This window comes from Gracilinanus agilis, chromosome 3 (genome assembly GCF_016433145.1).
Source record: "Gracilinanus agilis isolate LMUSP501 chromosome 3, AgileGrace, whole genome shotgun sequence".
NCBI lineage: Eukaryota > Metazoa > Chordata > Mammalia > Didelphimorphia > Didelphidae > Gracilinanus > Gracilinanus agilis.
This window is the reverse complement of record NC_058132.1, coordinates 118,987,004-119,049,664: the sequence shown is the minus strand read 5'-3', so window position 1 is coordinate 119,049,664 and position 62,661 is coordinate 118,987,004. Positions and strand designations below refer to the sequence as shown.

The 62,661-nt window shown below is 37.2% G+C and overlaps 1 protein-coding gene across 2 annotated transcripts; it reads right to left on the bottom strand.

Annotated features, from left to right (window-relative positions):
• Positions 1 to 2,141: 2,141 nt before the first annotated feature.
• On the bottom strand, positions 2,142 to 37,441 carry ITM2B (integral membrane protein 2B). 2 transcript variants are annotated; one of them, XM_044668230.1, is made up of 6 exons: positions 37,071 to 37,441; positions 10,721 to 10,849; positions 6,166 to 6,369; positions 5,357 to 5,467; positions 4,926 to 5,076; positions 2,142 to 2,910 (listed from the first exon to the last, which is right to left on the bottom strand). In XM_044668230.1, the coding sequence occupies exons 1-6, from the start codon at positions 37,185 to 37,187 to the stop codon at positions 2,825 to 2,827; spliced, it is 798 nt and encodes a 265-aa protein (XP_044524165.1). In that variant the 5' UTR covers positions 37,188 to 37,441; the 3' UTR covers positions 2,142 to 2,824. The 2 variants fall into 2 exon arrangements, with proteins under 2 accessions (XP_044524165.1, XP_044524164.1); XM_044668229.1 differs by having other exon boundaries at positions 6,166 to 6,372; positions 37,071 to 37,440.
• Between the last annotated feature and the right edge of the window lie 25,220 nt (positions 37,442 to 62,661).

The window sequence follows — 62,661 nt, the reverse complement described above, 5'->3', positions numbered from 1 at the left end:
ACACCTAGCAGATTGGCTAAAATGAAAGAAGGGGAGAATAATGAATGTTGGAGGGGATGTGGCAAAATTGGGACATTAATGCATTGCTGGTGGAGTTGTGAACTGATCCAACCATTCTGGCTGGCAATTTGGAACTATCCTCAAAGGGCTATAAAAGAATGCCTGCCCTTTGATCCAGCCATACCATTGTTGGGTTTGTACCCCAAAGAGATCATAGATAAACAGACTTTTATGAAAATATTTATAGCTGCGCTTTTTGTGGTGGTAAAGAACTGGAAAAGGAGGGTATGTCCTTCAATTGGGGAATGGCTGAACAAACTGTGGTATATGCTGGTGATGGAATACTATTGTGCTCAAAGGAATAATAAACTGGAGGAGTTCCATGTGAACTGGAAAGACCTCCGGGAACTGATGCAGAGCGATAGGAGCAGAGTCAGAAGAACACTGTACTCAGAGATTGATATACTATGGTAAAATCAAATGTAATGGACCTCTGTACCAGCAGAAAGCAATGACACAGGACAATTCTGAGGGATTTATGGTAAAGAACGCTACCCACATTCAGAGGAAGAACTACAGGAGAGAAAACATGTAAGAAAAACAACTGCTTGAACGCATGGGCTGAGGAGGACATGATTGGGGATGTAGACTCGAAACTACCACACCAATGCAACTATGAACAATTTGGAAATAGGTCTTGAACAAGGACACATGTTAAAACAGTGGAAATGTGTATCGGCTATGGGTGGGGTGACGGTGGGGGTGAAGGGGAAAGTAGGAGCTTGAATCATGTAACCATGTCAAAAATTAATATTCATAAATGATTTAAAAAAAACTATCAATCCCAACCTCTCCAAAGCACCTTCTCCCCCACAAACACACAGGTACTTTTTAAAAATTAAATTAATTCTGTACATGTTAATATAATTTCTATTAATTGTTTTCTGACATTTTGTCATCCTGCTGCCCATCTTTCTCCCCAAGAGAGAAGGTAATATATATGGGTTGTAAATGTATTATCATGCAATATGTATTTCCATGCTCATCATGTGAAAGAAGACAGATATTTCTTATACTAGAGAAAAATTTATAGAGGAAATAAAGTGAATGGAATGCTTCAAAAAAAAAAAAAAGAATGCATACCCTTTGATTCAGCAATACCACTGCTGGGTTTGTACCCCAAAGAGATAATAAGGAAAAATGTACATAAATATTCAGTCACCCTCTTTGGGGTGGCAAAAAATTGGAAAATGACAGGGTGTCCCTTGACAAGGTGGGGAATGGCTAAACAAATTGTGGTATCTGTTGGTGATGGAATACTGTTATGCTGTAAGGAATGATGATCTGGAGGAATTCCATGTGAACTGGGAGAACCTCAATGAACTGATGTAGAGTGAAATGAGCAGAACCAGGAGAATAATGTACACAGAAAGTAAAACGTTGTGGAACAATCCAATGTAATGGACTTTGCTCCTGAAAGACTTATGGGAAAGAATGTTAACCACACTGAGAGAAAGAACTATGGGAGTAGAAATGCAAAAGCAAAACACATGACATCACTTATCACATGTATATATGGGTATGTGATTTGGGATCTAGGCTTTAAAAGACTGCTCTATAGTGAAAATGAATAATATGGAAATAGGTATCAAGTGATAACATTTGTACAACCCAGTGGAATTGCTTGTCGGCTCTGGGAAGGGGGGGGGAAGAGGGAAGGGAAAGGAAATGAATCATGTAAACATGGGGGGAAAAAAGTTACTAAAAAGCTTTCCCAAGGTCTGGAAAGTATTCTAACTACTCAGGGAAAATACTGCTTTAACATATGTAACCTATATTAAACTGTCTAACGTCCCAAGCAGGGAAGATGGAAAGGAGGGAGGGAGGGAATTTGGACTCAAAATTTTACAAAGGGATGCCGAAAATTATTTTTACATACAATTAGGAAAAGATAATTTTGAAGAAAAATGCTTCAGATACAGAAACATCTTGTATTTGCTGTGGTCAGAGCCGCTGAACATCAAAGAGTGCAAATTTTGTTTTCAAACTATGCTTATTCCTTTCTGTGGCTGGTTTCTGTCATATGAAGCCAATGTTGCTAATGATTTTTTAGTGTGGGGGAAGAAAAAAAGCACAAGTCCTTTAGACAAACAATTTTGTAAGATTTATATTCCTTCCATTGCACATACATGGGTTATATACAAATTAGTAACACAAGTTACTGCTTAAATTCCATACATTTTCTGAATCATTCTTACAGCAGGTGCTTAGTATACTAAAACATCAAGTTGGAAATCATAACCTAAAGAGTTAAATATGACACTGAAAATACTGCACATTTTAATTGGAGTAAAATTCAAACGCATGTTTAAATGCTGTAACAAACTAGGTAGCAGAGTAAGTAACAATGACAAAAGGCTACTACAGCTCACCTTGGATGTATGCAGTTAAGATTTCCCACTCCCCTTCCCTTAAAGGAGCAAAGTAAAAACATAAAAATCCTGACAAATGTCTTAAAGAAATTTTATTTTCCTTAATACTTAAGGCCTGTCACATGAAATGTACTAATATCTATGACTTTATACAATTACTAAGTCAAATATAAAAGAAACCACACTTGTGGGGCAGGCGGGGGAGAAGGCAAGAATGATTCTTTGAATTTACTGCTTTTAATTATTGTATTATGAGATGAAAAGACAATAGAGCCCTGCTTGCTACTTAGATGAAAAAAGATTTTTAAAAAGAATCACTGCACAAAATACAAAGGGTGGGATTATACTGCTGTATTAAAATTCTTCACAAGAATTGTGTTTTTCATTTCTGTTCATGCACAAATGCGTGTCTCCACAGCAAAACTGTTTTCAAAGTGCCGGATCTTGATGCAATTGTCAGCTTCCCGTTTTTGAATACCTACATGGGGAAGAAAAAATGATTAAAGCCTTTCTGACCTTATATATATCTACATTTAATTTTACAAGCATTTACCAAGTCCCTGCCATGTGCCATTGCTGCTCTGGGTGATGGGGATATCCAGTCACAAAATGAAACCAGCTTTGCCCTAAATGATCTCTCTCCACAAATCTTTGGTCAGTGACTAAGCACCACATTTTAGAACTGAGAAGAATGAGAGTGGGTTGGTGAGGAGGATGGTGGTTAGAAAACCATTTACTGTCAAAGATCCGGCCTTCAAGAAACCAAATGTTATTTCCCCTTTTTGCACTTTCTATTTTCACTAGACTGAACAAGTTCCTAAAGATTACATTAAGACACCAATCTAGAAACTCTTTCCCAATAAAATGGAACAGATATTTTTTGTATTTGTATTTTGTTTTTGAAGTTAATCTTTTCTGTTTGGCTGTCAGGTAGATTACTGAATGAGAACTGCTTTTACCCTCTTCCCAGAGGAAAGTGCTTCTCTACAAAGTGTATAGACTGGTCACCTCCCTGGCTCAGAGTCACCCCACTCTTACTTGGCTCACTCTGTGCCTGTATTAGGCTAGTATTAGGCCAGATAATCATCAATGGATCCATCCCTGACTACTGAAAAAAAAAAGACCACATTCTTTAGCCAAGTCAAGACCTTTCTTTTTTTTTTTTTAAATGTCCATAGCAACACACAAAAACGGTTGCTAACAAAGTGTGAAGAGGTTATTATCTGCACTTCCATGTTCTGACCTTGTACCATGGTTATTGATTAGCAATATCTTATTAGATTGTAAAACTCAATTAGGGCAAGAACTCATTCTTGTTCTTCTTTGGATAAGCTGCCTATCAGATATTTATTGAATGAAAACTCCCTGTAAAAAATGAATTATAACAGCTATTGCTATGTGATTATTTTAATTCAAGGACCCAAGGAAGCAGATCACTTGTTAACAAGCAGAAGAATTTCCCCACTATTTCAACAGATGGATGGGCAAAGTCTCCCATTTTAGCCTAGTGGATAAGATGGAGGCTGCATGATAATGCAATTAGAGGAATTTAGAACCTGTTGAATGACCAGAGTGGCCATAATTATGTTGCTGTCACTTGCAATAAAGGCTTGACCCTGATTCTGCTTTAACATTTGTGTATATATATATACATACACAAATATATACAAATACATACAAATATATACATAAATATATATAAATACATATATATACATATACATATACATATATATATATATATGTCAGAGACAGGCCTCCTACAGATCTCAATTAGCTAGAACAATAAATCCATAAAAGACAGAGAAGTGGTTTTTAATCCCCATTTTATAGCTGGGTAAAGTGAGGCAGGGGGAATCTAATAAACTTGTCCCATGCTACAATGCATTGGTAGAAGATAAGTATCCAAAAATGGGACTTTGGGTGAGGAAATCAAACTACTTCAAAAGGTTCTCACCAAGGGCAATATTCAGAAGGAAAAATTGGCTCCATATGCAAAGAATTCTCAATTCCAGATGCTTGAACATCCACTTGAGAAGCTGTTCATATATGGCATTGTAAGGATGGCAAGAACCTTTGAAATGGAGCCACATCAAAACTGGCTGGAGTGGGCAACCAAGAGAGCACAGAGTAGAAAGAGGGGAAGAAACACAGGCATCGGCACTTTGTGTAGGCACCTTGAGGCTCGAGGTGGCTAGGTGGTTTAGTGGATTTAAAGCCAAGTCTGGAGAGGGGGGTCCTGAGTTCAAATCTGGTCTCAGACACTTGCTAGCTGCGCGACCCTGGACAAGTCACTTAAACCATTCTTCTGCCTTGGAACTGATACGCAGTAGTATTGATTTTAGGGTAGAAGGTATGGGTTTATACAATAAAATATTTAATTTTAATTTCTAAAAGCCTTTAGGTTTTTAATCTGAATATAATTCAATTATACATGAAGTTCCAAAATGGTGACTTTCCTACCAATGCCAAAGGCATCAAAGAAGTATTCACCTTTAATGGTTTCTCTGCGCTGCAGTTTGTAAGTTTCCTTGCCGTGGCACAGACGATAAATAAAGAAACCCAACTGATCGACATTTTCAATTCGGTCAGTGATGATCATATGCTCATGAATCAGATAGGACTGAGGCAAATAGGTTCCAGCCTACATTTAAAAAAAGAATAGAAATATATCAGCACACTCTCTCTGGGGAAATAAAAATAACAATCAGAATTCTCAGTCTTTATAGGTTAGCTGACTTTTAAGTTTCTCAATACACACATCAGAAACGACAAAACCATGGAACTAGAATAAACCCTCAGCTGTTAAAGCATTATTTCCTTTGCAAAATTCAGAACTGTTTTAATGGAAAGATGGTTTCCTGAAGTGAATCTCTTACCTTTCCATCCCCTAAATCCATGGTAGAATTAAGAATGTTCTTTACCTTGATGTTGATGAGCAACTCCAGTAAGTTTTTGGGAGGCATCACAATGGAAGTATTCAAAGGAATCACATAGCATTTATCCAAATTAAGGTCGAGATAGGCTGTAAGTTTCTGGAAGGGAAAAATAAAGGAGTATTTTAGTCACATTATTTAAATATTTATAGTATTAGCAGAAACTACATTTTAATATTTTACACTGAGCTGACTTTAGAAAATGTAAAAGAGGTTCTCACTCATAATAAATCACTCTGCTTAAATGAATTTGGAATTTAGTGGGATAGGGAGAGAGGAACAAGTATAAAAAGAACAAAATTTATTTTTATGCAGTAGCAGTCAACATTCTGTATCTCCATTTAATCAGTGAAGACTAGTCAAGTTACATTCAACAATAGTTGACAATAAGGCCTCTCATTTTCCTTTTTTTTTTTTTTTAAATGTTAGATGAAGGTGATTGCCCCAAACTCTAAATTTTTTCTGTAAATAATACACTGGTTTGGGGAGAATAGCCAAGAAGTAGGCAATAAAGAAGGTATTTTCTGGCTGGCATTTAAGAGGAAACCCAGGCCCCACTAAAAAGGTACAAACACCCTCAGGTTACAAGGTTAATTAATTCATACATAATGAATCAAAACCTTTCCCTGTATCTTTTGGAGGCAGAATAAATTTAGTTCATTAAGAAAAATATTGAGGCTCTAAGTAACATGGTACTATATTATCAAATAAGTGAACCATTTTAATTAGAAACTGTAGAGGTATAAAGTTAATGAAATAAATGATAGGCCTTTTCCAGCTCAGAATGGGTGGCTCACCTTGTGAAAGTCATGAACGATGTTGGCAGGATCACTATCAGCAAACTCTGGGACAGGCACGCTGATGAATTCCACATTATCTTCCTCAAGGATCTTAATATTTTCTTCAATTGTCTGGAAGCGTGCAGCTGGAGCATTTGCAGAGGGCTCGTTTAGGATCAAGTCATCTTTGATGTATTTTATTCCACAGTAGTAGACATCATCCTGCTGCAACGAGTTTAAAATCACCTCAGTGACTCACTGGGAGACTCAGCTTTAAAAACCTAAGTATTACTTAAGCTAGCCCTTCTAACTAAATAGTATTTTTGCTTGCAAACTCTTATTTCAAGATGTCAAATAGGACAGATTAATTATAGATATTCAGCACATTTTTCTTTAATATCAGATTTTAAAGTAGAAATCCAGTTTAAAATTGTTAGGAGCAGGGTTTGGGTTCTACTTGTTTTTTTTCCCCTCCTCAAACTTGATGGAAAGAGAATTTAAAAAGCAATTATTGGGGGCAGCTGGGTAGCTCAGTGGATTGAGAGCCAGGCCTAGAGACGGGAGGTCCTAGGTTCAAATCCGACCTCAGACACTTCCCAGCTGTGTGACCCTGGGCAAGTCACTTGACCCCCATTGCCTACCCTTACCAATCTTCCACCTATAAGTCAATACACAGAAGTTAAGGGCTTAAAATTAAAAAAAAAAAAAAAAAAAAAAAAAAAAAGCAATTATTCATCCGATGACAGGTAAATTTAAAGGGAACACACACAAAAGCATGCCCCGCCTGAATAATTCATAATACATTTTCATAAAGATGTGTTCCAAAACGATGGATATTTTCTAGAAGGGAAAAAAGACTTTTTCAAGTTTTCAAGTATTTAGCATTTGTATGGGCTCAAGTCTGCTGTTTCTCCTCTTGGCCTACTACCAAAAGATTTTTTTTTTTTGAATGCTATCTGTGAAATGATGTATGTGTGTGGAATACTTTTTATAAGGCTTGTTCTTACTAAATTATGTTGAGTCTAAAATGAAAAAATAAAGAAGGTTCTTCATAAAGTAAAAATGTTTTTCATATTTCAGATGCTGTAACTGTTTGGAAACTAAGTGAATATTAATTTCACTTTCTTTCTTTCTTTATTTATTTTTAATTAGGAAAAATTTAAACTAAGGAATATTGACAATACTATTAAGCCTCTCCGTATTTAATGCATTTTTCTACAAGATGGAGGAAAGAAAAAGGTCAAAAGAAAATGACCAGAGACCCTGCCCTTAAGTAGCTCACAGTCTATTACACTGAGAGACTTCAGAGGGGCAACTGGTTAAGGGCTCTGGACCCAGAGTGAAGAAAACCTGTGTTCAAATCTTGCCTCACTCCTATGAATTGTGTGACCTCAAAGTAAGTCATTTAACCCATTTGCCTCAGTTTCCTCATCTGTAAAATGGGGATAATAGCAGTGCCTACTTCCCAGGGTGGTTGTGATGATCAAATGAGGTAATAATTGTAAAATGCTATATGAATGTTAGCTATTATGTTTAAAAAAACTTTCAAATCCTATTTAAAAAGTATTAAAGTTAGGAAGCAGTACTGATTTTTTCTTGGAAATAAAAGGATATTCTACTTAAAAGTTTCTGAAAACAAATTACTTAATTTTAGTAAAAGAGAGTCATGCAGCTTACCATCCACCCAATTATTTGAGGTGAATTCTGAGTTCTCCTAGGTGAAGCCTTGAGAATCCCTGAGTAATACTCTAATAGCAAGCCCTCATTTTATGCATGAAGAAAGCAAGGCCAGGGAGGTTCTGATTTGATCAAATGAACAGTTACTTTATGAAAGAAGTGGGAATAGAATACAGGTCTCCTGACTCACCATCCATCAGCTTTTGTATTTTTACTGAGATACATCTCCATAGTTACTGGTGCTCCAGGGCTGTTTGCAATCTTATGGCTCCTCTTCATTAAAGGATATTTTATACATAGAGTCATTATTAAACTATTAGAACCCAGGCAACCAGAGCAAGAATTTCCCAGGACTGGGAAAGCAGGGCTCTTCTTTGTGGAACCATGAAGGTTTCAGAAAGAAAGTCCAGTAAAGAAGTTTAGGGGATTTAAGCTATCATTCCTGAACTGATGTGTCTGTTACTGATGAAAGATGATTTTTTTTTCATAAACTATTTTCAATGAAGTTTTGATGAAGATTTGAAGAGCCTGAAAGCCATTAAGAGACAGCCTAAGGCAAGGGTCCTTCATCTGAGATCAATGAAATTGTTTTAAAAAATAGTTTGATATTTTGAAAATATAAAATATTTTCATATTTTCATAACTGTTTAGTTTCCTTGGAAATCCTATTTCCTTGGTATATATAGTTAGTTCCCTTGGTAATCCTATACTTTTATTTAACCCTTACCTTCCATCTTAAAATCAGTATTGATTCTAAGGCAGAAGAGTTGTAAAGGGCTAAGCAACAAAGGTCAAGTGACTTGCCCAGTATTACACAAGCAGGAAGTATCTGAGCCCATATTTGAACCCAGGACCTCCTGTCTCTAGGCCTGTTTCTCAATCCACTGAACCACCCAGCTGCCCCGCAATCCTATAATATTTAAAGATATACTTCTGATAAAGGATCTATAAGCTTTACTAGATTTCCAAAGGAGCTTTTGCCTCAAACTTTATTTATTTTCCCTGTACTTTCTTTTTTCTCTGACCTGAAAACCTTTAATTAATTAATTTAGAATATTTTTCCATGGTTACACAATTCATGTTCTTTCTCTCCCCTCCTCCCACCCCTTCCCAGAGTCAACGTGCAATTCCACTGGGTTTTACATGTGTCATTGATCAAGACCTACTTCCATATTATTAATATTTGCATTAGGGTGATCGCTTAGAGTCTATATCCCCAATGGATCAAAAAAATTTTTAAGTGCTGACCTAGGAAATAATAGGGTAAACATACAAATAAAACCTATCATTTTGCAGGGATCCACCTTACTTGTTACATACTGATATACTAAGAGCACTAGCATAAGACAGAAACTCCTGGGTTGAAAACTAGAGGCGAACACAAGTATATTCACACTTAGACCTGGATGGGATCTCAGAGAATGCCCTGTCTGAGCCCTTCATCTCAAGGCTCAGGGAACCCAGGGAAGACCCAACATCATTCGAGGGACCGATTTGGCATCTGAATCTAGGTCCTCTGTCTCCAAATCCACTATTCCTTCCACTCATCACTGTATCAGTAAATAAGTCCTAATCTCTTTCATTCCAATACCCTAGGAAACAAACAGAATGCACTTTAGGAAATCTATACCTATCCAGTAGCTGAATTCCACAAACACCCCATATTTTCTTTAAATTGCACATATTTCTCTGTTCAAAGTAGATCTACTTTAGTCATTAGGGACATAGATTTAAGGCTGGAAGGAATTTCAGAGACCATCTAGTCTAACTCTCATTTCACAGATAGGAAAACTAAGACCTAGGGAGGTTAAGTGATGGTCCAAGGTCATAAATGTCAGGTCAGGATTTGAATCCATTTCCTCCAATTAAGAGTTAATGTTTAATACATTGTATTTTAAAATATATGTTTCTGGGGGCAGCTGGATAGCTCAGTGGATTGAGAGCTGGGAGGTCCTAAGTTCAAATCTGGCCTCAAACACTTCCTAGCTGTGTGACCCTGGGCAAGTCACTTAACCCCCATTGCCTAGCCCTTACAACTCTTCTGCCTTGGAACCAATACATAGTATTGATTCTAAGGTGTAAGGTAAGAGTTTAAACAAATATATGTCCCTGAATTTAATAATGTTAAGATATGAGTTCTATTATAATTTTTAGTCACGTTTACTCAAAATTTATTTTTTCCCTCTGAGAAAGAACCTAGTTATTAAAGAACTGCTATCAAGAAAAGTATATTATAAGATGGATAGAAAATTTGCAAATTATAGAAATTATTATAGTTCTGATCTTAAATTGTCATTGCCATTGAAAACTCTGTTTATAATGAACTTTTTTTATAGTTATAATAAACTTTTAAAAACTACTTTATTCCAGGAACACTGCTGGCACAGTAAATGCTTTAGAGAAAGAATAAACCAATCATGGAGGAGGAAAAAAAGTACAGGATGCCAAGATACTCTGAACCTAAGAAAATCTGACTGCTGAGAGGAAGCCTAAACTGGGAGCCTACCCAACATCTCCCAAGTCACAGGCTGTCAATACTACAAAGACTTGGGCTGATTTGTTCAGCTGGCAGTTGAAAAAACTGTCCCACTCCCCCTAAACTACCAAATACTGTAAAATAGGAAGGATATTCTAATTGAAAAAAAAAATGTTTCAAGAATTTCTGCTCTCCATTTCAAGAATACACAGTATAGTTTTTGCTTTCAGGGATTGCTTTATGAATTTAGTCAAATTGTTGTTGGGGGATTGATTAAAGAGAGCCTTAAAATAGAACCAGGAGTGTGGTGAAAGGCCACATAGCCAAAGCGGAGAATGACACCACAGGAAGTCAATAACAGCTTTCCCAAAAACACAGAGAGGGAAGAGAGGGCACCCTAGGGATTCTATCCCTACTTACCTGAAATGCAAAATATTTGTACAGGTATGCCCCTCCAAGGATTACTCCAGCGAGCATGAATGCAAGCCCAAAGCACATGCACCAACACCAGGCTCTTCTCTGGCGAACTGGTACCACTTCATCTGTATCCTAATCAGGAAACAAGGGCAAGGGGACATTGTTATATCTCTTCTTAGAAACCCAATCTTAGTACTGGAAGGAAGATCCCTTAAGACACTTAGACCAACCTCCCATTTTAATGAGAAGTGAACCTGAGAACCAAATGACGTGTTGTCTATAAGACTAGCTGTAACCATGAGTTATATAACAGGAGCTAGTATTATTATTGCCCAAACACATCTTGGTTCCAGAAATGAGTCTCCTGACCCTTGTTAATCTCTTTTTCTCCCCCTATTCTATAATGCTGCCTCCTTCATAAGGCATGTATTTGTGGAAAGAAAATAGCACACCTGTCCTGTTCCTGGCTTATTGCAGCTGATCTGCAGAAGCAATACATTTCCATGGATGACTTTTAATAATATATACTGTCTTGTAATACTTTTAAGGTCAAAAAACCCCTAAAAAGCTAATAGGGAAAGGCATTGATAGTTCTATTGCCAAGATTGAAATTAAGGGTAAACATATTGTTGCCTTCTCAATGGGTAGAGGAGAATCAGGAGGAAGGGAGATAATTTGAAACTTGAAATTAAAAAAAATGAAAATTAGAAATGTTTTTATAGGTAACTGAGAAATATTTGACAAAATAAATAAAAATATAAACAGGGGGGGAAAGGGTAAACATCTCAAAATGAAAATATGAAGAACTGAAAATTATCAATTCAACTGATAGTGCATCATACCCCATTATTATTTTGTACCAGAAATACAGCATTTCTTTTTTTTGTTAATTTATATAAGGGCAAGAGAAAGAACAGGATTCACAAGGAGGGAATATAACAATTTCAGTGTCAAAAACATGTTAAACTCACTTGTCTAGAATTAGTTGTGCAATATCACCACACCACTCAAAAAATTCTAAGAACATTAAGTTGGCTTTAAGGATGGATTTGTATTTGTCTTTGCAGACTGAAAAGCAACAAGACAAAGACACAAGGAAAGAGGGGAAATCAGGTAGAAGAAAGGTTCAATAAATGGAGAATGGGATGAAATAAATTTACTGTATCTCCAGATCAAAGCTAGAGAATCATTACATCCTAGTTACTTAGCTCAAAAATATTATGAAAATGAACTTCCCCAGTACTTATGAAGATTCATGTAAGCCAGTTGGCATGAATGGCAGAATTGTGAAATTATATTTCCATTAAGCAAATTAATAACCCAGGATTATGATTCAGAAATAGGGTAGATGAGATGATATGGGAAGTCTCCCTCCCAACTGCACTTTCCAGCCACTCTTGATCAATGCCTAATTACAATAGCTCACATTTCATCAATCAATTAATAAGTAAACATTCATTAATGCTTGTCAGGCACTGCACTTCATGCTGGGGCCACAAAAACAAGAGCCTACCCTCAGAGTTTACAGTTTAGCTAGAAGAGAAAATATGCACCTATATAGGTATATGTAAAATAAATATAAAATGGTTTAGGGGTAGAGGGAAGGCACTAGAAGCTGGAGGGATCAGCAAAGATGTCATGGAGAAGGTGGTTCTTGAGCTAAAGGATGAAGGAGTTGTAGATTCTGAGAAATTCAAGCAAGGACAGACTGCGTACCAGGGCACAGATGTACAAAACAACACAAGAAGGAGAGGACAGAGGCAGGGAGGTTTTCACAACAGCAAGAATGATGGTAGTGATTAGACGCAGAAGGAGATATGAATGTAAGAGATGTTGTTAAGAACAAACAAGATTTGGCAACCAACTGGTTAAGTGGAGTGAGAGAAGGTAAGGAGTTCATGTTTATTCTGTTGGTGAATCTAGGTGATCCAAAAGATAAGTGCTAGCTGTGTGACCCTGGGTAAGTCGCTTAATCCCCACTATATAACCCTTACCCTCTTCTGCCTTGGAACCAATACAGAGAGAGTATTGATTCTAAGATGGAAGGTAGGGAGAGAAGGAGAGAGAGAGAGAGAGGGAGGGAGGGAGGGAGGGAGGAAGGAAGGAAGAAAGAAGTTTCCTGGAAACAGGGATATTGGGGGGGAAAGGAAGAATTTGAGGCGAATGACACAATTTTGTTTTGGATACATTCAGTTTGAGACAGCTAGACTACAGGACATCTGGTTTAAAAGGTCCAAAGAAAAATGGTGATGTAAGAGTTGGAACTTAAAAGATTAGGATTTATAGCCTTGTGAGTCACTGATATGATCATTAAACCAATATGAGTAATGAGGTAATAAAGAAGAGAGTATAATAATAACAACAATTAACAGCTAACATTTATATAGCACTTTAATGTTTGGGATGCCTTTTCATTTTCTCTTTTAGAATAAACATGTAAAGCAGATGCTAGTTATTACCTCCATTTTACAGTTGGGAACACTGAGGCCAAGGGTAGTTAAGTGATCACCCAGGATCACACAGCTTAGTAAGCATTAGGGGAAGGAGAGAGAGAGAGAATCTGAAAAACTGTCCCTTGACCTAGAGGTACTTGAAATTTGATTGAGAACACAATAGTTACATACATAAAACAACTGAATACAACCTATTATATAATACTAATATGAGATCTCTTGGTGCTAAATAAAAGAACTCTATAGGAGTTCATAAGCTAGAAGTATTAGTGTAGACTAGAAGAATTTCAGCTGGACCTTGAAGTGTAGGTAGGAATCAGGTTCTTGGAGCAGAAAAAAACACTAAGGAAGGGGGAAGAGTGACCAGAAGCCTTTGAGAGCTAAGGATGGGTAGGGGCAGGGCAGGTTCTGGAGAACCTGGAATTGCACCATGAAGAATCTGTACTCATTCAAACAATAAGCATTCAACAAGAGACTACTATGTGCCAGGCACCATGCTAGATGATGGAGATATACAAAGGCATAAATGACAGTCCATGTCCACAAGTGGTTTTTGACCTAATGGAGGGCAGGGTAGGGAAGGGTGATGACAGTTATATAAATAATGACAGATTCAAGGTAGAAGAATGCAAAGGAGAAAAATGTCAATGGGAGATAAAAACAGTATAAAAAAGAATTAATCATGTAAGAAAAAAGAATTCCCATATCTAGGGGAAAATATAAGGCTTCCCTAGAGTCATTAGGATTTGCTTAAAACTTAATTACATCTCTTTTGCTGAGGAAGTACAAGGGGGGGGAAAGACCATTTTAGGACCATTTAACTTTTATAGAACGGCTCATACCACAAGGAAGGCAGAAGGCATGCATACTAAACATTGTCAAAGCTGAGCCACCTTAAAGATCCCAGGCAACAGCTATTAAAAAAAAGAAACCCCCCAAACCCCATCCATCTCACCTTTAAAGTGAACTGAACAAAACATATAATTGCCTAGATTCTGACTAGATTTTTCATGTCTCTAATATAGCAATTTTTATTTTTCTCAGTAGTACCAATATCACTCTTCAGCCAAATAATGCCAATCATAAATTTTCAAATACATTTTGGAAGGCAATTTAGTTTATAGGTTGGTAGCTTATTTATGAAGATCTCTTATCTAGCCACCTTCAGGATCTGCAAGAATCAAGGACCAAATTCTGTTTTTAAAAAAGGAGAAGGAAATTGCATTCATACAGTACACAACAGCATTGTGTTAAGTATGTTTTTTTACAAAAATAATTTCATTTGATCCTCCCAACAACACTATAAAATAGATGCTTTCCCCATTTTACAACTGAAGAAATTGAGGCAAATAGTTATTAAGTGATTTAACCAGGGCCGTGGGGCTACTGTGTCAGGTCTGATTTGAACTCAGGTCTTCAAGACTCCAGGTCTGAGACCTTGCTGTATAAGAGTCTCTCTCTAACAGTTTAAATAAATGTCATGGATGCTACCCACTAAAGTTCTTACTTTATTCAAAAGGGGACATCTCCAGGGTCTATTTTCCCACATTATTTGGACAATTTTATGATGCTTAATGATCTTTCCCAGGTTGTGCCAAATAAAAACAAGATGTGCTGCCACGGTAAGGAATTTTAAAAAGCAAATACAAATCAAAATACATATAAGTTTAGGATCATTTAAAGTTAGGGGAAAAAGCCCTGCCCACCCACTTCTATAATTTCTAAAGGCACCTCTAAAATTATAGCTCAGTAATTGGTAATCATAATTATGACCTTTAATTATGAAAAAAGACTAAATTAGATTCAGTATATTTTACTAAAATACATAATTCATTTTAGACCCCCCCCCCCCATAAGTAGAGATTAAACATAATAGCAAGGCAGCCAGGCCAATTAGCTAGAGTGCTAGCCCTGAGATTGATGAGACTCAATCCTTCCTTTGATATACACTAAATATATGACCATGGGCAAAATCAATTATCTTCTCTTAAAGCAAATCCTGAAGACTCTAAGTTATAGAAATGAGATGCCAATTTGGAAGGAGGCTCCATTTTCCAGTTTCCTAGATCAATACATATAATCTAAGCAGAGATTTCTGCCTTTTCTTCACTAATTTCACCCCTGGCCCCAAAAAAAGGCTTGGTACAAAAAGCTGGTAAGCTTCAGTTATCTAGGAGAGTGATTACCAAAAAAAGATTTATTAAGAACAAAAATCATCTACACATTACCATCCCTTACATTTACAGGCAACTTATTATATATATATATGTATATATATATATAGTAGGTAAATAAAAATATAAGGTAGGTCCAGCAGGTTTAGATCTGCTCTGGGGGAGGAAGTTTCCAGACTAGGGAGTTCCCTATCAGATCACAAATCAGGTCCAGGTTTACTATATATGCTTGTAATACAAACTGACACATCTTAGATGAATAAAATAGCTCCTAGGTGCTTTCCAACTGTTTTAATAATGTTCCTTTGCAAGTCATTCAGGTGTCATTAATGGCTCACGGAAATAGGAGAATTTAGAGAATTTGCTCTCTTTATAAGAGAAAGGAGAGTTAGGAATAGACTCTAAGTCTTTTTAAAATTCAGGAGAAAGAGTACCAGCTCAGCGTCCCAGGAACACTTAAGTTCAGAACTGGCCTCAGACACTTACTAGCTGTGTGACCCTGAGTAAGTCACTTAAACTCTCTTTGTCTCAGATTCTTTATCTGTAGAATGGCGATAATAATAGCATCTGCCTCTCAAGGCTGTTGTCAGGATCAACTGGGATGATACTTAACATAGTGTCTGGTTCATTAAGCACTGTTAGCTATTATTGCCATTAAACATTTATTAAAGCACCTACTATGCGCCAGGCATTGTGCAAAGAGCTAGGCAAATTCTCTTGGAAACAATGCCATCATCTGACATCATACCACTCTTAGCCAAGGAAAACATAAGTGAAATAAAGGGTAAATTCAGTTACAGCATTTCTGTTAGTTCATATTTAGGTCACCTCAACCATTTCCCTAAAGGTCTTCAGGAATGTGTCATCAATTATAAATCTAACCCAGGTTAAAAAGGAAAAAAAACCCTAGCCGTTTCATATTTTTTCCCCTCTGTTCTCAAACTAACAGGTAACTTCATATCTCTAGGCACTTCTATTTAGGTCTTCTTTATAGGTTGAATTTTTAAAGGAAATTTTTTTTTCTAACTTCTCAGGAAACCTACTTTATAATATTATGGTAGATTAAACCAACATTTCAGGATGCAGAACATCTGAGGCCAAATATATTTCTAGGGTTGAAAAGAAAAGAGCAGTTTTCTCTTATATAAACCAACAGGAATGAGACTATTTGACTTGGAGGGAAAAGCATATAAAAATAATGATGTGGTCAGATGATAGATCATAATATTTAATAATTAATAAAAATATTTAATAAGTAATTAATAATGGCTGGCAGCTACATGGTAGTTTAAGATCTGTGAAACACTTTCCAAATATTATCTCACTTGAGTCTCAAAGCAACTCTTGGAGGGAGGTATTCTTATTTGCATCATTTTACAGATAGGAATACTGAAGCAGATAGTAATCGTGACTTGCCCAAGGTCATTTAGCTAGGAAAAGTCTGTTTTTGTACTTAAGGTGTTCTTGACCAAAGTGTAGCACTCTATCCACTGTAATTAAATCACAACCTAAGGCCCTGAACTAATAATGTACCTTTAATATAATTTTTATTTTATTTTTTAAAAAATATTTTCCCATGGTTACATGATTCATGTTTGCTTCCTCCCTCTCCTGGAGCTAACAAACAATATCACTGGGTTATACATGTATTATCATCCAGAACCTATTTCCATATTATTCATTTTTGTAATAAGAGTAATCTTCTAAACTCCAAATCCTATACCCATATTAACAAGTAATAAATCAAATGTTTTCTTCTGTATTTCTAGCCTATATGTGGATAGCATTCTTTCTCATGAGTCCTTGGGATTATCCTGGATCATTGCAATATAATGGATCTTTTAAAGAAAGTCAAATTCCTTAAAAAGATCTGGGACATTTAAAAATACAGTCAAGTGAGAACCAAAACATCTTCCTGAGTATACTTTTAGGCTCACCACAGTGGACTTCTTTGAATCCCTGCTCTTCTTCTAACCATGGCTGGTCAAAGTCAACCTGACTATCTCTCTTCATCTTTGTTCAACACGACCCTTTTTCCAGAGCCAGATCTTGCCTCTTTGTTCTTTTTGTTTCTTTAGACTGAATAATTTCCTATTTCTCCATATTCACAATTAAAACTGAACTTTCCCTCCCTCCTTCTGTGGCATACCCTTTTTCCAGGGCCAGATCTTGCTTCTGTCTTTGTTCTTTTTGTTTCTTTTGATAATTTCCTATTTCTCCATGTTCACAATTAGAACTGAACTTTCTCATTCTCCTTCTGTGGCATCTGCTTTGCACATATTTAAACTCTACCAACTCTACTGTCATCCATCTATTCAGTGTCACGTTACACAATGGAGAAGACCCTGGGTTCTCAAAAGGCCACATTTCAGGTAACCTACTTTAAGCTATTATAATATATTGAACCAATATCTCAGGATACAGAACACTATGAGTTAAATGTCTGTCTGACCTCAAACTTTATGGGTCCTATCTAAGCTGCAAAGGTTTAGGGCAGGGTTGGCAATGAACTCTATCATCTGATGACCACTAAGAATAGCTGGCATTTGTTGCATTTGTATTCTCACATGCTGGAGTTACAAAGAAAGACCAAAAAAAAGTCCTTGCCTTCAAGGATTCTACATACTAATAAAGGAAACAAGTAAATAAGTAGGTATGTAAGAGAAATACAGAGTACACTGAAGCTGATCTCAGAGGGGAAAGGCACCAGGAGATGGAAGAGTCTGAGGAGGACTTCCTGCAGAAGATGGGCTTTAAATTTGATCTTGAAGGGAGGTAGGAAAACTAAGATGTAAGGATAAAAGAGTATTCGAGTATTCTAGGCATTGGGTAGGTGGGGGAAGGTTAGGGGACAACAGCCATATAAAGGCACCTTCAGGGAACGATATTAAGCCAGTCAGTGTTTGCCGTATCTTAACAGTGTGTGTATAGGGGACTAAAGAGGTGTTTAGGAGGCCAGTAGAAAATGTTAACTGGAAAAGGCACAGAACTATTAAATAGTCAGAAAAATCACTCTTTAATTAAGGAAAAGAGTTAAGCTCTAAAATTTAGGTCTCCTGGCAGAGTTGTGAGTTATTAACCCAAACAGAGTCCCCTGACTCTGGCAGCTCTGGTCACTAAACTCCTGGGAGTGCCACCATGCTAGATGACAGCTCCCAGGAATAAAAGAATTTGGGGGATCTAGGGACAGGGAAAGATGGCTGATTAACATTACCATAGCTACAAGGAAATGAGAATGTTCAAACTATACTGACAGGATACAATCAAGCTGGTAGCTAGAGGTAGGGTGTAAGGGAAGGGGCTATTTACAATGGATACTAAAAAGGTGGTCCCTGCCCAGGTGTGGGTCTTCTTGGGAAAGGGTCTCTGATACAAAGGGGGAGACTATCTAAGACAAAAAAGAGGACTTAGCATTTGCTTAGCCCCATTTAACTGGGATTGTCATTTTACCTTGCAGGTCTATTATTCAGTCTGAAACTGATAGTCTGAGATTTCCTTCAAGGTGGATTCTCACAGGAATAAAGACAAGCTTTGGGATCTCTGATTTACAAGCTAATCCTGAACTTGGGATTCATCAGATCTTTCTAGGCTAAAAGTTGGAATTTTTTAGATTCCATGTCGACAAAAACAATTTAAAATTATAAAACTAAGTACTTTGTATTCGTTCCTGAAAGAAACAGGGAGCTACTAGAATTTAATGAGTAATGGGGGGAAGATTTGTACTAATGGACCTGAAATTAGAACCTAGACTACCTTGCACATAGGGGTAAAAAAAAGAATGCTTTCTGAACTAAACATCCTAATTTCCAAAGCCTATCAGTTTTCTAGGACACCTAGGTGGCACTCTTATCAAGTGCTGAGCCTGGAGTCACTACTTATTTTCCTGAATTCAAATCTGGCCTCAAATACTTACTAACTGTGTGACCCTGTGACTTAACCTTGTTTGCCTCTGTTTACTTATCTGTAAAATGAGATGGAGAAGATGGTAAACCACTCCAATATTTTTGCCAAGAAAAGCCCAAATCGGGCTAGGAAGAGTAGAACAGGACTGAACTCATTTTCTCAACTACTTTCTATCTTATACTGTATCCATCTCAAAGACTGAAATGTGTCTTAGGTGTAGATAAAAGAACAATACGATCTTTCTGAGCTTTGTTTTCCTCAGTTTGTAAAATGGAAGAGGAGAGCCAAAGGATTTCTGATTTCTCTATTTCCAAAAAAATTTAAAGGTAAAATTTAATAACCAACAAAAACAGACAAAATGAAGGATGAAATTACACATAAACCCCTCACTGGTCTATGCCTACATTTTAACAAAGTAGAATAAAAAAAGTACTGAGTCATTTTGAAATTCCCCTATGTTTAAGCTTTAGGAAAAATAATAATTTTAGTTCATATGTATATACTTCAGGTTCTACTGATCTCCATTTTCACTACTTCATAAAGGTTTTTGCATAATTCATGGTATTCATATTTATCACTTTTTATAGCAACTTAATAATCTAACTTCTGTTACAAATAAAGCAACTATGAATACTTTGTACAAATGTACTTCTTCCCCTTTTCCTGATACATTCAATAAAATTGATGTATTGTTTTTCCTCTATGTACCTAACATATCAGGGTCACCTAATACAATATTCTCAATACAGAGAACACTCAAAAATTTTCTTATTTGAACTGTTGAACAGTTCTCTTGTGGGAGGACAGTCAATGTAGATTAGTGAAATCACTATTCATTAATTGAGTTCTTGTTTGGTTAAGTGGCTTTCCACTCTCTCAAATTGTACACTTGTACTACTAAGAGACAGACAGAGGCAGAGAGAAGGAACCTCATCAGATTAACTAACTCAACACTTCCCCGACACATACTTTTTTCATCCTGGCCCCCATATCAGCATGGTGTCATGCTTCGAGGTCAGGGCACCTGGGTTCTAGTTGCAGTTAACTATGGAGCTAAGATAAATCACTTAACCTCTCAGGGTCTCATCTTCCTTATCTGTGAAAAAGGTGAGGGGCTAGGGGAGGGCATTGAGCTAGGTAATCTGAGGTTCCTTCCAGATCAGAAAGTTTTAATTCCATGGAAGCCGTCTTTCCAGTTCAGCTAGATGAAGGAATACCAATGGTATTCAACTGAGACACCAACTCTGTTTACTTGACTTCTTCTAAAGTCAAGGTGAAATTGAGGAAATTAAAAATACTTGTATTATTATTTTTAAAACCCTTACCTTTTGTCTTAGAAATTAATACTATACTTAGTTCCAAGACACAAGAGCAGTAAGGGCTAGGCAATGGGGTTTAAGTGATTTGCCTGGGTCATATAGCTAGAAAGTCTGAGGCTAGATTTGAACCCAGGATCTTCCACGTTTAGGCCTGGCTCTCAACTCTCTGAGTCACCCAGCTGCCCCCAGGACTTGTATTATTAATAACACACAAGCTAGTGTTGAATTTGGTTGAATGTTAAATTTTGACACACAAATCACATGGAAGGAACAACTTCATAAATTGTGCAAGATGCAAGCAGCCTTGGTACTCACACTTTATCACTATCCTCCCTGAATTTATGATTGGAGTACAGAGCCATAAACTCCAAAACCTCCTTTTTAAGGAGGGGGCTAAGAACAGATATTTCATTTTCCCCTGTTGTACTACTTTAAGATTTCTCAAACTTTTCTACTATTCTTATTCCTCCCTTCAGGTTACTTTTTGTTTTCTGTCTTCATCTGAGAAATTGTAAATTCCTTGAGGACAGGGGCTATCTCTCTTTTTTTCTACTTGTATCCCAAGTGTTTAGCACAGTGTACAGGAAATAGGGATTTAATAAACCGTTCACTGACTATTGATGACATACAGTCCAAAGAATCCAAAGAAATGTGCAAATTTTTTAATATTCTTGAGCTTATATATGAATTTAAAATGTCTTTATTTGATCTTTCTGGGGAAGATTGCTACAAAATAATTTACAATGACAAAATAAATGTGATAATAGCAAGGCAGTTATGTAGTGTGGTGGATGGAAAATCAGGCCTGAAGTCAGGAAGACTTAAGTTCAAATCCAACCTAAGATACCTACTAGGCTGAGTGACTTGGGGCAAGTTATTTAATCCTGTTTGCCTCAGTTTCCTCATCTGTCAAATGAGCTGGAGAAGAAAATGGCAAATCATTCCAGTATCTTTGCCAAGAAAACCCTAAATGGGTTCACAGAAGGACGTAAATGAAATAAATGAACTAATAGCTAATAATCCACCCCCCTTCCTCTCTCCTTCTATAAAATAAGCTCCATCCTTCACAGAGACCATTGACTTTCTGTACTTACTAGCTTTCAGACAACACTGACCTTTAATAGTTACACCAGGGCTTTTTATCACAACTTTATGAATATTGGAAAATGTTAACTTAACATCAAAGTTACTGAATTAATCACCATTTAAGAAAAAAAAAAAAGATGAGGTTAGGGACCATAACTATCATTATTAGTTGAGGGAATTCCCAAATGAGGAAACTACTTGTACCAGTGTAGGTGATGCCTTCTTTGTCATTTATAATCTTCCCAAATATGATCTGGGAATGATGCCTGGAAGTCAAAACTATTTTGCTAATACTAAGAGATTTTCATTTCTATCAATAAATATAACTCACACACACAAATTAGGGATTCTTAACAATTTTTAATAGTGTAAAGGATTTCAGAGACCAGAAAGTTTGAGGTACTGCTGTCCTATAGTACTTGTTCAGGGACAAACTGCTAGTATTTGCCAAAGATGAAGCTCAAATGCTGATTGATCCTCCAGCCTTCAGTGTCTACTCTATTCATTAAACCAAATTACCTTTATAGAATAAAAGCAAACAAGGTTAAAATGTTACTGGAAAGTTTATATTCTCAAGGTAAAAAAAATTATCTTTTAAATTCCCTTTTCAAAGAAAAACAGTAGAATAAAAGAAAACTTAACTTTATTATAAAGACAGCATACAGAAAAACCAGTGATTTTAAAACATTTTAAAACTAAATCAAGAAAGTCTATAAATTCCAACACATTATTATGCATCATTCAAATTAGCACAAGTGTTGAGGTTTCTAGTTCTGGACAGTATTTCTAGTATAGAAAATTAGGTCAGGACTCAATGAAATTAGGCTATAAATCTTTTTCTGATACTGCACGTTCCTTAGGCTAATAGCCATGGCCACATTTGTCACTACTACTATTTTTTATGAGAACTAAGGAGTATATACTCTTGAAGGTAATGGAATGTAAATTTGATTCTATGTCTGTATTTGAAGATTTAAAGGTAAGAGCTATATTGAAGGCCTACTCTTGGCTTTTGATGGCAAATTTCCAAATACAGGGAGATAAGCACTGAAAGAATTCCCCAATTGGCAGGTATAAAGAGCTTATGTTACACCATGCTAGTACATCACTTTTCTCTTCTTGGACATCTTAGTAACAGGAAGGCTAGATTTTCTAAGAAATTACTTTCAACATTAAAAGCTTTGCTCTGCCTTAACTCCTAGCAATGTACATTTTTCATTTTAAAGTAACCAGATAGAGCAATAATGTGCATTTTCTGTTATTACCAGGCAAATATGAAGTTTATGAAAAGTTTCTCCAAGAAAAGTTTCCAAAACATATCCTTTTCAAGGATGGTACAAAAGAAATGACAATCTTGGAAGGCCATCTCCCAAATGAATATTTTTATACTGTTGGCATAAAGATAAACATTAATACTGTTTGAGAGTGCCCAAGGCAGTCACCTTTTCATTTCCCATCCAGCTTCACTCTACTTTGGACTCTATTATGCCAAAAGGAACCTTGGCAATCACATTTCCTCAATATACTCTTCTTTACCTCAGGGTCCTCTGAAAGAAATGGTAGAGAATTCCTCCCAATCCTCCTAAACGGCAGGGACTTTCTTTTATTTGCATCCTGAGGGTTTAGCATAGTGCCTTGCACATAGTTAAAACTTAATAAATGCTTACTCACTATTTTGGATGAAAAATCAAACCAGTCTAAATTGTTAATCAATTATCACAAGCCTTAATTATGACTTTCAGAGATGGACATTCTGACAGAACAAGTTAGTTTACTATTATGTTCCTCGATCTTAACATTATTGAATACCCATGAATTTAGATTATTTTAAAAAATGAAAAATAAATCATCTCTCCTTATATAACAAAGAAAATTATTATATAGTATTTGTGATTCCTTATGTAAGCCATTAAGTCACAGGAACAATCTTATGAAAATTGTATTTGAGAAAGAGGTGAAGTTAAAAGTTGACTGATTCTTTTTTACCTAAGTATGCATTTTAAAAAGCAGCCATTAACCAAGAATAGGCACTCATTTAGAGCTTTTCAACAAACTCTGCATATGTGAAAAGCTGAAACAGATGAATCCCACCTAGAACCACCTGCTTCACTACTGAATTAAGGATTTTACATGTTTGTATAGAAATAGTACTGCCATTACAAATGCCATCTATTCAAATTAGACTTGCAAGGGTTTTGCATGTAGTTAAGAGCCATAAAATTTCATTTCTTCAAAAATATTATAAAGTTTAAGACAAGACCATTCCTGAAGCTTCTGGGGTATAATATAGTCTTCTACAAATTGTAGGTATTTTAGGTTCCTTGAAGTTTATTTTTCCTTAGCTAATCTTCTGGAAAGGGAATAAGTAATTTGCTTATGGCAGAGGACAAGCGATCAGAAGGCAATGGAGAGCCCTGCCTCTGTTCTGTGAGAGGACCCTTAACATTGGAATACTGTTTTATTACATATTAACTCAGTAGTATGAAAGTTATTTGTCCTCAAAAGCATTAACTCAGAAGAAAATCTGGGTTAAGTGATGAAGGCCAAAAAAAGGGGGGTGGGGAAGAGAAGGGTACAGAAGACAGAAATTGCATTCAATTAGGCACCTGCCAGAGACAAGGTACTAAGCTGGGTTTGGGGGACAAAAAACTCCAAATCAAATAAAATGATGCTTGCCCTCAAGTGGCAGCCATTCATTTAAAAAGAAATCCAGAGGCAGCTAAGTGTATTGATTTTAAAGTGGGAGGTAAGATTTTTAAATAAATAAAACGCCCAAAACGATATAGATCAAAATGCCATTATAACAAATCGGCCAACACTGGAATCAGGAAGACCTGAGTTCAAATCCTTCTTCAGATACTTGCTTCTACTTATGTGTCCCTAGACCAATCATTTACTCTTTTTTTTTAACCCCTACCTTCTTCTGACTTAGAATCAATACAAGTGGAGAGGGTAAGTCACAGGAAGTAAGGAAGGTAAAGGAAAGTATTGGGGGGGGAAGTATCATATGTAGTAAGTGGAAGTCCCCTAGTAGGAGGGCAGGAGTAGGGGAGAATAGACTGTGATCTAGGCATTGTTCCTTTGAAAAAGGAAGGAGAATGTGCCAGGGAAGTCAGCAGACAATAGGTACCAGAATCATGTTGTTGTTCAATCATGTTAGTCATGCCCAACTCTCCATGACTCCATTTGGTGGTTTTTTGTGTTTGTTTTTTGGGCAGATACTGGAGCGGTGTGCCATTTCCTTCTCTAGCTCCATTTACAGATAAAGAAACTGAGGTGTAAACAGAGGTCAAGTGACTTGCCCAGGCCACACAGTTAATAAGGGTCTGAAGCCAGATTAGGGCTCTTTCAGATTCCAGCACTCTATCCAATAAAAATGTATTAAATGAATCTGAGGAGGAAAAGTTCCTGAGTTATAGTGATAGGAAGAAAACCAGGGCAATGGCAATGGGGAGCAAGAAACAATCTAATCCCCCCTCCCTCCCCCCCCCCCCCCGCCAATTCCAGGGAGTCTGGCAATATGAATTAAAGTAGAACCAATGATANGAGAATAGACTGTGATCTAGGCATTGTTCCTTTGAAAAAGGAAGGAGAATGTGCCAGGGAAGTCAGCAGACAATAGGTACCAGAATCATGTTGTTGTTCAATCATGTTAGTCATGCCCAACTCTCCATGACTCCATTTGGTGGTTTTTTGTGTTTGTTTTTTGGGCAGATACTGGAGCGGTGTGCCATTTCCTTCTCTAGCTCCATTTACAGATAAAGAAACTGAGGTGTAAACAGAGGTCAAGTGACTTGCCCAGGCCACACAGTTAATAAGGGTCTGAAGCCAGATTAGGGCTCTTTCAGATTCCAGCACTCTATCCAATAAAAATGTATTAAATGAATCTGAGGAGGAAAAGTTCCTGAGTTATAGTGATAGGAAGAAAACCAGGGCAATGGCAATGGGGAGCAAGAAACAATCTAATCCCCCCTCCCTCCCCCCCCCCCCCCGACAATTCCAGGGAGTCTGGCAATATGAATTAAAGTAGAACCAATGATAGAAAGGGAAGGGGAGCTGTGTTAAAAGAGCCAGGGTACAAAAGCTTCAAAATGTAATCCGGTTTGTTAGTTATGGAGCAGGAATTACAGAGAATACGGTGATAGGGTTGGGTAGCTTCAGAGTGGGAGGTTTGGTTGGACTAAGGTGGGTGGGAATAATGAGTGGTCAGAGGATGGAGAAAAGCAACAGGGCATTCAGAATCACTGGAATGGAGTGGGTAGTTGGGTGGAAATGTGTTAATCATTGAGTAAGGAGTTGGGAGAAAATCTTACTTGGTCACATAATGTCATCATAATAACCTTGACCAATTAGTATAGGCATTATGATGATCGTATTTCAAGTAGGGAACTTCCTGAAGCTTAATTTTGCTCAACTAGAAAGTAAAAGAAGTGATTGGGATTCAAATCTAGGCCATTTGGATATGAAGGAATTTAGAGGCAGAATGGACCTTAGAGATCCAAACCTTTGTAGACCAGGGAAATCTTTTGAGGCCCAGTGTAGTCTATCTCCCTCTCTCCCTTTCTCTTTTACCTTCTGTCTTAGAATCATATTGATTCTAAGGCAGAAGAGTGGTAAGGGCTAGGCAATGGGGGTTAAGTGACTTGCCCAGGGTCACACAGCTGAGAAGTGTCTGAGGCCAGATTTGAACCTAGGACCTCCCTTAGCTAGGCCTGGTTCTCAATCCACTGAGTCACCCAGCTGCCCCCGCCCCCCTCCCCCCATTCATTTCTGAATGTCAGTCAGTCACTGGACTGACCAGTGGCAATGAAATTGTTAAATCAGGTATAATGTATTTCTAGGCTTTGGAATCCAGAATCAAAACAGGACAGACACTGTCTTTAGTGAAAAAGATGCTTTGAACAGAAGAAAACAAAGACTATTTTCTTGGTCCACAGTCAATGGTCAATAAACAAACACACAAACAAAAAACCACACCCTTATTCTAGCCTTCTCTTTCCTAACTTCCTGGATCTTTTGGTATTTTTTATTACAATAGATAGAAGACTTGGAGAATTTAGGTGGGAAGGCTTGGAGAAACTGCTACTGGAATGGAGAGCAAAACCTTGGCTCATCTATTACATGGACAGGGCCCAAAGAAAACACTTGTACAGAATTATTCATTGTATAAAATTTGTTATAAACAGATCAACAAAGAACTGTTTCGATGGGCCATCTGCTGGGATAAAGGAGCAATGCTTCTCCTTTTACACAATGGATCTGTTTCTAAAAAGTCAAACTAATTCTTTGGTGAATTCTCTTGCAAAGGAATTAACAACTCCTTAATTTATCCCTTTTGGGGGATAAATTTGAAATTACATACATAAACCTAGAGAACCAGTTTGATCAGAAAGGGAATGATAAATGGCACACTGGGCTACCTATGCTATATTAGTATTTAGATCATATGACAATAATAAGTCAAAAAGCATTCATTAAGTTTCTACTTATATATCAGGCAGCTATGCTATATGCTGGACACACACATGCACAATTTTGCATATAATTATAAAAGACATATTATATGTAATTTAAATAATTGTGTATAAATTACATATTAATAACATGTATGTGTATATAGATATATAGCCAGCTCCAAACAAACAAAATTACCCTATTTTTTAATAACAGAGCTTCACTGCTTCTTTTTGAGTCCAATACAACTGCCAACCAAATATGAATGATGACAAAAAAGGGCAAATGTTAATTATTAAACAGGCCTTGGTATTCAATGGAAAAAAAAAGGCAAACACATTTTTTGGCATGGGTTTTCCATTTTCTAATGGAAATAATGCTGGAATGGAGAATAAGATGTGAGTTTTCTTCTAAAGTGTGTTATCCTGGGCAATTCGGTTTTCCACTCTCAGCCATCAGACTTTGTTGTTGGTTTAAAAAAAATCTGAGTCAGACCATATGAATTTGAAACAATCCAAAGAATTCCATGGTGAGAGGAGGGGAGCATTTGCAACAAATACCCATCCACTTTGCTGACACTGTAGGTCATATATAATGTGTACATTCAGGAAATGAAACCATATATTTGCAGAAATTGATTCCATGACTACAAAGTGGGTTTGTTAGTCTAAAATCAATCACAACAAATGCATCCCATAATGTATCATCACCTGATCATCCTGAAAGTTCAATGGACCATAAGGAAAAAACTAAAATTAAAGGAATCTTAGAGGTCATTTAGTTCAACAGCCTCATTTGAAAGAGGTAGAAATTGAGGCTCAACAAAGTTTAGGGATTTGCAGTTTGGTTTCTGACTTGGGTTCTATGATTTCAAGATCAGAGCTCTTTCTACCACATCATGCTACAAAATAAATCTAAAAGCAAAATGAATGTTCTTCAAAATGTTTTATGTTACAATGATCCCCAAGTAAGAGAGCAAAGTCAAAAAAGTAAGGAGTAACAGTGATCACTAAGTCAAAAGCTTTGGTGTTAACATTAACAGCAACACACAGGGAATCAAGAAGAGACTGATTATTTGAATGAATCAGAGTTTCCTTTTTTGAGTTAATAAACTGTTGAAATTGTGTGAACTGGCATTCAAGAGATGAGTTAGAGTAAATTTCTATTCCATCACATAAAAATGTTTTATAGTTTTATTTTGGAAATTCATCATTATATCTGATTGGATCTATTTTAAGTAAAAATAAGTCTTCATAATCAAAGAGCTCAGCTACTTGCTACTCATGGGATTCTGGATTAAGACTTTATTTCTTTAGGCCTCAATTTTCTGGTCTGTAAAATTAGGGAGTTAAAATTCTAATCCTAAATTTCACTAACTTCTTATGACAAACTCTAGAGGTCCCAATCTCATCTAAGAGGCCTGGCAAGATCTATGTTATCAACTGGAATTGTATCACTGCGTATGAAGGGTTTTCCTGGCACACATGAACTCCTTGGCACTGGAGCTGTGTCAAATATCACTAGTACCATTCCAGTTACTTAAAAAGGAACTGAATTAAAACCAGAAGAAGAATTAGGGAGAGGATATATTCATATAATCCCCAAAAGAGCATTGATGAATGTGACAGATGTCAATCTTTGTTGACAGATTCTAAAAGACCTAAGATTTTCCTCAATTCTAAATAAAATCTAGGAGGATCTCTCTCTCTGTTTAAAGTTTCTGGGCTATAGAAAAAGGACTACCCTATAGGAAAAGAACTTACATGTACAAAAATATTTAGAGGAGCTCTTTGTGTGTGTGTGTGTGTGTGTGTGTGTTGGTGGCAAACTCATATGTACAAAAATATTTAGAGGAGCTCTGTGTGTGTGTGTGTGTTGGTGGCAAAGGATTAGGACCTGAAGGAATGCCCATTAATTGGGGAATGGTTAAACAAGTTATGTGATTGTGATGGAATTTCATTGTGATATAAGAAAGGATGAAAAAAGTGGTCTCAGAAAAACCTGAAGAGACTTATATGAAGTGATGCAAAGTAAACAGAACCAGAAAAACAATGCATGCAGTAACAACAATACTGTAACAATGATCAGTGGTAAAACTTAGCTACTATGATCAAGTCAATGATCCAAGACAATTCTAAAGGATCCCTGATGAAAAATGCTACTTACCTCTAGAGAGAGAAATGTGGGATCAGTGCAAATTGAAGCATCTTTTTCACTTTATTTTTCTTGCTATTTGGGGGCTTTTTTTTGCAACATGGCTAATAAGGAAATAGGTTTTGAATGACTTCACATGCATAATTGATATATCATTTGCTTTGAAGAGGCAAGAAGGTAGAGTACCAAAAATTTTTTAATGAATATTAAAAATAAATTAAAATTAAAGGCAAAAAAGAAGACAAGATATCATTTGGCCTAAGCCTGTCATGTTCGTAGCTGAAGCTCACTGGGCTGTTAGCCCAATACCTTGGCAGGCTTTAAAATGCTACAGATCCCAGTACTGGAATTGGGAGAATAAACTCAGACTCATGGAATGTTAGGGCTGGAAGCAAATTTGGAGATTAAAGGCGAAATGGCAATATAGAGTGCTAGAGAGTGAGGAGAATTCTGGAATCAAATCCTGCCAACACTTAGGTATGTAAACCATGAGCAGGTCACTGAATCTCTTGGTTTCCTCAGCTTTAAGAAAGGAAATGATACGACCTGTAATTTTATTGATACCTTTAGATTTTTATCTGGTTGTTGTGTATATTACAAGTATAAAGTTCAACTTTTACCTGGTCTCATTTTACAGATGAAGAAGCTGAGGCCCAGAGACAGTGAATGACTTTCCCCTAGGTGACAAAGCTAAGTAGCAGAATAGGAGGATAGAGGGTTTAGAGCTAGGGCAGTCCTGAAACCAAGCCTTCCTGACTTTCCATTAAGGAAATGATAAAAGCTAAAAGACAAGCCAGTAGAAATGAAATATTGCAAAGAGAAGCTAGCTGTTGAAGATGAAGATAAGAAATGCAGAGCTAAAGGAGGACAGAATTAATATACATTTTTCTGGACCAAGTTGCCTTTTCTTTTTAAACCCTAGGGATTCATGTAATTTCTTATGGGCCTACCATTCTATATTTCAACTGACTTCTTGATTTTTTTAGTCTTTTTAGTACAGGGAGATGGAATAACATTAATCAAAAAAGAGAATATGAAAACTAAAGGTTTCAGTAGTTTATCCTTATGTCAGCCAAGGTTTTTTTTTTAAAGGAAATCTTAAAATACTTTAAAACAATAAGATCTAATTATGTTTACAAATATTTGTTATCATAACAATAAATCTGCTTATATACACACTGAAGTACAAAGTCCTTCACAAATCATAATTTTAGATAGAAATAAATTCCCAAGATCATTCACAAGAAAAGTGAAGTATTTATAAATCTGTGGTATAAATTATAATTCAATAACCATTTTCCCACCATCAAAAAAATCAGTTGCATCCAGAAATAGCTCTCTGTTTAAGTTTTATGTTGCAAAACTATCTTGCTGCCAACCAATTACCAGGATTATTGAATAGAAAGTACTTGGTGAAAACCAAAACTATACCTCTGCTACGAGAGTGAGAACAGAATATCTCATAAAAAATACATTGTTCAATTTAGGAATATTTAAGCATATGCAAAACCACCATTAGTTGATTCTTAACGCTTTTAAAAGAATTTTAACAGCATATACTTATTTTCCAAGGTTTTTATTCACTCAGTAAGATGAGAGATAACACAAGAACTACCAGAACAGACTTCATTTTAAAAGACTTTCATTTCAAAAACAAGTATCTACTGAAGGACACAAATGCTAGTAAAATTAGTTTTCAAATAGCAATTGTTCACAAAGTCCTAAAAGACAAACAGGATACACTTATCTCCTCTGGTCACCTCCTTTTGGTAAAAGCATTTCATTAGTACAAAAAAATGGGAATAAAAACAAAACAAAAGCCAGACAATTTCCTATAAATCTTCCCAAGTTTCTTGAGTGCAAAAGCTAAATGTTTCTAAGTCTTGCAATCCTATGTTTCTGAATAATATCTCTTTCCTCCCACCCACAGAGCAATCTATTCTTTGTGGCAAAAACAGAAGAAAAAAGTATATCAAGACTAACCAGCACATAGATTGTACAGTATATGCAATATTCCCTTCACAAAGAAGGAAATTCGTTGTACAAAAACACTTTCATTTGGATACTGGGGATGGTCAAATCAAGTCCACTGAACAAGAAATCAGCTGAAGCCTATCTGGTTCTTTGCAGAACCTGCTACAAGTTTTTTGTTTTTTAAATTATATTCTCAGTAAGTATAAGAGGTTGAATTGATAAGTCTTGGACAGGATGACTTCTTTCTGGCCCCTTCTCTACAGCTTGATAATGTCATGAATCACGTATATGATGGCGACATAGTATGGGAGACTGCATTTTAATCTTGGGTCAAAGGGCTTGGGTTCGTCCTGCCCGCTACTGTTCCTATCTGTATAACCTTGGGCAAATCAGTTTTATCTGGAAAATAGAGGCATCCGAATAAGTGATTTCTAAGGTCCCTTCCAGCTTGAGGTCTATACTATGTTGCTTCTTTAAAAATATAATGATTAAGCTAGCCCTGGAGTTAAGGTGATAAAATGTATCATCCTCCTTCACTAGAAGTGGTGAACTCAAGAGCGACAGTCAGACCTGAGAGCCTGCTTGGTTTTGTTGAACTGCTTTTTGCCTTCTTTAAAAAAAAAAAACACACACACACACAAAAACCTTCCTTAGACGTGGAGGGCAGCTTGCTAGGTAAGCAATGAGGAAATGATATATCCAGAAGCAAATAGTAAAAAAAAAGACAACAGTTAAAATAAAATTAAAAAATAAAGTTTCTTTTTAATAAATACTGTAACTAAAAGGGAATGCTATGTGTACTCAATTCAGTTTATTTTTAAAACACCTACTCTGTATAAAATCTGGCAAAGTTATCCCCTAGGCTCCAGAGATATTAAATGGAAAAAAAAAAACATAAATAACCATAAAGGAGCTGACAGCCTATTGGGAGGAAACAACAAATACAAGATAAACATTGTAGTACCCTCATCTATAAAATGAAGAAGCTGGGCATCATGAGTTCTGAGATCCTTATCAGCTCTAAATCTATAATCCCAAGATCCTAAATACAAAATAATAGGGTGGGGAGGGCAGGAGGACTAGAATATTCATTGAGATAAAGAGAAGAAAAGTGCTTGGGGAGGTGGCATATGAGCTGAGCCTTAAAGAGATAAGGGTTCCAAGAGGCATAGGTACCATCAAATAATAAAACTGTCCTGGAAAAAAAAATGTCCGCATACCTCAATTTAATATTAATAATAAATTAAATAACCCTATTTTATAAAACTTAAGATGGTTTCTATGCCAAAAATCCCACCAAGTTTAAAATTTTCCTTGGACACTAATTTAATATCAAATAATCTTTAAATTTTACAACCTCAGTTCAAAACCTCTAAGATTGTTTCTATATTAAAAAACAAAACAAAAACCCACCAAGTCTGGAACCCTAGACATCATAAATGGATAGAACAAGTGAATAATCATTAACTCAGGGAAGCTCAATTAAGGTACAAACTCTAGCTGTGAAATGGCCTCAGAGAATACTTTTGGCCATGTAAACTGGACCTACAGTGACAAAGTGGAATTTTCCCTCAATGCTGCAATCAATGAGCAGAAACACTGTCAACAACAATATATTTGATGGGTGTCTGGTCAAGAGAAAAGGTATGAGTCAAAGCAATATTGAAAAGGACACAACTTTGAGAAGACCAAAGCAAGAAGTTGCCCTCTTTCAGTTCAAACTGCACCATTTCCAAGCCCCTGAAGTCTCTCTCCCAAATGCCTCCAATTGTTAATAATATAATAGTTGACATTTATAGAAGGCTATAAGGTTTGCAAAAGAGTTTTACAAATATTATTTCATTTGATCCTCATAACCACACCCCAAGAGATAGGTGCTATTATTATCCCTGTTTTACAGATGAGGAAACTGAGGCAGGCAGAAGTTAAGTGATTTGCCCATGATCATACAGTCACATTTGAACTAACAATTTCCTGACTCCAGGTCAAGCTATCTAGCACTCTATCCGCTGAGTCACCTAGTTGTCTTATGGGGAGGGTGGAAAAGAAAGCCAAACCCCAAAATGATAGTATAATTCTTAAGATAAAATAGAATAATGGGAAAGTAGGATTTCACAAATCCCCTAGGCATGAAGAGGTGGAAAAATTTGCCAAATGCTGTAACTACTAAGAAATAGTTATTCTTCACATAAGTTTTAAAGTTAGAAGCAACCTCACGGGATGTACAGTCCCCTAATTTTACAGAGAGAGGAAATTGAAGATGGTAAAGGTGAAAGGATTTTGCCCAGAGTCACAGAGGTGCCCATCTTCCCTTTAGAGCTAAACTTAACAATGAAGGAGATTATAAGTTAAAGTTTGAGAAGTGAGGAAGTATTTGATGCTTTTATTTGAATTTTTTTTTAAAGGGAGGAATGTCTGCCAAATGTAATTATATAACGTAGTGCTAGAGATGACTTGTTTTTTGTATTTACAAATGCATGGCACACCTATTTTCCAGAGTTAAGAGGAAAGCTGGCTACAACCTAACATGCAGGAAAAGAGTTTCCAATTTAAGAGGATATGTATTCTTTCTATTTGAAAGGCTTGTGATATCCTTTATATTTTCTAATTTCTATAATTATCTCCCCCTTTTCCTTCTAAGGGACTGGCCAACAGAGAGAATATAAGACAAAGATGTAAAGACAATTATTCACAATAATCCATGGAAGCAGCAAATCAGTCAATAAGGGACAAGATGATTTAATAACAGGCAATGGAGAACAGTCAAAGGGATTAAACATAAATTAATCATAAGTCTCCAACCTGCTAGAGATAGCCGGTGGGGCTAAAAGGTAGTGAAAAAAAAAAAAAAACAGCAGGAGGTGGGAAGCAAAGCAGAGAAGATGGGAAAGTATTTACCAAAGTAAAAGGAGTGGTCACTCTAATGCACTAAATGGTACTATGGTCACTTGTTCCTAAGGGGTTTGGGCCCCAAATGATCCAATCTAATCTTCTCAAGAGGGTTAAGGGAAGGAGCAAACATACAACAGAGCGATTATGTGTTTTTATCTTGAGAAACCAGCTGCAGAAACATACTAAATGGCTTGAAAGCAGTCATTATCATGGAACCAGAAAAAAATCTTCAAGGAAATACTGATTTCAGTTATTGTCCAAGCTTTTAAGGTTCAGAAATTCTTTCACAAAAATACACCCTGAAATAAGGTTTTAATTTACATGTAAATGACTGATTAGAAAGATCCCACTCTTAAAGCAGAGCAATATTTTGTCACAAACTAAAGAAAAGGCTCCTTTCAGTAAGGAGCTGCAAAAGGAGTTAGTCATCTGTATCTGCCAATTCACTGATTACTGCCTTAGTTACCAAAGCAGGACTTTGGCCTTTACTGCTCAGTCCTGGTATTTTTGTGTGATGTGTTGCTTTTAGAAAATAAAAAAGGGTTAAAAGGTCACAGAGTTATGTATTGTTCCTTTTAATCAGTGCCTACAATGTCAAATCTGAAGGTGAAATTAGGAGAACTTCTGAAGTTTTCCTAGCAAGTTCACCATTCCAGAAATTAGGAGAAAATTATCACAAGCTGATTTTAAGACTTTCTAGCCAACAAAAATCTGATTTTAGCCCAAAGATTTTCAAATTCTCCCAGAAGATTCAGGTCCAGAGACAAGTAAGGTTTCACTCCCCCCAATGACGTCACCCAATTTCTTTCTCTAGATTTCTTTTTTTTTCTTTTAAAAGGGGAGGAGTCAGTTATAGACACAGTCTTGTGATGATGGTTGTTTTCTACTTTCAGATGATATTTTTTGCTATATTGTACTATGGTGTCTAATATTTAGAACTGGGGGGGCCCTAATGAATATTAGATAAAAACAAATGTTCGGATAATCTACCACTGAAATGACAATATATTAGATCTATCCTAAGTACAGTTATTTTAGGACTGCATAGGATTCAGGGAAAGCAACATCAACTGAGCTACCTCTTAATCCATTTAGGGAATAGGCTGTTTCCATTTCAAAATAAGACAATCCATATCAAAATTAACTTTTGAAGCTTTTTTTAAAAATCTCTTAAGACTTCCATAAATATACAACAAAAAAGTAGAGGCCAAGTTGAAATTAATATTATATCTCGAAGTTGTGATGGTATATTTGGTAAGCAAAGAATCTTATTGGATAGGACCTTAGAATTCCATCTATTCTAAGTCAATGCAAGAATCCCCTCAACAACATTCTGAGCTAGGGGTCATCAAGTTATTCCAATACTTCAAAGTAACTGGCAAAGACCTGTTACCTCATTTCAATTTTAATTGTTAGAAATGGACAAAGCCTCGAAAAACAACTAGCAGCATTCATAAGTGGCACACAATAATTAGGCTTCTTTTATGAGTTAAAACAGTGTGTGAACTTTTTTTAATAAATTATAAGTTATATAATTGGAAAGGAAAAGTATTCCACAGCAAATTTCTTTTAAAACATTGGCAGAAATAACTTAAAACAAGGTCTACTAGTTGCAAAAATATACTCGTCACAGAAGTTAAAATAACACAAGTTGAAATGCAATAACCTTCTGCTGGTGTTTCTTTTGTTAAGCTGCAAAAATATAAGAAACTCCAGGAAAAGGTTATTGCATTTCTCGTACTGTTATTTTAACTTCTGCGACAAGTACCACAAAACAAATGCTTCGCAAATACCTTCAGTGGGGAAAATAATTACTCAATGGAAACAGAGATCCAGATAACCGCTCTATGATATTTATTTTAAAGTAGATTACGATAAACATGATTGTCTATTTTTAAAAATTGGAGATGAAGGGGGCTGCAAAAATCTTAGTTTCACCTAGTGTTGAGTGCTATTCATAGACTTCTAAATTTATTGGAAAAAACAAAACCTATGGCCAGTTTCCACTAACAGCTTCACAACAATTGCTGACCTTTGGCAGGAATGATATTGTTTTAATTATAAAATTAACAACTCATTCCAGCCAACTAGCCCGCCCCGCCTTCCCCTCTCCACCCCCACCATTAAGTTCAGCTGCCAATAAGGATGGGCGGGGGGGGGGGGTGGTGTAGAGACCGAAAGGAGGATAAGGAAGAAAATGCTTTTTTTTTTTTTTTTTTAAGAGGCTTACAGCTTGCTGGACTCAATCCAAGTACTGTTCGGCTCCAAAACGAAAGTAGAAAAAGAAACCCAGGGTTTAGGCTAGTTCTGATGTCAGCCATTTTAGGATTTATTTATAAAGGGGAAGGAAGGGACAAACTCGGCTGGGGGGTGGTAGTGGAGTGGGGAGTGTTGTTTTTGTTTTGCACGTTCCTCGGTTGGTCCGAGGCTAAGCCCCCAGGTGCACCCAGCGGCTGCAGCGGGGCGGCCCGGGCCCTACACCCCGCCCCAACAGTACCAAAGACAGCGAACGAAGCGGGAACTAAGCTTTTAATCTCCCTAGCCTCCAGTCCGTCCCCAAGCAGCCCGTGCTAAGTAAAGAGCTCGCCACCCCCACCCCCCTCCCCGCACACGCACTTCCTTACAAAGGAGCCGGCCTGGGCTGAAGGAGAAAGGGGGCAATCGGAGGAGAAAGGGGGGGGGGGGAGGGGGAGGGAAGTGTTAGGTTTCCCTGGAAAGTAGCTCACGGTGGCTCCCCTTCTTCCTCGCCTTACCCCCACTTCATCCAGGGATCCCAGTCGGACAGTGAACCTTGCAACTTGATCTAGATCGCCCCCCACCACCACTTCCCAGTGATTCTCCCTGGGATCCCTTCGGGGCGCCCCACAACCGCCACCTCACTCCCAGCACCGACCATTCAACCCCCCCCCCCCAACCTCTCCCCAGCCCAGCCCAGCGCTCGGACCTTGCAGTCTACACTGACGGCGTCCGGAGGGATGATGAGCGCCTCCTCGCCGCTCTTGGGCTCCTCCTTCTTGGCCTCCTTCTGGGCCAGAGCCGAGTTAAATGCCACCTTCACCATGGCGCGGCCTCTCGCTGCCCTCACGGGGTTGGGGGTGGCACTCGCTGCGGGCCGCCTGCAAGCGGCAGCTGCCTTCTCCTCCTTTTCCTCCTCCTCCGCCCGGGTTCCGAGCTGGCGAGAGGTCCCTGCTCAAGCGCGGCCGGACAGTAAAGGTCCGTCTGCTGCGGGCTCAGCCTGAGCCTGCACAGCCTCTGCTGCTGCTGCTGCTATTGCTATAGCTGCTGCTCCTGCGGCTAGGGTTCCTGCTCTCAGGCTCTCTCGATCCCGCTGTGCAGGCGCTGGAAGCTCACGCACCCAGGGGGAAGGGCGGGGAAGGGGGCGGAGCGACCCGCCTTCGGAGAAGGGGGGAGTGAAGGGGGAGGAGCAAAGAGCAAAGAGACCTGCACTGCCCCAGGGCTGGGGAACCGGCCAGGGGAGCTGCACCCCCGGAGAGCAACTGGGACTGCCTCCCCTTCGTTTTTTATTTTAGGTATAATTAGGCCAACTTTTCTGGTGTTTCCTAAAACAGATGGGACTTAATCCCTTGCAGTTCCACCCCACCTTCTCCTATTGAATTCCTCTACAAATATGAAAATTTAGGTAATAATCTGTGCCTCAGTTTCCTCATCTGTTCAAGGGAATTGTCATGAGGTGGAGCAAATCTGAACTTCTGCACTCTGCTTGGTGAGATAAATACCACTTATCCCAAAGATCTGCTTTCTTTTCTGTCTGTGTGGGTCCCACCCACGGGCGGTTACCTGAGTCAGACGCCGTATTCTCTAAGCCTTCTTTTCCCCTACCCTCCATCTCTCTCCCTCTTCCTCCTCTTCTTTCTCTTCCTCCTCCCTTCTCCTCCGTCTGTCTTCCTGTTGTGACCTGCCTCCAGAGCAGTTCTTTCTGTTGCTAAGCTGTACCACATTTGAACCTAAATCGTTCCCTTATGGATGAATAAAGCCCATACATAAACTTTTTGTCTGTGACCTAACACCGAAGAGATACAATAAGGTTTAATTCAACAGCCATATATTAAGCACCTACTCCTGATGGGCAAAGAACACACTACCAGATATTTCTGTAAAATTAGCTCAGGAATTATGACATGTAGAAAGTCAAAGAGATAGGTAGCACAGTTGATCCTGGTTCCCCTGACTTCAACTTCACCATTCTTTTCACTAAACTTACTTAGCTTATTTTATGAAAAAGTTTCCGATCTAATTCACCCTTCCTGCTGCTGTCAAAGTGATTTTTCCATTAGGACAAGTCCAAGTCATTTCTCTACTCAATGAAATACATTGGCTTCCTATTGCTTCTGGGATAAAATATAAGCAATCCTAGGCTTCTAAAGTCCTTTGCAACCTAGCCCCTGTCGACATGGAATCTAGAGTTCCCAAACTTGTGGCTTAGTGAGGTATGATGAACCCCAAGTTTAGAAATAGTTTGTAGATTGGAGACCCCAAAAGCTTGTGCTTGTTCCCGAGAGAATCCACCCTGAAGGGAATCTCTGGCTAGCAGTTGCAGACTGAATAATGAACCCCAGGGTAAATGCTAAATACCTTTTTGTCCTAGGTAGTCTTCCCCATTGTATCAAAGACCCTTCCCAGGAAGACTACCCGGGCAGGGATCATTCCTTTAGTATCCATTGTGTAAGCAGTCCCTTTCCCCTACACCCTAGCCTCTAGCTATGATCCCTTTCTATAGCTTGATTGTATCCTATCAGTATAATGTAAATCATCTCTCCCAGCCCCTGGATCTTCCCAAATGGTATATAAGTTCCCCAATTTCCTTTGTTCCTGGGAGTTGTCATCTAGCGCGGTGGCACTCCCAGGGGCATCAGGGAGCTGAGCGAAGCAGTGTTCATTTAGACTCTGCACAAGGCGAAGCTCTGCATAAGAGGCCAAGTAGCCCTCATCCCCCTTTCCCTTGATTAAAGAGTGGTTTTATGACTATTTAATAGTTCTGCTTTTTTTTAACGCAGTTAAAAAGTTAACACCCCAGTCTACCTTTTCAGTCTTATTGTACTTATTCTTCTTCCTATTCTTTACAATGTAGCCAAACTAGCCTTCTTGCTGTTCCCAGCACACTATGCTCCATTTCCCATCTCCTTGCCTTTGAAGGGGCTGGCTAACTCCTATTCCTTCCCGACATTTCTTCTAATCTCTTATTGTCTTCTACATGAAGCTTTTCTAGATCTCTCCAGCTACTACTATATTCTCCCCACACACCAATTTTTCCCCTATAGTCTGCATGTAAAAAAATCTATAAAATCATATATACAAATCTAAATGTGCACAGGCTATCTCCCAGATAGAACATTAGCCCCATGAGGGCAGGAACTATTTCCTTCTTGACTTCTTATATCTAGTACCAAACATAGCACATAGAAGGAATTTTAAAAATGCTCATTGATTGATTGAAGTAAATATACTCATTTTCTAGAAAGATAACCTTAGTTAAGAGGGGAGGAAGATCATTTTCATTACCCTAGAAATGGTGGAAGATTTCATAATTGTTCCACCTTTGGAAAGTAGAACAGATTCCTTAATATTGATCTGGTGATACTATGTGTAATACAATAGAATTTCTTGAGTCAAATTTCTCATTTACTAGCTAGGTGACTTGTTCTTATATGGGCTTCAGAGGCTCGAAGAGATGAACTTTGCTTTATCTTGTCCAGAATCAGTTCTCCACCATTTCCTATTTCATCTCTTCTGGCCACCATCTGATCCATACCATGCTTCTCCTTCCTCCATTTCCATCTCCCCTTTAAATTAATCTTCTACTATTAGAATATAAGTTCCTTGAGGGCAAGGATTGGTTTGCTTGCTTATATTTTTATTCCCAGCAGTTAACAAAGTGCCCAGCACATAACTAGTAGTTAAAAACATATGGTCTAATGATCTATTTGTCTATCTCTCATTATTTGTAAAAACAAAGTTTAGACTCTATAGTCTCTAAGATCTAAATTCCTATGTTTTTAACTATTACCAACCTATGACTTTTGTAGCTTGAGAATTCAGTTCTGGTCTGGTAGAAAGCTGGTATATGGTATATTCCAGACCATCCCAGAGTGGTTTGTCCAAACCCTGGGCCTTTGTTAAACTGGAGGACTCCTGAGATGTTGAGTCTGTTGTCCTTTGAATTTTGGAAGGTCTATTTTAGAATGGGTTTAAGGTAACTCTGGAAGTACCAAGCCAAAAAAGTTTCTTAGTTGTACCAAGACATTTGAACTGGTTTATTAAGATGAGGGCATTGTGGAGTTAGATTTACTTCCCAGCACCACCCAGAACTAGGGTGAATTCAAGTCCAAATCTGAGTGAGCCTCTAGGGCTATTTTAGAATTTAAGTATAATGGCAAAGTCAAAATGGTACAGAATTAGGCAATTCCAAGTCCACTAGGCCATTCTCAGTCTGTAACCTTAAGCAAGTAACAAGCAAGCAGACAAAAGATCAGGGGGGTTAGCACTAGAGATACTATGGGAATTCCTTATTCTCCAGATGGAGAAATTGATCCAGAAAGAGGTTAAAAGTAATAGAGATAGGGGCAGCTGGGTAGCTCAGTGGAGTGAGAGTCAGGCCTAGAGACAGGAGGTCCTAGGTTCAAACCCGGCCTCAGCCACTTCCCAGCTGTGTGACCCTGGGCAAGTCACTTGACCCCCATTGCCCACCCTTACCAATCTTCCACCTGTGAGACAATACACCAAAGTACAAGGGTTTAAAAACAAACAAAAAAAAAAAAAGTAATAGAGATAGTTACTATCTGAACTGGAATTAAGATGCAGGTCTTATGTTTCCAGATCTAGGGCTTTTTCCTCTAGAACCATTTTGGTGAAGGCATGGCACTCCTGCCCCGGTAGCAGGGAAGGGGCTGCTCCCTTTCTCCTCTCCACCTCCTCTGAGGACATTTTTTGCATGTTCCGCCCCTCTTTCCAGCCACCCAATTAGAGCACTTCCTCCCTCTGATGTCCGGGGTAATTGAGGGGGGGGAGGGGCAGGTTTCACAGGCAGCTTGAAGTTGCAGTTTGGGCCCCCAGTCTTGCCAACAGTGCACTAGACTTTATGGTCTCCCTGGGTCTCAGTTTTTTTCTTTCTCACTAAGACAAGAAAGGTGGATTAGATAAACTTTATGGTCACTTCCAGCTCCAATATTTTCTAATTCTGAATTCAATTCTTCAACTTCCAATTCCATTCTATATCTGGTTACCTGTTGTCTCTGGCCTCAAAGCATACAAATAGGAAGGGACTTCAGAGATCATATTGTCCAGTCTCTTACCCAAAACATGAATCCAAACCTCTGACTTAAGATGCTGAAGCTGGGACAGATTTCTTGGAATGTTCTTGTTTCTAAAGGCTAAAGGGTCTTATTTTGTAATTTAATTTTTTATTTTTTCAGTTATATGTAGGAAAACTTTTTGTTGGTTCTTTTTTGACATTTTAAAACTCAGATTTTTCTCCCTCCTCTCCCTTCCCCCCCAAGCAGTGAATAGTCTGATATAGGTTATACCCATACTTTCATGTAATACATATTTCCATATTGCTCATCATGATAGAAGACCCTATACAATATACAATATTGTATACAATAGAAATGCTGAGGAATCTTATAAGGAAGACATGGGTGATTACAGAATTCAGTTCATTTCAAGAAATAGTAACAGTCCTTAAAAGATGCCAGGAAACTGCAAATTATGTTGTACCACTCAATCTTCTGGACTCCAGGCCAAGCAGTCTATCTAGTCTTCCCTTGGATGGTAGCCCTGCCCCCACCAGCTTAGCTCATGGCACCTGTGCTGTGGATAAGCAGGACCTTCACCTTCTTGGACACTTCAGGAAAGAGAAAGAGATTGCTTCACTCTGGTGATTCTAAAGACACTACCATTCTGTCTATGCAGCCAATAGAAAGAGACTGCTGCTTGGGAAGTACAGGATATTTTTTCCAGAAGCATATCCCTGTCTTCTCCTTTTCCTCCATCTTAGGTGACCTGTTGTTATACAAAGCCCCATTACATATTTAAAAATATATATGTATATGTATATATGTGTGCATGTAGGTGCTCACATTTAATTGAGGGAACTTATTTTTTGTTTTTCTTTTTCAATGAAAGAAAGGAGATTTCTGTTAATGAAATAAAACTTGAAAAAAACCTCAAGGAATATGATTGATTGCTCTCTCATTAAGTCAATATAAGACCCTTACAAAGAAGGTGCTTTGTAAATCCTTCAAATACTCTATGACTGTGAGCTAGAACAATAGCTTCAGATTTGCAAAAGGCAGTTTAAAAAATGACATAAATTTCTATTTTTCTTCGAGTCCCATAATAGACCAACATAGCCCTAGTCCAGAATGTGGCTGATTGGTCACTTTGTCCACTGTAATAATTTGTGCTGATTCCCATATAGTTGTATCTTTTAGCATTGGTTAAGACAGAATGTTTGGATCCACTATGTTCTACTTTAATGTGCCAATTGCAAAGACATAGCTCACTTCTCATTTCTAGAGCTTCCAAATCCTAGCTCTCCCAAGGCTTGCATATATTGAATGCATAGAAATTATAGTTTAAGATAAGGAAGGGACCTAGAGGTCATGTAGTCCAGGTCTCTGGTGAGGCCCAGAGAAGCAAAATAATTTGCCCCAAGTCACACAGGTTATAATTGGCAGAGCCAGGGTAGAAGCTCAGTTCCTTTGATTGGGAATCTTGTGCTCTTTCCATTGTACCATATTGCTCCTACCAAATATAATGACTTTTACAGTAAATCAATTCCATCATTGATATAAGGAAAGCATTTTATAAACCTTTCAAGCACTATGCAAACATGAGCCATTATTATGCACAATAACTTCTGATTTGCCAAAAGCAGTTAAAAAACATTCACATAGATTTCTGTTTTTCAAAAAAAAATGTTTCTACTGCCTTCCTTTCCATAAAAGTCCATCGTGTCCAAGGATTTCTGGAAATGTTTTTCTTCACTGTTCCCTGGACAGCTGAAAGGTCCAGCAGGCGGCTGAAGCAAGCTATGAATGATACTGTGGGGAGGGCAGTCCAACCTGTGCTCTGAGCTTCCATCCTGAAGACACTGAACACAAGGAGCCTGGGGAATACTCCAGCATCCCCAATATCTCAGCTGCCCTGGTCTCACTGTTGTGGCCTGAGGTTAGGGGCATTTCATTGTGCATTAGCCTGGCCCCTGGCAAGTCCCAACCAGACTCCCAGCTCCTGACCCGGGCCAAGGAATCTGGCAAGATATCAGGAAATCCTCTTTTGACAGATGCTTACTGGTCCCAGATGTCGTCCTGGCAGGATTTGGGAAATAAGGTACCTCATAAAGGAAAGAGTACACAGAGGATGGACAGTTTGCAGCCCAAGATGAGGAATCCAGCCTTGATTTACACATTGATTGCAAACTTCTCCCAAGATACTTTAACCAATTGGAGGTCAGGATAGTAAAGAGACTCAGAATCACAACATACAGGGATTAACGAAAGAAGCTATTGTAAAGAAACTATGTCTGGGCCAAGCATAATAATTTGGGGCAGCAGGTGAATGGTAAGAGTTCATTGAGTTGAATTTTCAAAAGTGAATTGTCTCTTTTGCCAGTGTATTTGATCTCATTTTATTTTCCTATATATGTTCATTCTTATTGGATTCTAAGTTCCTTGAGATCAAGAACTATGCTAGATTTATCATTGTATTTCCAGAATCTCGTGTATTATAAATATTTCTTAAATAGAATTAAATTCATGGTAGCCATATTAATGATCTTAAAATATTTGACAAAGAGCTTTCAGGTAAAAGAGAGAATAAACTTAATCTGAAGTGTGTGTGTATACACACACACACACACACACACACATATATATATATATATATATATATATATACATATATATATATATACAAAGAGCTTTCAGGTAGAAGAGAGAATAAACTTAATCTGAAGTGTGTGTGTATATATATATATATATCCAGGAGGTAGAATTAAGACCACCAAATAGCAGTACAAAAAGAAGCACATTTTATTTCAACATTAGGAAGAACTTCCTAAAAATTCAAGCTGTCCAAAATATATATGGGATTTAGGGGTTTTTTTAGGGTTAGGATTTTCCCATCATTGAAAGAGTTTTTTTATCATGAGGATTCTTATTTTAGATAGAGGTTGGCCTAGCTGATCTCTAGAGTTCTTTCCAGCTATCACATATATTCTATGACCTATACCTCAGTGTCTCCATCTGTAATAGATAGCTATCCATTCAATAATAGCTAGCATTTATATTATATTTAAAGGTTTCCAAAACACTCTTCAAATATTATCTCATTTATTCCTTACAGCACCCCTGGAAGGTAGGTGCTATTCCAATATCCATTTTATAGATGAGGAAACTAAGAAGACAGAGATCAAGTGACTTGCTTTAGGCTATACCACCTCTTTAGTATCTGAAGCTGGATTTGAACTCAAATATTCCTTATCCTGGGTCTAATACTCTATCTGCCGTGCCACTTAATTGCTTCTAGTAATTTTTTTAACTTGAAAAACCTTTACCTTTCTTCTTAGAATCAATAGTTTGTATTGGTCCAAGACAGAAGAGTGGTAAGGACTAGGCAATGAGGATTAAGTGACTTGCCTAGGGCCACACAGCTAGGAAAGCCAGATTTGAACCTAGGAGCTCCTATTTCTAGGACTGACTTTTAATCCACTGAACCACCTAGCTATCCCCACTTCCATTATGTTTTATAAAGATTAAAATTAATATACAATATCTAAGTATTATATTTTATAAAGTTTATTAATAATAAAGTAAAAAAAGCTAGCTAACCAATCCACAGTTGCGAGAAAAAAAAAGAGAAAGAGGCAGAGTTACAGCCAACTATATACAAAATGTGACCACACAAAGTGGTAGAGAAATTAAAAGGAATTTTGGGAAATACCAAAGGAATTCTGGGGAAAGTAGTTCAAAGGTACAAAATTCTCTAATTATATGGTTTACTGATAAAACCGTGTTAGGTTATATTAAACTAATTATTCTACATACATATATTCTACATGGATATAGAAATGTATGTATAAAATGTTATTTTATATAGAATATATACTTTACATATAATATAAAATATTAGAGAAATATTATATATAATTCCTGCCTTCAAAGAATTTGTGGTCTTCGTTGGAAAGGTGCCATATCTAAAGAATGTAAATCATAATTCCAAAAAGATGTTATAAAGCAGTGAGCAAAATAGTAACTAAAGAATGGTGCAAAGGAAAATTGCACTAGGGTTTTAGGGTGGAAGAAACTTTAGGCTCATAGATCTTGAAATAAAAGGCTAACTCAGAAATCTAGTCCAATTTTGGTAGAGTATAAAAAATAGTAGCTCTGCAGAGGGCTTAGGTTCAAGTCCTGCTTGCAGGATTTTTTATACTCTGCCAAAATACTGTAGATTGGAATGGTCTTTTCAGAGAAGAAGGGTGCAAATTTCAAACTTGGTCTTAAAAGCATGGTTGCATTTTAGATAGGCAAATAGGAATAGGGAGGACATTCCTTCCAGGTGAGAGAATAACACGAATAAAGGCTAGAATGAGCATGGCATGTATAGGAGATAGAGAAAAGTCAACCTGACTGGAGTAAGGTCTCTCAGAAAGCAGTAGGAAAACAAAGAAGGAAAATAAAGGATGGCATCATAATACAAAGAGTCTTGAACATCATGTTTGGATTTCATCTTGTAGGTAATGAGCAGCTGATATAAGTTTCTGAGCAGGTGACATGATTAAAGTAATGCTTTAAAAAAGATTAAGCTGGGAGCTCTGTATGAGATGGATTGAAAGAGGCAAATAAAAGCATCTAAGAGAAATCTAAATGTTCTTCCTGGTTCTCACTGTACTAGGCAGAATGGTTAGAAGGCTATTATAGTAGTCTGCTTATTCTTCAAAGGAATAATATACAGGTAAATAAGACAAGTATTTATACACACACACACACACACACACACACACACACACACACACACACACACATTTTAGGATGAAAGGTGCCATCAAAACGTAATAGTACTAATAGCCTAGAGAAAATAATTTTTAAAACTCATGTGATACTGTTGTTATATGATAAGAATGGGACCAAAAAGGCATACAAAATGGACAGAACATGATAAAAATGACTTTTCTCTCCTTCTTTATGAAACTTCTACCCAATATTTCAATCAGGAGAAAGCTGGAAACTGAAGGCAAGCAGAGTAAACATTGGACTAGGGACATAAGCAACCTGGATTCTAGTCTCAGCTCTGTTATTAGTTCACTGTGTGACCTTGAACAAATCACTGAACCTCTCCAGATCTCAATGGAGACTAGCAGATCATAAAATGTAACAGTCTAAGACTGGATGAGTAGAGGAGTTGGGACCACTGTCCTCTAAACACAAATTCCTAGAATTGGTACTTTTCTGGGACTATGTTTAGTTTCACCTATTACTTTATAGTCATACTTTGTATATCTGTTTTTAAGTCTTATTCATTGATTTTTCCCTAATTTCCTACTTCTAGGGTCAGCCTGCCTGCTTTAAGCTGAACTTGCCTTTCTTTTGTTATGTTTCCATGGTGATTGGTAGAAGCAATGTCTCTAACACTAATAATATCTTTACCTCTTCTCCTGTTTTTCCCTTGGGATTCTAGGTGACAGGTAAGGCAAATGCTCACATAGAGGTCAGAAGAAGTGATGCACAATCTCTCTGAAGAACTATGATATCAATTATAAGACATAAGAGACATTGGCGCAGGACTGTCCAGCCTGGTGTACCCACATCAAAGAAGGCACTGTGTTCTATGAGCAAAGCAGAATTGCAGAAGCTCAAAAGAAATGGGAGACGGACAAATTCAGAAATGTCTCCATCCCAAATATTCACCGAAGACTATCTGTGTCCAACCTGTGGGAGAGCCTTCCTAGCTTCTCCTGGTCTGATCAGCCAAAGTCTGACACACTGTGCATCGATCCCTACATTGTGATGTCATTTGAACAAAAACAACTAGGTCACAGGGCTTTTTAATGTTACTTTTACTCTAAGAATGTCTTCATTCTTCATGTACTACCTATCAGGTTGAAAGAGAGCATATATATACATGTATATATATATGTAAATATAATATTATATATATATATGTATATATATAAAATAAGCCACTATAGATAATCTCATCCCTTTTACCTTTCAGGTTCCTCAACTCTAAACCGAGGACATTTGTGCTATAAATAATGACAAATATTTTCAGCATCATTGGAAGCTTGGATTTGCAATCAGGCTGGACTTAACAAGGTGGAAAAGTAGATATAAAGAAAATGAGTTTGACAGGAAGTCTGGGATCATACTGTTAAAGGAAAAATATTAAAACCTCTTGTGTTTTAGGCACATTTGCCAGAAACACATTTATTAATATCATTCTAAATCTAAATATTTCTAGCTTATCAAGAGAAATGTTCAAGTTGACACTGTCCTATTTCCCCTTGCCTCATGTTTCCTTGGATATCTGTCTCTTCAAGGCAATTTGAGGAAACATTTGTAAGAATCTTGAACAAAGAAAAGGTCACAATGTGTTAGAATATAGTTTTAATCTACTAAAACTCAATTTGTCCCTCGAACACTCCCCTCAAGGAATAAAAGGGCCTTGTGCCTATGTTCCTTTCTTAAAAGAAAAGACAATTATTTTTAACTGTACAATAGGTTTTTTTGTATCTAAACATGGTTAAAACATTAATTCATATTCCTGGGACTTCAGCTTTTGTTCTCAACTATTTTTACATTAAAAACATTTTACATTAAAATTACATTCCTAAAGGGGGAAGTATAGAAAGGACTTCAGAATAGAGGAATATTTGTTTCTTAATATTTTCAGTGGAACTAAAAGGGAGGCTTTTAAAATGCTTCTACAATATCAAAGACAAAACCCTATATAAGTACAAAGTGAAGAATTTCTATAATTCTGAAAATTCTTATCCCCACCTTCCTCCTCTATCTTTCTCCATGACCCATCCCTCCTCCTTCATTATTTTAGGTTCTACACCTATTACAATGTGTGCTCACTGCAAGGAGAGATTGTTTCATTCTTTGTATGTAACCTCAGTGCCTAACAGAGATCCTTATACATAAAGTGGATGAAAAATCCTCTACCCCCTTATATGAGGATTAGATTTTAATGTTAGCAGTAGTCTTGAGATACTCATAATTGTAATTCTAAGATAGTTAGCCTAATATGATCTATTTTTAACATGGTATTTTAAACTTGATAAATAAGTTGTAATATTCTTTGGGGTATATGAGAAGGTCTCTCACAGTGCTGGGGATCTTTTGGTCTCGAACAGAAGTCTGGCTTTATTGTGGGACTTGGCCCTCTCATAATAAGCCTATCTTTCTTTTGGGCTTGGAGACTCGGTTTCTCTAACTTGCGTTCCTGTGGTTTAAAATTATGCAACAATAGTAAACCCTTAATAAATACCTGCTAATTAATTGATGTTTTTCCCTCATTGTCAACAACTCTTTGATGTAAACTTTTCTGACTAATGTTCAAAGTTTTCTATAATCTGACACCATACTAATTGTTCACACATTCATTTATTTAACGTGTTTATTAAATGTGTCAATTAAGTAAAATAATAATTTTAAATAAAATAAGGCATTTAAATTAAAATAAAATAAAGTTTAATAAATAAATTTAATAAATTAAGACACTGTGTGCTAAATACTGGAAATAAAAAGACAAAAAATAAAACAATTCCTTCCCTCAATGAATTTCCATTCAATTGAGGAAAAGCCACATCTACACAGATAAGTAAAGTAAATGCATAGGCATCTGTTGGGGGGCAAGGAGCCACTAGCAACTAGAGGGACCACAATAAATTTCCTCTAGGAGGTGGTACTTCAGCAATGTCTTAGAGGAAGATAGAGATTTTTAAGACATGGTAATGAGGATGGAGTAAATCACAGGAACTGGGTTGTTGTCCTTTATACTCGAAGAGGACCAAAATGACATTACTGGTAATGTCTTTTGACTGGAACATAAATTGGATTTAAGTGGGCCAGAGTTTCACAAACTTGTCAGGCTTACTCTTTCTTCCAGAGTCATCAGAATCCAGTGACAAGACAGAAGCCAAAACAACTCTTGGTGGCTTGGGATACAGTGAATGACCTTGGCTTCTTTAATATCTAGCCAAGCTCTAAGAGGTCCATAGTGACCATTCCTGCTGTCTTCATGGCTATTGGAACAAATCGTTCTCATCTGCCCCTTTGGCTGGGGGAAGTCTTCATATGTTTGGGGTAGATGCCTGCTTAACTCACTGATTGGCTTGAGGCCTCAATTTGGTTTAGCCACTGGAATGTGGCTACTGTGCATGCTACAGCTTCTTGGAGCCATGGAGGTGAGAGTTGGGTGAAAGACTGTCACCAAAGGAGAAAAGAAGCCCTAAAAAGGGCTCAACAAGCCCTCACACCAGAAGTACAAGCCTTCCCTAAACATACTATCTACCATACAGGAATGGGGTACAACCTTGGGAAAAGCAAAACCAGAAGATGAACCATGTCCTGAATGAAGAATGCATGGAGGGAAGTAATTTACAATAAATATGGAATGATTGGATGAAGTCAGGTTGCAAAGAACTTTAAATGCTAACCAGAGGAATTTGTATTTTATCTTAGCTACAATTTGGAGCCTTTGTGACTTCTTGAGTAGGGGAGTGACCTGGTGTTAGACATATACCTCAAGAGAGACTTGAGGGAAAGAATCCAGGAGAGTAGTAATTAGGGTTTGAAGTAAGTTGGCTATGGCTTTGGAGGAGAGAGAAGGACAAATGTGAGAAATGTTATAAAAATAGAATTGATAAGACTTGCCACATGATTAGATATGAGTAGTTACGGACAGGGAAGAAAGAGTTTAGGATTACTTAAGGTGGTAAGCTTTGGTGCCTGGTAGGACAGTGGAGCCTTCAACAATAATAGAGAAGTTGGGAAACTGGGAGAATTCGGGAGGGAGAAGATGCCGAGTTTGTTAGAAATGTTTTTAAGATACCTAAGGGACATATCTATATAACTTTATCTCTTGTGTAAACCCCTATCACATTCTTCAACTTCTAACTTCTTCCTATTCAGGCTAATCTTTTGACCATGAACATTCTCAGCTCATTCCTCCCTCTTTACCTTCACTCATATTTTAAAGATAATATACAATATTGTTCATTTTTTTTAGTAAGGACAGGACCTAAGGAAATGAACTGACACTAAGGCCAGAAGAATAAAAGTTAAATTAAAGCAAAGGGAGTATTTCCATTTAGTATTGGTTGGTAGCTATCAGACTGAGTCATTGAAGGAAATTGTATCTCCTTCTTTAGCCTTATTCATAATTCAAATCCTTGTCTGCCTAGACTGGAGGAAGTAAATCTTGTCTGAAGCCAGATTCCTATGATTCAGAGAACTTTTCCCTTTTCCAATCTATAGTAGCTCCATGATTCATGATGTACTTTTCTAACCCTCCTTCTGTTTGCTTTGAACTTCTTTAACCTTTTCCTATAGTTCAGTTGAAAACAACTGTCTTATGTTGTATAATAGGTGAATAGACTCTTGAAACTTGGGGTTTCAGTAAGTCATGAAACTGTGCCACTTTGATGAAAAAAGGGGAAAGAGATGCTAAAGCCTCAATTTAGAAACTGCTGCTTAAAAGACAGGTGCTTTTATAAATGGTTCTGGTAGCAATAGTCTTTATGTCCTAGATATATTTTAATACATTATGCTTCTAAATAACTGTTTTTGACCTCCTACTTTGAAAGAATACATTTTTATAGAATTTGTTTTATTTTTACTTTTACTAATTACATTTAATAGCCAATTTTCACACAAGTTTACCTAAGTTATATGATCTAACTAATCTCCCTCCCTTTCTTCTTTTCCCCCTTCCGGTGCTAGGTGGTGATTCAATCTCGGTTATACGTGCATTATTATGTAAAGCATATTTCCATATTGTTCATTTTTGTAAGTGAGTAATCTTATACAACCAAAACCCCCAAACATAAATCCAAATAAACAAGTGAAAAATCATATGCTTTATAGAACTTTTATAAGAAAAACATGAGAGACAAGAGTCATGGTTGAGTTTTGCTACATCTCAATATATATATATATGTATATATATATATATCTTGTTCATTTTTTTCTCCCATAGATTTTTATGTAATGAATCATCAACCAGCAGTCATTTATTAAGTACCTGCTATGTGCCAGGTAACTATTGTAGGTACTAGAAAAAAAAATGTAACAGTATCTGCCCTCACAGAGCTTACATTCTGTCAGGGGAGAGAACATAGATACATTACAGTATATGCAAAACAAGTAAATATAAAATAGATACAAGAAAATTACATGATAATGGTGGAGGGAGAGATAATACTAGAGAAATTCTGTTAGAATGTGAGCATCTTGCAAGCTTCATTGCATTGTATTCCCAGCACCTAGCACATTTTGAACACTTGGTATCTTAGCTTTTTGACTGATTGGATCAGTAAGAAGATGGCATTTAAGATGAGCTTTGAAGGACACTTGGGATTATGAGAGACTGAGATGAGACAAGAGTGCATTCAAGGCATAGTTGAACAGAATGTCCTTTGTGAATACAAAAAGACCAGTTTGGGTAGATGGAAGAGCATGCAAAGGGAAGTAATGGACATAAACTCATTGTCAACATCTCAGGGTATATGAAAATTAAAACTAAAGTCAATCTAGAGAAAAAAAACCTAGTCACAAAGTCACAAAATTAGAAGATTTCAGTCTGAACTTCAACACTTTTGGCAAAGAATGAGAAATTGAGGGTGTCCATCAATTGGGGAATGGCTGAACAAATTGTGCTTATATATTAGTGATAGAATACTACTGTGCTATAAGAAACAATGAGCATGATTATTTCAGAAAATGCTGTAAAGACCTACATGAACTGATACAGAGCAGAACAAGCAGAACTGGGAGGACCTTGTACATGTTAACAGCAAACTGTGGAATAATCAACTGTGAAAGACAGCTTTTCTCAGTAATACAATAATCCAGACAAATCTGAAGGACAAAGAATGCTATCCACCTCCAGGGAAGGAACTATTGGAGTAAATGCAGATCAAAGCATACTATCTTTCACATTAGTTTATTTATGGTTTTATTTTGGGGCTTTGATTTTATATGAGTATTCTCTTACAACGACCAATATAGAAGTGTGTTTTGCATGATATAACCCAGATCAAATTGCTTACCATCTCTGAAAGAGAGAAAGGAAGGGAGGGAAAACCATTTGGATCTTATAATTTCAGAAAACTTGAAATTGAAAATATTGAGAATTGTTATTATATGTAATTGGGAAAACAAAATATCTTTGATTTTTTTTTAAAAGGACTTTAAGTCTTTAGAATTACAGCATTATCGCCATCAGAGTTTGTTCTGTATTCCGAGTTCCAGCTAATCAGGCATAATTAGGAGTGGAAAAAGAAGTTGAAAGGTCTTCTAATGGCTATTTCATCCCCTGCCTCTGAGCTCCAGATTAATGGGAACATCTTGCTAGTTTAGACAAAGCTATTAAAAAAAAAGACCAAATCCACAACAAAAATTGCATTGCTTACAATCATTAAAAATGTCAAGTATCAAAGGAAAGCTAGTAACCTTTTGGTCATTTGGCTTTGTGCCAAGGCCAAAGACAGTAGGAGGTAGTTGAGTGTTTCCAACTTGGGGGATTGTAAGTACCTCTCAGTCTGGCAGCAGCTGTAACGGACAGTGTTTGCAAAGTTAAGGACTGCATACAGACTTCATGGGCTCTGGAACATGGAATAACCACCACAGCATCCACAGAAGAGGAAACTAGGGGACTTTTTAAAAAACCAATTTAGCATTATAGTATCTGCCCAGTCCTAACTATGTCCTTCATTTCCAGTTATAAGTAGATCTATTGACCTCATGACTTAGGAGCTGATATTTTGTGACGGAAAAGTTTTCTGGTTGTATAAAGGTGCTGGATCAGAACTCAGTATGCACACAAAAGGGATAATTGCCCATCTCATGTTCTTTTCCTCTGTGGCCATCAGGAAAGAAGACCGCTTAGGACCAGTCCTGAGATTTGGGTGGAACAGGAGCATTACCCTTATTCTCCCCTCGACCACAGAACATGAACATATAACTTGTTTGTTCAATTTGTGTTTGCTTTCCCGGTTTATAAAGGATAGCCTTTAAGTGATTTGATGACTGAGCATCAGTCTTCAGATGGGAATGCACCACAAATGACTATGGGATTATTGCAAGACCAAGAGAAATTACAGGGTAACAACTGGAATTTTCTCATTTTTCAGCACCTGAGCAGAATAGGGAAGAGGGTACTGGCATCAATGGAGTGGCTTAATTCACAGAAGCAGGTGAAAATGCTTGACACAAGAATAGATTGGACCATCCAACAGAAATTCCATAGCCTCTGAGGAACCAGTAAGTAGAATAATTCATCCAACCCTGAAACCATGCCCCTCAGTGAACTTCCTGAGGGCTCCACAAAGGGAATAAAAAGACTTCCAGGGTCAGGTGTTCTTTACATGTGTGCCTCACTACATTTGTTTTTAAGTTTGAGCCCATCATCCTTAGGAATCTTATGTATCCAAGGGGAGAGTATTATCCTGGTTTGGAAAGAATGTTTTTCACCAACTGTGCTTTCTATATTTGCTCAATAAATTCCTTTCCTAAAAGTTAATGAAAGCTATTGTTTGGTTGCTGATGGGGAATCGATCACTGAGGATTTAGGAGCAATAATATTAGAAACCTCAGCCCCTTGGAGTTCCCAAAGAACCCTGAAGAAAGAGAAGTCATCTGCCTTTCGGGACCTGATTAGACAAATACATAATGCAGAAGTGACCTCAGAAGAGGTGCTATGATCTGCATTAAGTTCAGTTGTTTCTTCAAGGCTGTCTATACCTTTTAGATTTTAGTGCCTTGGTAAAGGGGTAGCCCTAGTTGTCTTGCCCTAGTTACAGTTCTGCCTCTTAGAATAGCTGCCAACTAAAAGATAGATTAAGTCAAAGGAAACCTGAAATCTCAGTTCCTTGACAGGATTTAGGTGTTATAGTGGTTTGATAGCAAAGATGATAGTCATAATCCCAATGTTTTTAGGGTGTATTTTGGGAACTTTAGTGTTTCCTCCCCAGTAGTAATGATAGTTTTGTACTGAATCACTATTATACTTCTGAAAAGTATATGAGATTTTAGCCCAGAGAGCATCAAAGGGGAATGCTTCTGTATAATTTTTCATCTAATTTTTCTCTGGTCGATTTTAAAAAGGAAAAAATGAGACTGATCTATTCAGTGAAACGATAGGGAACAAAGACAAGTTTTATGTGAAAGCGTTTTTCAGAAAAATTCCTAAAAGGGTATTTCAGGGAATTAAAGTAAGTAGTACAGTGGGAAATACCTCTGAAGGCCCAAAGAAAACTATACATGTTAGATATACTATAACTGGAAATTACTCCTTGGGAAATTCTTGGGGCTAGTAAGATCATGGGGTATAATGGGTCTATAAATTCCATTCTAGAGAAAGTATACAATCAAGGTCAGAAACAGCAGCTAAAATGTTGAAGAAAAACTGGCATTTACTTTAAGGGACTACACTAGAGGAGAAAGACTTATAAAACAAAGTCTGGTAAGATGCCAAAAGATTTACTGAGGATGTGGTCTGCCTGTGGCTGAATACACACACACACACACACACACACACACACACACAGAACAAATGGAAAGGAACAACTACCACCAGTCCCTTCCCCTTTTTGCCTAAGTGCTCTGAGCTGATTGTTTAATCCATAAGATGTCTGAAAGGACAAAGACAATAGATATTCCCAGAAGGAATCAAATTGTCTGGAACTGGAAAAGAACCACTAATCAAGAGGGAAGAATCAAGATTGGTAGTAGTCCAAGAAACAGCCAGTTAGGACATACTTTCACAAAGAGGTTAGCTCTTAGACAAAGTGTGTATAGGAGACTAAACTGATTTAATGATAGAGGAATTATGTAAGCCACTGAAGACAAAGATGGTAAAGAGGGGTGTTGTGCGCTTGGCCATTAATGAGACCATTTTGTCTGACTCCTTTTGCTTCAGTTCACTATGTCGCCAAAAGAGTTTAGATCTTCACATGTATCTTTTAATCATATTTCTCTTTTATTTGGAATGGTCACCATCTCTCTTATCTTTCATCCTTTTGTTTCATTCTAACGGTTCCCTCATAAATGGTAAGATGGCACAGATATTATATGAAGAATAACCCAACCACTCCTCTGTTGCACTGAGATTAGGTTAATTTTAAAATTAGAGTGCCTATGACTGACATAAATATTATAGCCATGCAGTTGCTAAGAAGAGGCAGACATTGAAAAAAAGCCTTTGAAGGTGTTTAATCAAAGCCATCCAATTAGGTTTTTAAAAAGTCCCTATTTGTGGTAACACCTCCATGATTTACAAAAGCTGTATCAATTATAGTGGGGGTGGGAAAGGTCTGTGGTTAATGATGGGTGGTCTCCGCAGAGAGAGTACACAGAAAAAGAAATAAAAGGAAATGGGAAAAGGGAGGAAAAAAGAGACACTTGTCAGGAAGAACAAGTAGTTCTGTAAGTCAGGAGCTCTAACTAATAAAACCTGAGTTTTGTGGATTATCCCCAAATGGAAAAAAGAACAGCAATGTTTTTGACCACATTAGACATAGCTTTCTAATAAATTTAACTTTTAGTATTCCTAAGAAAACCCTCTCCTTCAAAAATGTAGGAAATGATGTGCTAATGATATCTTCAAATCTAAGGTACCTCTAGGGAGGGGGGCACAGGGAGAATGGGAGAGGAGGTTAAAGAAAGATAGGCTATTTTCCCCATGGCTACTGGTAGAGTGAGGGTTGGGCAACAGGAAGTAAGTTCCATTCTTCTCACAGCTAAAAGGGACCTTAGAGATCATCTTATCCAATCCCCTCATTTTATAGACGAGGAAGCTGAGTCCTAGAGAAACTAGGGTCACCCAACTTGTGACAGAGCCAAAATTAGAATGTAGATCTCCAGGCTCCCAGTGGACATAATCCAAGGCTCTTTCTGCTAGCATTATATTACTTTTCTTGATGTATCAAAGATAGTCCAGAGACCCTATGGCATGTTCAAATTTTAAATTCAACAAATATCTATTAAGTACTTTGCTTTGTTCAAAGCAATGAGCTAGGCAATGAAATATATACAAAGTTAAATAAGATAAAATGCCTGCCCTTTAGAAGCTGACTAGTGAGAGGAATGAGTTATAGGCAGATAATTATTCAAAGAGACAGTGGATTTTGCTCTTGGGCACCAAGATCCTCTTTGATGGCCCTCTACATTTGATGGGCCACTTTTAGACTTTTATTAGTCTGTCTTCCTGCCATCAATCAACCCTTTACTTTACAGTACATTCTGACTAGTATAAAATATCCCATCATTTATAAATACAAAATAGAAAATGATTAGCCCAGAAAAGAAGGACAAAGTGTGGAGAGAATACTTCTAATTGGATTTATTAGGAAAGGCTTAATTAAAGAGGTGGAATTTAAGCTGTCTTAAGGGTTAGTAAAATTTCAGCAGGCAGAAATGGGTGAGGACATTTTCTGCACAGGAAAACAGTTTGGGCAAAAGTCGGGGCATTGAGAAAATTCATCTAAGTATCCAACAGAAAATGAGAACAATAATGGAAAGTGAATTGCTATAAGAATATTCCATTTTTGGAAACCTGATCCTCAAGGTAAAGATGTGGGTAGTGGAGTCACAGCAAGATTGAGCTTCAAAATTTGGTTTGATTCATCAAATCTGCCCTGAAATCCTCCTGTGAACTCAGTACTGCACCAGGTGCTGTGAGAAATATCAAAACAGCTTATGACATAGTCTTTGCCTTCAAAGAGTTTACTGTTCAGCTAAGGAGTCAAAGGTCACATGTGAAGCGAATGGAAAATAAAGAAAAGCTGTGGGACAAAATGTGAGCTACACAAAATATTTATGGCTAATTCCGATCTTCTTTTGGGGAAAACAATGGAATAAGCTTGTCTTTCAATAGAAAACCAAAACTGAAAAAAAAATTGCTTATAGTGAGATCTGGTTGTTCCAAGGAACCTCAGGGAGGTATTAAAGAAAGGCAAAGGAAACCAGAAAGATCATTTTAGTTTTTTTATCCTATTCTTTTAGCTGCTATTTTGAAAAGTAAAAGTGTTTGTATTTGTTTCTCCCTTTCCCTTCCTTACTAGATTTAAAGATAAGGAAAAAGGCAATATATTTGGGGAAAGAAGAGACATGAGAGATAGTCAAAGTTACTAAATAGTGACACTGGAAATACAAGCAGCTTTTCTGATTTCTTTTTTCAAAAAAGCCAAATGAAAAAAGAACAGTGATGGGTTAAAAGACAACAAAGCCTTCCACTTTTCTCAGTGCCTACAAGGCCCCCAGCCTCCTTGTTTCTAAATACAAAGACACTCTGTGAAGTGAGAATATCTGAGTGGATAAATGACAAGTCTTACCTGTATAACTGCATTCCATTTTTGTACTTCATACAATTAGCATTTTATGGGCAGGCAGTTCACTTGATCTCTTTGATATGAATTTCAGTATTTCTATATTCTGCTCAATTTTGCAGAATTAAATCATTGCTTTTCTTGAATGAGATATGCTGGAAGATACTCAACTAATTCACGTTACTATTAGGTTTACCTCTAGGGGTCTTTCTGTTATACCCTACATGTTCTTTTTTCTTCCAGTATGGGACCATCTCTGGGGACCATGAAGTCCCTATATAGAATAAGACTAGTAGTGGTAGCATCCTGTTGGATTCTGTAATGAAAATGTAGCTATCTGGGGAAAATCTTCCACTACCCCAAGATTTTCTTACAGTGACTTGAAGTTTTAGCTAATATGTCCATGAAAAGAGGTGTTGAAAGGAAGCAGGAAGTGTAATAGTATAGAGTGATATTTTTTTGTCTTTTGGAGTAGATAAAACATGAGTTCAAGGCCTGATTCTGATACATATTGGCTATGTTATCCTAGGCAAGTCATATAGCCTCTCAGTGATTCCTTCCCTCCCTCCCAGCCCTCACAGATGGAGCCAAAGGCAAAGAGGAAATTATTATCCCCCCCAAGAGAAAAGCCACATCAAAGGCCTTAAAGGCCATGAAAGCAATATTGAAGGGTATACATAGCTACACAAAAATAGAAGAAAATCTGGATGTCCCCCCACCTCTGGCATCCCAAGACAAGTTGGTTTTTCAGACAGCCCAAGTATACTCAGAAAAGTACCCTAAAGAGGAACAAATTTGAGCCCTGTGACATTATCAAATTTTAAAAAGTATTTTTTCACACGGCATGGAAAAAAAAAGCCAACCATCAACCAAACTAACTCAATTGCCCTAAGCAATACTAAGACTAAACTTCAAACAGGAATTGCAGCTTCACATTTATGGAGGGGGTTTCTTCACAGGGAGTTCCTTCCCCTAATGAAATCACATGTCCAGAAATAACTAACAGCACAGGTAATTCTGGAGTGAGCTCTATCTTGACATAATTTCCCATAATGTAGTGATAGTGGTGGTGAATATATAGGAGAAGGTGAAGTAGGGCAGCAGAAAACAAAAGGATTTGTCCTGGTACTGGAAAGACCTATGCGAAATTACAAAGAAAGAACTGGGCAGAACCAAGAGAACATCAGACAACAGAGAGATTGTCTCCAACTCAAGAGAAAGAACTGATAAATAGAAACAAGCAAGATATATATATATATATATATTCAAATGAAGCCTTCTCCAGTGCAGAGAAGTGAGAGAAGGAGAAACCTGAGAACTTTAATGTAACAAACAAATAAATAACAAATTAAATTAAATAACAAAATTAAATAAATTAAAATTAAATTAAATAACAAAATAAATAACAAAATTAAATAAATAAATATTTTTTAAAAGTTGATCAATAAACACATAAATATTTGTGTTTTGTCTACTATATATATGCCTACTATATGCCAGGCACTATACTAAGTGCTAAGGATGTAAAATAAGGCAAAAGATAATCCGTACCCTCAAGGGGCTTAGAGTCCAAGGGTAGGGGAGGGAGAACATGGAAAGAGATATTCAGAGCAAACTATAGACACAAGATAAATAGGAAGTAATTAGCAGAGGAAAGGCACTAGAAGAAGGCCTGGGGAGGACTTCCAGCAAAATAAAGGATTTAGTCAGGACTTAAAGGAAGCCAGAGAGGTCAAAAATTGGAGCCAAGAAAGGTGAGCATACCAAGCACATTGAACAGCCAGAGGAAATGGCTGGAGCCAAGAGATGGAGGATCTTGTTCATGGAACAGCCAGGAGGCATATGACTGGATCAAAGAGTACCTGTCAGAGAGTAAGGAGTAAGAAGCCTGGGAAGGTGATAAAGGGCTTTGAATGCCAAACAGAGCATTTTAGTTTTGATCCTAGATACAATAGGACCCTACAGGAGTTTGTTGTGTGGAGGGTGACATAGTCTGAGCCATTCAAGCTAGTGGAAGCCATAGATTCTCCCACCTCTCCCAAGAACTTGAGATTTGGTTTCTATACATATCAAAACAACTCCCAACTTCAGTTGGTTCTGCCACCGTAGCCTATGTAACTGTCATTGACTGGAGCTATCTAATAAGTATTTATTGAGCACCTTTTCTGTTGACAGTAGGTAGTAGGCCAGTGGGGAAACAGAAGGAATGAAAAAAATAGTCCCTTTGCTGAAGGCCTGAATTTCATATGTGTACCTATCAACAAAAGCAATCTAAACTAGGGTATAATCAAGTGTTTGCTAGTAGACGTAAGAGGCAGAGAATGTGGAGAAAGCAGAGATTATTTCAAACTTGTGCTGGACCTAGATGAATGAGTAAAGTTTGGTTGGTCTGAGGAAGATGGGAGAAATTGAGGAACAAATAGCATAACTTGAATCATCCAGGAATGACCACTACAGTCCTCTAGTTTTGGTGGAGGCTCAGGGAATTCCCTTTCCTTCCACAGCTGGACTATGACTTAGTAGACAAGTCCCAGGGAATTACTGGAGGTACGTAGACCTTAAATAACTTTCCCAGGCTCTCCCAGACAGTATGGCAGTCAGGCCTTGGACTCATGTCTTCCTGACTGAGGAAGAGTCAGGGTTAAGATATGAATCCAATCCAGACTGACCCCCAGCCTACCATTCAACCAACCCACCATGCCAGGCTGACCTGGAGCCTGCAAAAATCACCTGCTGTGTGGCCAGGAATTAGGAGGACCTGGGTTCAAAACTGCCCTTAGATACTTCCTATCTGTGTTACCTTGAGCAAGTCACTTAACTCCAACTGCCTATTCCTGATCACTCTTCTGCCTTGGAAATGATATCAATTCTAAGACAGAAGGTAAGATTTTTTTAAAAAATCACCTGCTACTCATGAAGGAGGATCTAGATATTTAAATTTGCCTCTCAGTCATCTTAAAGTTTTGGGATTTTTTTTGGTCTTTGTATCTCCATCAACTAGCATAGTGCAGGACTATAGTAAGAGCTCGATCAATGCTTTTTGATTACTGATTGAGAAAAAAAGGACCTGAGATTGAGCTTGGTCTGTCTGTCAGAAGGCCCAATATGACACCACTGCTATTTAATTGTCCATTCATTCTTATAGTTATATTTTTGTTTTCCTTTTTCTATAATTATAGCTAAGATATGGAGTAGTTCAGATTCTGTTTTCTTTTTTCATATTATTTTGTATCTTTCCACATACCTGTATATTCCTCATATTTTGAAATATTAATTGAGTGAATTCCCTAGCCTTTGGATTTCTGGGTTATTTCCAGTTTTTTATATTTTCAAAGCAGCTTAACTCCTTTGGGCCTCTTTTTTTCTCATCTCTAAAATGAAGGCTTATGGCCAAAATGACCTCTAAAGCACTTTCAGTTCCAAGTTCACTGATCTTGTAAAATGATGCTGCTATAAATAAAGCTGGTATTTAGATAGTATTTGAAAATTTACAAAGTACTTTACAAATATTAGCTCATTTGGTCCTCATAACAATTTTGTGAGGTAGATGCTTTTATTAGCTCCATTTTACAGATGAGTCCACTGAGGCAAACAGAGATTAAACGACTTGCCCAGGGTCACACAGCTAGTGTGTAAAGCAGAATTTAAACTCGGGTCTTTCTGACTCCAGGTCCAGCACTCTACCACCCAGCTATCCTAAATATCTTTTTACATATGATGATTTTAGCATTTTAAAAATTATCTTATAATGTCTATATGGTATTTCCCAATAAGTGAATTAGTGCTAATGGAATAGAATTATTTTTTAACTCTTATAGTGTTCTATAAAAAAAGATGCTACCAATCTACAATCTTACCAGCAATATAACTACTTGTTCTTGTATAATACAAATATTGGGGTTTTCCACTTGTAATTATTTTTTTACCAATTTGAAGGGCATAAAGTGGTAAATCAGAGTTGTTTGAATTTTCGTTAAAATTATTTTCAAGGTTGATCATTTTTCCAGATGATTTTTTTGGCAACTTCTATTTGCTATTATAAATTGTTCCTATCTGGTGAACATATGCATTCATTGTAGACTAAGTGTTACCTTGGGTATTTTTTATGTTACTGAAAAATCATAGATGTTATATTGTATCTTTGATATTTGCCACAAATATTTGCCCTCAATGTTACATTTTTACATTTTCATTAAAGGTGATTAGGGTAGAGCAATGGAGAAGAAGGGGATGAGGTCAACTGTTTTTCTTTTTAACAAAGATGGATTCAGTGCAGAGGAGTATAAGAGATATGGATAGGATGAAAGAAATTAACAAGTATCAATAAAAAATATCAAAAGGGGTATTAAGGACAGGAATGAAGGAAGTATACTCACTCTCCCTGCTACTGTCTCATGTCACTCTAAAAATATGAGCAACAGCAGTAAGAAAAGAGAAAGAAATTCATGGTGTAAAGATAAAACTATTCCTATTTGCTGAAGACATGATTTATTTTTTCAAAATCACAGGGAATCAATGAAGATACAACCTGAAACAATTAACAGCTTCATCAAAGTTTTAGGCTACAAGTAAATCTACAAAAACCTGCAACAAAATCAAAAGAGTCAATAATCAAATGGGAAATCACATTCCAAATAAATACAAAATGTATAAATATTTAGGGGTCAATAAAGGCAAGACATAAGATATTTAAATTACACAATCCATAGAACATCTACAAACATTCATTTACATGTTAGCATGTAGGTTCTTTTTTCCAACAACTGAGATGACCCCACTGATAGAAATGAACTATATTTATGTTGATAACACTATGTACACTCTATGTAGGTCAATGCAGAGTGTTCCTTGCTCTCTATGTGTTAGAAGTGAGATCCTCATTCCTTTTGCATTCTTGCTAGCTGCTCTTGTAGACAACTCCCCTGGAAAACTGCCAAGACTGTGATACAGAGAAGAAAGGGAG

What these genes read in the sequence shown, in the direction of transcription:
- ITM2B (XM_044668229.1), bottom strand. Translation starts at nt 37,187, where the DNA reads ATGGTGAAGGTGGCATTTAACTCGGCTCTGGCCCAGAAGGAGGCCAAG. An exon ending in AGTTGCTCATCAACATCAAG is followed by an intron (nt 5,077 to 5,356) that starts GTAAAGAACATT and finishes TTTTAAATGTAG; the next exon opens with GCTGGAACCTATTTGCCTCA. An exon ending in GCGCAGAGAAACCATTAAAG is followed by an intron (nt 2,911 to 4,925) that starts GTGAATACTTCT and finishes TTCCCCATGTAG; the next exon opens with GTATTCAAAAACGGGAAGCT.